The sequence below is a fragment of the Capricornis sumatraensis genome, chromosome 15, assembly GCF_032405125.1.
Source record: "Capricornis sumatraensis isolate serow.1 chromosome 15, serow.2, whole genome shotgun sequence".
NCBI lineage: Eukaryota > Metazoa > Chordata > Mammalia > Artiodactyla > Bovidae > Capricornis > Capricornis sumatraensis.
Window position 1 is genome coordinate 7,078,704 of NC_091083.1, and position 72,089 is coordinate 7,150,792.

A 72,089-nucleotide genomic window follows, 5' to 3' on the forward strand; every position below is an offset into this window, starting at 1 on the left:
TCTGTAGTTCTTCATTCATTCATTCATTTAGTCCTTTCTTTGGGGAGGGGCTCAGCGGGGAAGCCCTGGGATGCACAGTGTTATGAGCCCCACTCCCAGCAGCCTCTTGTTACTGATACTTAAGGGACTGTCCTCATCAAAAGAGGTGAAAGAAAAAAAAAATTGAACAAAAGTTTTACCTTTTGAAGGTACAGAAAGGAACCTGCTCTAGCACCTTCTGTGCTGTTTTTTGGTTCTCTGGATTTCTATGGGGGAAAAAACAAAACCCTCCCTGTGGTTGCCAGGGCATCATGCTGACTGCGTGGAGTGTGGCTTCTGTAGCCATGTGTGATCAGCTCATGGCTTTCTGGATGCCTGCCCTTGCTACTCAAAGTGTGGTCCAGGGATCGGCAGAACCACTGGGCAGCCTGACAGAAGGCAAATTCATAAGCAGCACCCCAAACTCACTGGACTAGAATCTCTGTGGTTGGAGCCCAGGAATTTGTGTTTAACAAGCCCTCCTGGTGATTTTGACACAGCTATTTTTTTAGAAGCTCTGGTGTTCTGAGAACTCTGTAGAATGGATTGATTTGCTCCCCAAGGAAGATAACTGATCTGTGGAGAGTTTTGAGTTTGCTCACCTAGTGACCCTCAGGATCACCTCTAGAGCTTATGAAAACATAATTTTGGGGGCTGCATGCTCAGAGACTCCAGTTCAGCTGGCCTGGGGTGGGGCTCGTGAGTTTGTATTCCCAGCGAGTCCCCTAGGGCTGCGATGCTGCCAGCCCTAGATCACACTCCAACTAGCACTGCTTTAGCCAACACCCTTCTCCAAAAAAGAAACTGACCTCAACTTTCAAGAACTTTTTGAGGTCTCTGATTCTATGGTTACCTTTTAAAAGGATATTTTCTTAATTGGGGACTCAGAAAACCACTTATTTTTAAAACATTTTTTAACCAAAGTCTGTGGCATCATCGACTCAAAAGGATATGGGTTTGAGCTAACTCTGGGAGATAGTGAAGGACAGGGAAGCCTGGTGTGCTACGGTCCATGGCATTGCAAAGAATCAGATACAACAGAGCAACTGAGCGACTACAGAAACTGTTTTGAAACAGAGCTAGTGCTGGTGCCCAGAGGCATTTCTGAAAGAGCTGGCTAAGTCTAAGTGAATAGAAGGGTGCAAGTTACAGAGTCATAATTTCATGTCCTGGGAACTTTGATGGCTTTCCAACTGGTTTCATTGGAAGCAGAATCCCTGAAAAATATGGCTGGAGCTACATTTTCTGGGCACATTAGTCAGGCCCTACAAAAGTGACACTTGATGGCCAACAGTGGCCTCTGTGTCTCTCATATTGCCTCCACCTTCTATGACAGAGGTCAGATAATGTGTGTGTGTGTGTGTGTGTGTGTGTGTGTGTGTGTGTGTGCGTGCGTGTGTGCGTGTGTGTGATTTCTTAAACTGCTCATTGGATTCTCCAATAAATATTAACATGCATTAATTAAGGACATATTGCCTTCAGTGATCAAAGGAAGACTGGTGCCAAAAAACTGCAGGAAATGAGCAACATGTGTGTGAGTGTCTGCTCAGGTGTGAGAGCCCAGCGTCAGGTCAAACCAAAGCTGTTACATTGAAGGGTGCGCTCTGACCCTTGTCCTCAAAATCAGTCACTTGATGTTTTCTGTGTGCTAGCCTCCCTCAAAGGTGGCTGTTGAGGACCCGTGAGGGGGTAGTGGAGATGTCGGTAACATAAAGAGGCCAGTGTAACATGAAGTGAGAAAACAGGACACCTAGGGGCACGCAGGAGTCAGAGGGGGCCTTGGCCCAGGCTACCAGCCTCCTCCCGGAGATACCACTTGAGCTGAATTCTGAAGGCTGGCCCAATAAAGAAGGCAGGGCAGAGTCTAGAGTTGATATTATGGGAAGTGAAATCACAGGGATTTGGAGGATTACAGTAAAAGTAGGTAAGCATTTTCATCAACCTTGCTCCTGAGGGAGCAATGATTAATAAGTATGAGACAAATTCTTTGGAAAATGTTAAACAAACCTGCTGCCACCTCCAAAAAGGAACACATAAATAGATTTGAAAGGATCTATGTTTGCGCTTGTGATTAAAGCAGGCCAACCTTTTCCTGGGTGGCTTTTCTGTTTCCATTTTGTTATTCATGAAATCTTTCATTTCCCATCACATCCCTTTGAGGTCCTAGTGAACTGAACAGTGGGCCCAGAAAAGCCCATTTGCCTGTAATCCCTGCCTGCTAGAAAGTGAATTTATGGAATTTTTAAGTATTTATGCAGCTACCAGAAAAAAGAAATCTCAAACCTGGGGAAACGGGAAGAAGAGGAACCTGGAGACTCAAGGCATGCATTCTCAATACTCGTGTCTGCCAGGTTATTACACCAGCACACGCCAAATACAAATGTAAGCCTTGTTTCTGCCATGGCTTCCATGACCTTCTAGAACCTTCTGGAGTTCTACCATACTTAAGTGGATAAGAAAATGGGTGCCTTAACTTACTGTCTGGAGACATAGGGATACGTTGACACATTCTCAAATCACACTTGCAAACTCAGTAGTGTCCAAAGAGTTAAAGCGTGACTGTCCTCTCAGCCCATAGTAAGTATATTCTAAAGGTTGGGTCATTTATGTCACTAGTGAGAACCAGTAGGCTGGGAAAACACATTCACAGAGCATTGGAGGAATAAAGATTTATATAAACAGTTAGGAAAAGATGTTAGAATAAATGCTTTCAGTTACGTATGAAACTGATTAATGTCTTATAGGGCAATAAAACTGTAATACTTGGGATTATCTTTTCTACTAAAGAGAAACCATTTGTATCTCTATTGGACAAAAAACTCATTTGCTCAGTTGTCTATAAAGTGCCATTTAACTTGATATTCTGTTCCCTAATTAAGAGGAAATAGTGAAAATTTGGGGGGTGATGGATACAGTTGTTACCTTGATCACAGTGCTGGTTTCGTGGGCAATGTACATGTGACAGTACAGTTTAAATATGTGCATATATTTTATATCAATTATGCTTCAATGAAGCTGTTAAAGAGAAAGAGAAAAAATAGTAAGCCAAACAAAGAAACATTCCTCTATAATGTTAAACAGTTCTCCAGTCTGATAGAAAAGGATGTGATCATTCTCCTTTATTTCCAAATTTTGGATAATTTTTATTGACACCAATTAAAACAACTGATTCTAGAATAAAAGAGATTTAGGTTTTGGTCACTTGCCAGTTGTGTGACCCTGGCCAAAATATTTAAACCTTCCTAAAGCTCAGGCTTTCTATCTGGAAAAAAAAAAATGAAGATTAAAAATAGCCTTCTATATGACTAGGATTGAAGGAAATAATACATGTGGAATGCTTAGCAAAATACTTAGTACATATTATACTGAGGACTAGTCAATGTTCACTGTTTTTAGTTACTGTTTCTAAGGAAGAAAGGGCTTCCCTGGTGGCTCAGTCAGCAAAGAATCTGCCTGCAATGCAGGAGACCAGGGTTTGATCCCTGGGTCGGGAAGATCTCCTCGAGAAGAAAATGGCAACCCACTCCAGTATAGCTGAGGAGCCTGAATGAGATAATAAGACGGATAGAAAGAATACAGACCAAAAATGAGGCACCAAGAGTACTAAGAACTGGATCATCTTGACCACAGCACCTCCCTTTACCTTACGTCTCACTTCTCACCTGTGGACTAGGAGAAGAATAGACGAGCACCCAAGTTGGATCTAACTCTTAAAGTAGAACTCACTTACCAGGCCTTGGGCCAAATCCTGATGGAAGTCTGGCTTCTTCTCATCCTGGAGCTACTCACAGCTCTTAGAACTGTTGGTCCCCAAGGCTGTGTAACCCAGTGGTCAAGGGGAAAGACTGGATTCAGACTCTCTGGCTTCAGATCTCAACTCTGCTACTTGCCAGCTATGGAACCCTGAGCCATTCACTCAACCCCTCTGTTCCTTGGCTCCCTATCAGTAAAATGGAGGCAATAAAAACACCCTTTTTGGGGCAGATGCTCGCTGCTCAGTGGCCCTTGCCTTATTATTAGGGCCTTTGCATGAATGGCTAGGCAGCCAAGGGTCCTGGATGTGTCAGCAGAACTGATGAGCAGTATTGACCTTCTCAGAGGGATGAGGATTGAAGACATTTTTATATGCAGAACCATTTCCCTTTGGGCTGTCATTCAGTAACAGCTACAAAGGTATGTTTGTGTTACTAACACATTGATGGCTGCATATACAATCTAATGACACTGAGGTTCTGGTGATCATGCCCAGCCCGGCACTGGAGGGAAGGTGTTGACACTGCACGGGGCCCAGGCAGGCAGGCTGCAGGGTGAGCTGGCCAGGCTTTCCCCCCACTGACTGGCAAGGATCCCTAAGCAGGATGTGCCTCATGCTCCCACAGAGCCCACAGATGGCTTCCCACCTGCTTTTGGCCAGATGACTTTTCCTTGGTTTTGGGGTACTGCTCTGCCCAGGGCTGCTGGAAGATGCATCCCCAGAGGCTCCTTCCCCATGCACTGTGGGCCCGCCATGAGATCCTGGGTCCCTTTCACCAGCTCTTTACACAGTGTCTACAGCTTTTGCTGCTCAGACAGCCCCTGCCTCCTGCCATACAAAGAGCTGCCTGTGTATAGCCCCGTGAAGCTTGCCTCAGGCAGACAGAGTCTCAGAAATGCCTGTGGAGTCTTCGCGCCCCTCATCCAGGCAGAGGCTTTCGCCCATGACTAACTGGGGTGGGAGTCTGAAAGCCCAGCTCCCTGGCCTCAAGGCAGCACATAATCTCAGGCTGGTTTTACACTTCGGGGCTCCCTGCAGGATGAGCCTGTCTTGCATGATGTCTTCCCCTTCTTCACCCTACTTCCTCTATTCTCTCCCAGGTCTCTGCTGAGAATCTTCCCCAGGAGAGTCTTGTACACAGATTCTTGGCTCCGGGTTGACTCCTGGGAGAAATCAGTCCAGGACCACCTCTTTCTCCCTGCTGTCACCAGTATAGAAGTATCTTTCTGCCCAGAACTTGTGGGGCCCCTATGGAGAAGGGTCCAACTTTTTTTTTTTTTTTCTGTTTTATACTGGAATATAGCCAATAGCCAGTGTTGTGATGATTTCAGGTCAACAGCAAAGGGACTCAGCCATGCATATACATGTATCCATTCTCCCCCAAATTCCCCTCCCCTCCAGGCTGCCACATAACATTGTGCAGAGTTCCCTGTGCTACACAGTAGGTCCCTGTTGGTTATACATTTTAAATGTAGCAGTGTATACATGGGGAGTCCAGCTCTGAAGTTCCTACAAAGTCAGGGCTTGTTTTGAGCAAGGGCCCACTCTGAGCGACTGGTTTTGTAAACACTGTGAGAGGCTTCCCTGGAGGCTCAGATGGTAAAGAATCCACCTGCAACGCAGGAGGCGCAGGTTCAGTCCCTGGGTCGGGAAGATCCCCTGGAGGAGGGCATGGCACCCCACTCCAGTATTCTTGCCTGGAGAATCCCATGGTCAGAGGAGCCTGGTGGGCTGCAGTCCATGGGATTGCAGAGAGTCGGGCATGACTGCATGACTAACCTTTGGGTGCAGGAGGAGAAGCGGGCTGGGAGGCTTGGGCTCGCAGTGGGTGAAGAACACAGCATTCAGAACACTTCAGGGGACAGATGATGTGTCCTTAAGGCAAGATGCCTTCTGCTCAGACCTGCATCACTGGAGTTTTTTTCTCATGCATGGGGAGACCCAGAGCCTCAGGAGCTTCTCCCCAAACAGGTGCAGTCTGCTCTGAGCCTCACTGATCTCAGCACAGTTTGTTCTGCTTCCTCCTTGAACTCAGCCACAGCAGGGGGTCTGGGCGTCCTACTGTTTTTTCATTTGAAGTGAGGGGATGGCTGAGACATGGTGGTACTCTTCAGCCCAGCCATCTGCCAACTAAGGGTCCCTGAAGTGACCTCAGGGAAGGCCACGTCCTATGGCAAGGGAAAGACCTGGAAGTTTGCTGGGTTGAGTTTGCCAGATCACACATCCCCAGGGGCCCTCGGGTTAATGCAATGACCATGAGCACCATCCTGCCAGGTTTCCAAATGCTGGATGGTCTCACAAGGACGTTTTGGTGCTGGGAAACACTTCTAAGTGCTCCCCTGGCCACAGATGACACCTTTAATCTCGGCAACTGTCTTTCACTCATGTTTCAGAGGAGCAAGTAACTCCTTGATCAAGATAGAGGCTGGGTGGGGGAGGGTTGATGAGTTAGGGTAAGCTAGTCTCAGTTTCTGAAACAATACGATCAACACACACACATTTCCTCTGTCTTCTCAACGTAATGGAAGTACACTGAGGTCAGCTGTTCCTCTTTGTAACACACAGTCACTAGGGGTCCGTACAATGTCTGGAAATAGGAGATACATAGTAAAGGTTTCTCAGACTCAACAAAGCTAACAGAGTGATAATGCTAATGAAGTACAGCTCATTAAAAAACTGAGTAGGAAATGTCATGTGGCAGCCTGGATGGGAGGGGAGTTTTGGGGGAAATGGATACCTGTAAAGGTTTGGCTGAATCCTTTCACTATTCACCTAAAACTATTATAACATTGTTAGCCAGCTATACCCCAGTACAAAAGAAAAAGTAAAAAAAAAAGAAAAAGAAAAAGACTGAGTAGGCAAGTCTACCTTTCTTATGATTTCATAGAGGAATTTTAAGGAATAGAAAGGAGAAATTCAGGTCCTGCAGTCATCAAAAATGTTTCGATGTTCTTGAGCATAATTAAAATTTCTGGGCTCCTTTTTCTTTTGTGTGATATGGCTTTGATAGATTTGGTCTTCATTTCATTATTTTAAATAAGGATATTATGCACAGACCAATGAGGCTATAATTATTATAGAAATAATATTAAAAATAAATATATGTAAACAAAAATATATGAAAAGGGGTCTCACTAAATTCAGAATTGATAGTAAGTGATCAGAGACATTACATAGAAAAGCCTGTCTCCGTTGGTAATGTAAGAGTATAACTGGCGTTGGAAAGGGAGAATATTTAAAGGAGAACAGATGGATTTAGGCAAGCCTGCTATTGGCAAAGCTGCAAGCTGCTTGCAGACAGATTAAAGCCATCTTAGGGAGGATGAGATTTGAGTTGCTTTTCAACACCTAAGAGTTCTCTGAGTGAGCGTTAAAACCAGAACTCGGTATCTCTAAAACACAGTGATGGTGAGAATTGAGACAAGAATACAGTCAAAATAGTTTGTTAGTAGTTTAAACCTTCCTGAATATCTGAGTCTACCACCCATTACAAAGCACAGTTAACTAACCTATGTATTTTATTTTATATAAATTAATAGAGAAAGAATGAATTATTCCACAAAGAATGTTGGAAAAAGGGATTGTTTGGAAAATATATGAAATTAGAGGTTTCACTGTTTCTATATACCCTCTAACATAAATTTAAGCTGGATTAAAAAGTTAAAAATAACCACTGAGATAGACTGAAAGAAAATGAATATTTGACTGTTATTAGAATATTTAAGTAGCTTGTAAATAAAAAATTGAAAAGATCATCAGTTTAAAAGTATATGGGAAGCAATTTGGGTAATATGTCTCAAGTGTCTGTGAAATATTTATTTATTTATTTTGACATGTAAACCTACGCCCAGAAATCCATTATCAGGAAATAATCCAAGAAGTAGATAAAGTTTCTATGTAAATATGTTCCTGACAGTCTAACTTATAACAGGAAAACAAGAAAACAAAAGTAAAGAGCATTAAATATCTAGGGATAAGCCCAATGAATCATAGCACACTTATATGATAAAGCACAGTATAGTCTTTTTAAAATGACATCTGAGAAACATTAATGTTTACTGAAATTTTTGAAAATATAATTAATAAAAGAAAAAACAGGATGATATATATCATTATACTTTAACTGAAAAGTAAACTTGTTTATAGACATACATATATGTCGATTCTAAATAGTTCAGTGGTTCTCAAACTTCCCGCAATTAGAATCACCCAAACAGATTTAATATATCCTCCTGTCTAGATCCATTCTCAGAGAGTCTCATCGAATTGCTCTGCAGTGTTGCCCAGACATCTCAATTTTTTTAAGTTCTATAGGAGACTAATGTGCCTCCCGACCCACCTCAGATTTGAGAAACTAAAAAAACAAACAAACAAACAAAAAAACTCCTTTTCACTAAGCATACCAAGAGAAAGCACTCCACCTTCCAAAGCAAAAGAAATTCATCAGGTGGCAGCTACAAATTTCATGGTATAGTGCCCATGGCATAACTCACCTATTCTATATTAAGAAAAATTATCCAAAACTTGGAAATAAGACAAGAAATTGGGTACAAGTCTAAGGGACTCACACAAGGATTACTTACTTCTCTTTGTATGACTTTCTATTAACTTCTGATCAGGCTCCAGACCCTGTGAAGATCAGCTTGGAGATTTTTGTGTGATAAAGATTTAAATGATTTGTCTAGTATAAAAGTTACAGTTTTACTACCCTATAAAATATAAACCAGTTTGCATCTAATTTAGTAATCTCAATCCAGCACCATTATATATGAATTATCTGTGAACAAGCTTTTTCATCTAGTTGCTTCCCTCACTAATGAATTAAATAAATCTGTTTTTTAAACCTGAAAGCAAATGGATTTTTAGAAAACTGTTTATTAAGCTCTGATATTTACTTATTTATTTATGTCCATACCATACCACATGTGGGGTCTCAGTTCCCTGACCAGGAATCAAACCTGCACCTCCTGCACTGGAAGTACAAATCTTAACCACTGGACCTCCAGGAAAGTCCCTAAATAAATATTTGGCATATTTTTACTCTATATTTTCATGAGAGTTGTGTTTTTAACTTTTTGGAATTTTGCATTGGATTTATCTGTGATCAAACACAGATTCAATGATAGAAGCGAACATTGGAAATAGTTTGAGTGGGGATTTAATCTAGCATGAATATCTTAGCACTCGGGCACAGGAAGCTTCTTTGTCTCTGATGTTCTCAGTATGTGCAAAAAAAACCCTAGGCCCTCTGCCCGCAAGATTTAATTGAAAGTGTTTGTTAAACCCCCTCCTTATTAATGTTGTTGTATTGCGTTGTTTAGTCACTAAGTCATGTCTGACCCTTTTGCAATCCCATGGACTATAGTCCACCAGGCATTCCCAGGCAAGAATACTGGAGTGGGTTGCCCTGCCCTCCTCCAGGGGATCTTCCTGACCCAGGGATTGAACCTGCATTTCCTGCATTGCAGGTGGTTTCTTTACCACTGAGTCAGCTGGGAAGTCCATATGAATGTTAGGGAATGCCAAATCAAGTCATCAAAGAAACCAGATTTATACTCTGGTGGCTTGTTCTAAGCACCTGGAAATTTGAGTAAATCTCATACTACAAATCAGTCTTTGGTTCCCAAAGACTTACACAATCACATCAGAGACACTTCACTACCTCTTGGAGTCCTTCTGCCTTTAGCTGAGATTCCTGGTGCTCTGGCCAGACTTTTTTATTTTTTGTTCACACTCTGTCTGTCAAGTACTTAATGATCTGGAAAATGCTAGACGGTAAGCCAGGAGCTTTGCTATTTAAAGAAACCCTGAAGTGAATTCATTTCTAGAACAAGTAATTTTCCATGAGTTTCTTAGTTTAATTACCTAGTAGGTTGTTCCATGATGGGTGTGCCTGGAGTGGGCTTGAGTTTGAAGGTGCTGGCTACTTCAAGGAGAGACAGAGCTCTTATATAAGGCCAACAAAAAAATATTATGTCTATCAGAGGTGAAAATTATATAGTCCAGGGGCAAAGGGCTGTATTGTTTGATGGGAAATAATCAACAAAATTAAGAAATAACCATTAGGTTGGCATTTTTGGTTCTCTCACTTCCATAAAGTGGACTTTGCTAATGAAACAACTCCTTCCTGGGAGCTTGTCTACTTAGGAAATATTTTCCTGGCTTCTACCCACCTCCTATCCTTTAACACAGAGAAGCAGATAGTGTTGCGGATCAGTGACTCCCAGTTGCCGTGGCCACAAAGACCCCACTCCTGAGAAGGGCCTGACCTTGCAGCATCACCATCGTAAATTCACCTTGACTTCCCTTGTAGAGCCGAAGAATGCAGGTTTGAAAAGAAATTTTATGCATTCCCTAATCCAGTGTCCTCTCTCTTAACTGAATCCGTCCACCATGGGCTACCACCCTTTCCCTGAGCATTTCCAAGAAAAGGAATTCAATCCATCCAAGATGTCAAAATCAGACCTTAGACTCCAAGGTTCTTTATTGAGCCAAACTCTCTTTTTCTATAACTTCCCCCCAGTGCTGGTGGTTTTGTTCCTTGGAATCCATTGCACATTGTCTTCTGACAATTATTTTGTAGATAGTCACAGCCTCCAGTACTTAGAGCTTGTGGGTCTCTTCTGACACGACTTTGAAACTAGATATTATGTTGGAAAGAAAACAAGATTCAGGATGAAGTGTTCTCTTCATTCAAACATTATCAGAAAAAAAGATACAACCTTCACAACCCTAGATGGACAACCTGTTCTACCAGTGCATATCCCAACTTTCTGTTCTTCTGGACACTCCAATAAGTACCTTGCATGAAAAGCTTAATCCAGGAAATTGCCAAAACATTCTAGTGGGAGGATTCACGTGACCTTGTAATCAGACTATATCAGTGATTCTCAAAGTGTGTTCCCTGAACCATCAGTGGCAGTATCAGCTGGGAGTCTCTTACAAATTATCAGGTCCTATCCCAGAGTTACTTACTACATCAGCAAGCTGGTTTAGCAGGCTCTTCAGGTGAGAATCTGTGGGCAAGGAAATTACCTAACCACAGCAGAATCAAGAACCAAATTCCAACCTTAGGCCAATGGCACAGGTCTGGACTGAGTGAGTACGTATGTGTGCAAGTGTGCATGCACTTTATATTATGTGGGACATTAGTGCCTGTATTTCTAGCCAGTTCCCATGTCTTGACCACTTTTTCACCTACGAAAAGGCATCCCTAACATCCATTATGTTAATTAGCAGGGCTCCCAGTAGATCCCAGATGAGGGGTCCTGAAGCACTTGGAAGAGCTGTTTCAGGAAGGTGGGCCTCTGGGGGTCACCAAGACCACCATCACGCTTCTTCCTTGTAACCATGACATTTTGTTCTGCTTTCTTCTATCCCAGCTAAACACCCTCATGCCTTCCTTCATCCTTAGTATAATATGATTTCAAAGCTCCTGACCCCCTTGTACTCCTCCCAACTTCAAGTTAACCACAAAGTGATGAGTATGAATTTTGATAGATATCATTTGGTTTTGGGGCTCCTTGATTCCAGGAAAAGGAAGCCTGGCAGTGGAGCAACGGCAGGTGAGGTCACCAGGTGTGACCCTGAGCAAACTTTCGGAGTGTCCACTGAGTTCAGGATGTCTCTCGCTTTAGGACAAAAAAAAAAAAAAAAAGCTGGGCTTCCATACTCCTGTGCCAACAGGTTGCCAGCTGTGGGTCTGCCCACACGGACCTGGGGACTTGCAGGTAATCAAGCAGATCAGGTGAAGCCACATTAGGGTGGTTTTACAAAGAGGGTCACGTGCGTGAGTCAGGAGTGAAACAGACAGAAATAGGGGGTGACCCCATGGAAACAATGGCGGGAAGTCACGGGGGTGGCAAGCAGAGCCCCAACAGCATCTGCAACTGAAGGCAAGGTGTCAGGAGACAGAACATACCGTGGCTTCCTTCTAACTGCTGATTAGTCATGTGGGCACGAGAAGAATTTGTTCCAATGAGAACGAGGGTCTTTCTGCGTGGTCCTGGCTTCTATCTGTTCATGTGCTCCTGAGTGAAATCATTTTATTTGGGGCATTTTGTTTTTCATGTGGCCAAGTACTAGTCGTACGTGGATATTGTCCTTCCCTTGGAAACCAAGCCAGATACCTTGTAATATAAACATTTTAATCAGTTCCTTCTGAAGGCCAGATGGAGGAGAAGACCTGAAAGCAAAGACTTCCAGCTCAAGCTCCTACAGCCACCCTTTAGAGGAAGCCGTTCCTCTCCAGCTGCAGGCTGGGTGTGGCTGCACTAACCTGTGCACTAGGCAAATACTGGTTAAATGTACGAACCAGTTACTGTGGTTTGCTTTGACTATGATCAGGGTGAATGAGATGAGATTCAGTTCTGCCTTTCCCTCTCTCCTGGTCAGTGATTCCTCCCAGCATGGCTCCCACGTAAACAGTCAGAAACTGTTGCATAATACAAACCTCATTGCTAAATACCCATCTGACCACATTTGCAAAACAGAGAAAGGAAACATTGGCATTTTTGAAAAGGGAAAATTTAGGCATAATCAGTGTTGGTTGTGGCTGGCTGCCTTGTTGCAATTAAGAGATGCCAAAGCTGGGTGCATTGAAATGCCAGGCCACCCCTGACCCAAGTCCCTAAAAAACAAAAACCAAGCCAAATCCGCCTGTCAGTCATGATGTCATTAATCCCAGAATAGGCCAGGAAGGGGCTCATTTGGGAAGTTAGGCTTCCCTTATCAAAGGAAACCAGATCAGGACTGTATCCATATAACCAGACGTACAAATATAGAGTCACATTTAGGAACAGTGTGGGATGCAACGGTTTGGAAGATAAATAAACCCAGCTTAAAAAGAACTGAGCTCTAATAGTAGTCAGTGCCATCCTTCAGAAACACTAAGGGGCACAATGACACTTCTGCAAGCTGGTTGAGATATTTGTCACTCGAGATGGTTCTTAAGTCAAATTCTCCTATAAAGAGTGTATTCATGGTCTTTAACCCAGCACATACTATGCTATCAATTGAGAACATGGTGGGGAGAAGCGAAGACTGCTGTTTCAGATCAAGATGACCTCCTAAATGCTGGACAGCCATGCACTTGTATTTCTAGATGGATTTATCATAGAACTATCAGACCATTGAGTACTTGCAGGACCCTTCAGCCTTACATGATACTGCACATGGATCCTCCCATGCTGGACACATAAGAAAGACCTGTGGTTTTGTCAAAAATACAGATTCCGAGACCTGGCAGTCCAGTGGTTAATACTTTGCCTTCCAGTGGGAGTGCAGGTTCAATCCCTGGTCAGGGAGCTAACCCCACATGCCCTGGGGGCAAAATAACAAAACATAAATAGAAGCAATATTATAACAAGTGTAATAAAGACTTTTAAAATGGTACACATTAAAAAAAAATTTTTAATGCATATGCCAGCCCCACCTTCATAGATCCTGTTCCATAGCTGGTGTGACTGGAAATTTGTATTTCAATAAGCAAGTAAAATGTTTGAGATACAAGGAGAATTCAGACCATGCTAAGTCACTTGTGACTTCTCTGTGAACCACATAATGGACATAAAATGGACATATGATAGTAAGTCAGTTCATTCATGAGCCACTTTATGTAAATGTAAAGTTCCTGGCCTGATTTCTATCACTTATTAAATTCTCAATAAATGACTATTATTACATCTAATATTTTGACAAAAGAGTTATGTGACATAAAATGTTGGATAATTGCAGATGATTTATTTTAATCAAGAAAGGCTGCTTCAAACCTAAGCTTAATTCAGATAATTCAGAATAAATAATGTTCCCACTGTGCTTGAGGAATCTTAGAGACTTGTGCAGCAATAACTGTGCTCACCATTCTCTTAGAATGAGCATTTTAGATCTTAGAGCTGCATTAACCTCAAGGAGAAATTTCAACTGGGAAAATAATAGCACTGGGCCCATCCTTGATCACATTCTTGTACCATCACAGTTGGGAAAAGAGACCTGCTTCCAACCACACCAAGTACTGGCCCCTTCTGGACGGGAGGAGAAAAGCCCAGAGTAACAGAAGGCTGCCCCACTGTTAGCTTCTGAGTCATGAGCCAAGTGAGAGCTCCCACAGCTTGGATGTGTGATACTTGCTTCTTGTTGTTGTTGTAGCTCTTTGGGTTTATTTACTGTTTGTTGAAGACGAAATGGATAGGCTGAGATATATATTCCCTCCTTTGAGTTTGACCTAATTTGTGCAACATAAATAACATAATGAAATGGGGTACACAGGTACAATACTATGCTTTAACATTGATAAGAGCTGCAATCCACCATGAAAATGTAGCTATTGGGCAGGGTCTATATGTATGATAACACAGCTGCAAAATAGAAAAAGCAAAAATGGACTGAAATTTTAGAAGGAAAGAATAAAGCAATAGCTCCTATGCAGAATGTGAATACACAGGAATCAATAGGTCAAGTTGCCTAAGGATTTCAGAGAGTTTGAATAACACACTTTCCTTTTCAGTTCCATCTGATGGAGGTGCGTAGCTAGATAGTATCAAATAAGGAATAGACCTTCTTTTCAAACACAAATAAAACATTCTCAGAAGTTGATCATAAGTTAGAGTGCAAAGAAAATCTCAGCAAATTTCAAAAAGCAAGAATTGTACGGATTGTCTTCGTTGATCATAATGAAAGTAAAATTAGAAATTACCAAAAAATATTTAAATTTTAAAATCAAATTTTCAAATAACTCTTGAGTTATAAAAGAAATTAAAACTGAGATCTGAAACTATTTAGAAATAAATAACAAAGACCATTCTATATGTCAAAACATGTAGGAAGGGCCACAATAACAATAAAGGGACAATTTATAGCAATAAGCAGTATACTGTACCAAAAATAAGAAAAAATGTAAAAGGAATCTTTTGTCAAGTCAAGAAGATATAAAAGGAACAGTGTAGTAACACATCTTAGGAAGAAAAGAAGTAAAATAAGAATAAAGGTAAGGGAAAAAAGAATTGAAGATTAAAAACATAAGTAGAGATTATAAATAATATCAAAAGTTGGAATATATGAGATATACCTGTCTGTGAGTGTGAGTGAGTGAAAGTTGCTCAGTCGTGTCCGACTCTTTGCAACCCCATGGACGATACAGTCCATGGAATTCTCCAGGCCAGAATACTGGAGTGGATAGCCTTTCCCTTCTCCAGGGGATCTTCCCAACCCAGGGATTGAACCCAAGTCTTCCGCTTTACAGGCGAATTCTTTACCAGTTGAGCCACAAGGGAAGCCCAGCTTCCTTAAAAATCTAAAACTAGAGTTACCATCAGTTCAGTTCAGTTCAGTTCAGACGCTCAGTTGTGTCCGACTCTCTGCAACCCCATGAATCGCAGCACACCAGGCCTCCCTGTCCATCACCAACTCCTGGAGTCCACCGAAACTCACGTCCATCAAGTCGGTGATGCCATCCAGCCATCTCATCCATTGTCGTCCCCTTCTCCTCCTGCCCCTAATCCCTCCCAGCATCAGGGTCTTTTCCAGTGAGTCAACTCTTCGCATGAAGTGGCTAAAGTATTGGAGTTTCAGCTTCAGCATCAGTCCTTCCAATGAATATTCAGGAATGATCTCCTTTAGAATGGACTGGTTGGATCTTCTTGCAGTCCAAGGGACTCTCAAGAATCTTCTCCAACACCACAGTTCAAAAGCATCAATTCTTCGGTGCTCAGCTTTCTTCACAGTCCAACTCTCACATCCATACATGACCACTGGAAAAACCATAGCCTTGACTAGATGGATCTTTGTCGGCAAAGTAATGTCTCTGCTTTTGAATATGCTGTCTAGGTTAGTCATAACTTTCCTTCCAAGGAGTAAGTGTCTTTTAATTTCATGGTTGCAATCACTATCTGCAGTGATTTTAGAGCCCCCCAAAATAAAGTCTGACACTGTTTACACTGTTTCCCCATCTATTTCCCACGAAGTGATGGGACCAGATGCCATGATCTGTGTTTTCTGAATGTTGAGTTTTAAGCCAACTTTTTCACTCTCCTCTTTCACTTTCATCAAGAGGCTAAAAGGAACTAAAGTTCCTCTTCACTTTCTGCCATAAGCGTGGTGTCATCTGCATATCTGAGGTTATTGATATCTCTCCTGGCAGTCTTGATTCCAGCTTGTGCTTCCTCCAGCCCAGAGTTTCTCATGATGTACTCTGCATATAAGTCAAATAAGCAGGGTGACAACATACAGCCTTGACGTACTCCTTTTCCTATTTGGAACTAGTCTGCTGTTTCACGTCCAGTTCTAACTGTTGCCTCCTGACCTGCATACAGGTTTCTCAAGAGGCAGGTCAGGTGGTCTGGTATTGCCATCTCTTTCAGGATTTTCCACAGCTTATTGTGATCCACACAGTGAAAGGCTTTGGCATAGTCAATAAAACAGAAGTAGATGTTTTTCTGGAACTCTCTTGCTTTCTCCATGATCCAGCGGATGTTGGCAGTTTTATCTCTGGTTCCTCTGCCTTTTCTAAAACCAGCTTGAACATCTGGAAGTTCACAGTTCACATATTGCTGAAGCCTGGCTTAGAGGATTTTGAGCATTACTTTATTAGCATATGATCCAGCAATCCCACCACTGGGCATATACTCAGAAAAGAAAAAAATTCTTAATTTGAAAAGTTAACTGCATTCCAATGTTCCTATATATATATGTATACATATATATATATGGAATATTACTCGAGCCATAAAAAAGAGTAAAATAATGTCATTTGCAGCAACATGGATGGACTCAGAGATGATCACATTAAGTGAAGTAAGTCAGACAAAGACAAATATCCTATGATATCACTTCTATGTGGAACCTAAAAAAAAAAGAAAGAAACTTATTTTAAAAAAAAAACAGAAACAGACTCACAGACATAGAAAACTAGCTAATAGTTACCAAAGGGGTAAGGGGAGAGGAATAAATTACGAATTTGAGATTAACAGATACACACTGCTGTATATTAAGTAGATAAACAACAAGCACCCTGTGGCTCAGCTGGTAATGCATCCACCTGCAATGCAGGAGACCGGGGTTCTGTCCCTGGGTTGGGAAGATTCCCTGGAGGAGGGAACAGCTGCCCACTCCAGTATTCTGGCCTCGCAGGAGCTGCAGGAGGAGAGAGACGCGTCCTATAGAAGCTTCATTCAAACGATCAGCAGTGTGCGGAGACACAAAGATGTTGGATTCAGCTTTCTGTAATAATTCAGCCAATGGATATTGGTGTATATAGGTTTGGTTTTTTTTTTTAAGTTTGAAACATGAAGAGAAATAGATGTTAGCTCAAGGTACACTCTCTACACTTTCTCCATGACATTCCTGCCCTGTGACCCTTGCCCTGATAGCTGGTGACCCCAGCATAATGGCCATCCATGTCTCTGTCAACCTTGTACATCAAAGCCACACATCTACATATCCACACTCACCCGCACTTCTTGAGTCCTAACCCCTTATTTGAGTCCAGACCCTATATTGAGAAAGCAGTCTTAACCTAACTCATGTAAGTAAGTAAGCCCATTCATGACAGAGAAAGGGTTTTCTCTAGAGCCCACCTGTCCTGTGTCCAGTGTGGGTCTCAAATAGACTTGCATGCAGAAGGAGAATGAGAACTTTTCAAACTACATTTGACGGCAGTGGGTAACTGCAGCCCGCCCACTCTACTGATTACCTCAACAGTGGCAAATCCTCAAGACATCTCTGTCTCCAGCGCAAACCAGTGCTGCAGCTGAGGCTAGGAACCTTGGTCTGCAGCTGGTCACGAAAGCTAGGAGTCTTTCTTTATGAGGGCTGTGCGCCCATCCCAGATTAATCACAGATTAATCTGATTTGCAGTCCCCAAACTCTTTGATATTACTATTTCACTCCATGCGTCATTTCTTGTTTTAAAATGTGGTCCAGGAGGCACAAACCCCATCACAGGAAGATCCAGGCAAAGGGAATTCTACAGACAAATGCAAACAGAAAAACACACAGCCTGTATCTGTATACGGCAAATATATGGTGCCCATGGACAAGAACTGCTTTAAGGATTTCTGTTTAACTTTATTTAGCCTAGGGATTAGCAGCTGTTTTCCGTAGAAGAGCAGAAAGTAAATATTTTCACTTTTGAGAGCCCTGTTGTCTCTGGCAGCCACTCAGCTCTGTCAAAGTGACCTAAAAGGACCATGGAGGGTGGGGAAACAAATGAGTGTGGAAATGCTCCAGCAAAGCTTTGTTTATGGACCCTGACACTTGATATATACAAAATATTTTTCTTCTTTAAGTCTTTTTCACCATCTTAAAATGTAAAAACCATCCTTCACTCACAGCCAGAATAAAAGCAGGCAGCTATCTGGATTTGACCATGATTTCCAGAAGCCCCTGGTTGAGCCCACTGTTTCTTCAGCTTTAAACAACCACAGGGCCTTGCCCACCCCACCTGGGGACACTTATTAACATTCTGGGGAAGTGTTCTGAGGAGCAGAGCTACTCGAAGTGCATTCCGTGGACCAACAACACCAGCATCTCCAGGATGCTCGATAGAATGCAGAATCTGGGACCCTACCTCTGTCTGACTGACTCAGAATCTCTGAGAGTGAAAACCAGCAATTTGTTTCAACAAGGTTTGTGGTGAGTGTGATGCCCATTGAGGTTTTAGAGGTACCGCTCTGGACCACATCTGGAAAATCACCATCTTGGAAGCATCAAATGCCACCTAGGGGTGTCAGAATGGTCCATTCGTTCATTCAACAAGTCATTTAACGTAAATTGAACACCTACTAGGGACCAGATCCTTTGATAAACACTAGTGATTTGAGCTAATTAATAGGATACTGTTAGGCCTTTAATGGACTGGGAGAGAGACTTTACATCAGAGCCCCAGGGAACAGATTTGAGAGGCCCTGCTTCTAATTTCCTCACTTACTAAACAGGCTGTGCTGGCTGAGGCCACACTAGCAGCTTGGGCAACACCCAAGATGGAGGTTATGTGCTAATCTGAGTGAAGTGTTTTGTGTTACCTGGATAATAAATGCCACTTCACTGTTAACATTCTTTCAGCTACTGAAATTTCCGCTAATCGGTATCATTATGCTTCTTCTGGTGTTGCCTCTTAGAATCTAATACGCATGGGTTTGGGGGGTTTGGGGGCGATTTATCAAATACCAACAATAAACGTCCCAACAGAAGATCTGAAGGTTCATTCTGTGCTTTCGTTCCCCCGTTCTTACCCAGAGAGTGGACACTGCTATCTCAGCTTTGAAACACTATGCATCTGAGATCTGTCAGATGCATCACCAATCCCCCAGTCACAGACATACCCCCACTCTTTAGAGCAAGACAAGAGCTGGGAGCATTAGGGAGTGGGGATCGCGAAAGTGATTAGAAAAAAAAAAAGGTGTCTATCACATGGTTTTGCTGCCACTGTGCCAACTGCCCATTCGCCAGGTCCCTATAGGTGACCATGAGCTTGAGCTTAGTGGTCCCTGAAGCTGTTCTTCACGTGCTGAGAATAGCAACTTTAAGAGGAGATTGCCAAGGAAACACATGAGACGTGTGTGTGTGTGTGTGTGTGTGTGTGATGCTACAGATCTGAAAGCACACAGACCTCTGCCTTCTAACAAACTGGCCTATTTAAAAGAAAGGTAGGTTTCTTTCTACCTCCACCAAGGCAGCAGAAATACAAAGATGAGAACAGGGGAGAAGGTGCTCTTGTTTGTCTCCACATGGAAATCCTTTGAGAGGTGCTGCTTGGAGACTGGAGACTCAGGCCCTCTGCTGGTTCCCCGGGTTTCAGGCTTCTGTGGGTGCTCAGCACTGCATGCAACATGCCTCCTGCCCAGCCATCAGTAAACGAAAGCTAATTAAGAAACACTAGACCTGTTCTACTTTTGGTAAAGGCTACAGGTTTATTCTGATGGCGCAAGCCTTTCTGATTACTAAGCTCCCACATCCTTACAAATGAGGTTGATCAGAACTTCATATAATATATGCCCCTCCCCAGAAGCCAGAGAGACTGGTATTATTGGCCCGGTTGAGAAAGCTGGGGCTCAGAGACATTGATAAATTTGCCCAGAGTTACCCAGCAGCTGAGTGCCAGAGCCAACAGTCCACCTCGGCATTTCTGACATCACAGCTACAAACTACGATGTACTCAGTGTTTCCACAAGGTCACCACCTTATCCTGGAGAGCTGATCCCAGCCACAGAGGATCTCGGGAATTTTGTTTCTGCTCATCTCAAGGTTCAGGAGTGGTTTGGTATAAAAATTGCTACCAATTTCTGTTTCCTAGATCCCTAATTTCTAAAATGGAGACTTATGCTAAAACGCAAAGCATTTACAACTCTACATTATATCATAAGAACTTGCTCTCTTGACTAACATGGAGGAAGAGGTGGGCAGGGGAAGCAAGGGGCCGACTGGCTCTGGAGGGAGCACTCTCCTTACCTGTAATTTGCACCACACAGGATTTCAAGAGCATAATCAGAAAAATGCACAGGTCATGTTTCACCACCAAGGACACATTCTTCTTTGGAAAAATTCCTATGCACCCCCCCAACATAAGCCCTCTCGACAATCTGTGATAATAACTGAAAGAGACTAAAGAGTTTCTGCCTTTTGCTTCTGAATGCAATAGAATATCTCAAATAAAAGTCCATACTGTATCATTCCATTTGTATAAAATTCTAGGAAATGCAAACTCATTTATAGTGACAGAAGGCAGATAAGCCATTGTCTTAGCACCGGGAGGGAGTGGGGGGTCGCAGGGTACAGTGTGATGGAGTGAGTGGGTGGGTAGGATTACAAAAGGCCTGAGAGGAAACTTCTGGGGGTGATGGATATGATTATTTTCTTAATTGTGATCATGGTTTCCTTGGGAGTATGTATCAAGATGTCTCAAATCGTGTACTTCAAAGATGTGGTATTTTTGTATGCAAATTATGCCTCAATAAAGCTGATAAGAATAAAATAAAAATAAATGCAAGGTTAAATGAATTCTAACCCGGAGCCACATTCTTCCATTCCAAACGTGGGTGATGTGTATCTTTAAGAATGCTTCATGGGTAGACGGGTATCTAGCTCCACTGAAAACTAGGCAGCGAGGCACTCACGTGGCTTGATTCTGTGCCCTCCTGTCTGAGCACCGCTTCCAACTCAGAAGATTGCTGAGGCATGGAGACAGAGAGTGTGGACCATTTAGAGCTTCCCCTAGTTGAGCACAACAGCGTGTATACATACAAACACTCATATGGTCAATCCTACTTCTTTCCAGGTTCTGTGGCCAACCCGTCCCTGACGCCCCGACCCAGGCGCCCCGCCAGCCCACACCGCTACCATGGCCGAGGACGCGGACATGCGCAATGAGCTGGAGGAGATGCAGCGGAGAGCTGACCAGCTGGCCGATGAGGTGATAGAACCCAGCCCCAGGAAGCAAGCAAGAGATGGGCAGCCACGTAGTCTGTTTTAGTCAGGCTGAGGTGGGGAGAGAGCTTCTTCTCGTGTTTCAGAAGAAGCAGCACCGATTTCCTATATAGCTAAGGCCTCTGCAGACAGGAATGGGTTGGTTATAAAACTTACATGCAGATCAGTGACTGAGCCCAAACTCCCAACTTGTAGAAATCCAGAGAAGTCAAGATCCTCTGAGAAAAGCAACGTCTCTGGATGTCTTACAGCCAGCGGTGTGCAGGAAATGGCTCACTTCTGAAAGCTGGTTGTTACATTGTCCAGAACTTTGCAAGCTGGTATTAAAATTGAATTATATAAGCTGAAATTAAATAGATTCTATTAAAATCAAAGGTAATAAATACTTAAATCTCATCACATCCTAATGATTTTACTACAATCTATGCTTTCAAAGTTCTTGGCATGTGCACTATCTGTAGTGTGAGGATATAGTCTACCAGTGTGTGACCGTTGAACCTTCCCAAGTGTGACACCATGGTGCACTTAGAAATCAGAGCAAACAATATTTAGACCATGGAATCTGCAAACACTACAAATCGGGACTTGACCTATTGTTTTGTTGATCCTCTAGACTTAAAAAAGTGGAAAAATATTAATAACGGGTTAAATTTTGAAGGATGAACATCCACAGCCATTACACTATAAAACACAGACACGCAAAAAAACAACTGAGCAAATCTTCCAGTATTTGAAAACTATGATTGTCTTCAACAGAGAAGCCACTGTGCATCATTGACAAATGAATAGAATTGCAACATACATCTTCCTTCACTTTGCTTTTATTCATTAATGTAAATGAAAATATCAATCAGTGTTCATGCCAGAGCTGCACTTGTTGTCTTCATGCTTAGCTGTGGACACAAGAGTTCAGCAAAATAAACAAAGCTTTCTGTGAAAATCCATTGGCTATATGGAATTTGCAATAAAGAGTATTATGTATTTTATTATTAGTGGTAAGTTTTATGCTATTATATAAATAGCAGCCTTTATATCATTTATATTCATCCTTTATATCATTAAAATAACACTCTTTTTTTTTTTTTTTTCTGGTGAGCCTATTGTTAGGCATTTACCAGCACACCACTGCTTACAGCTCTTCTATTTTGAAAAGCAGCCTGCTGACAGTTCTTCCCAGAAAGTGAACATGCTTCATGTTCCTGAAAACTCTTGTCCCAGATAAGTTTGTCACTTAAAAGCACAGCTTTTGAGAAATCACAATCATTGCTGAATTCTAATAATTTCAAACGAACTGAGAAAAAAGTGACCACACTATGCCCAAGGGACCAGTGCTGAATTCATTTTTTCTTATCTCAGAACCGAGATAATTATAGCTGTTTCCTGTAGGCTAGTCATTTCAAACATGCTTGATTTTTTTTCCACCCTAGGGCAACAGCTTAATTTGTACTGATAAGACCTTCCAATTGTGTTTGTAGGAGCTTTGTAAGAAACTTGATGTTAGATTCATCTCAATTCATGAAAAACAACGTCTTTAAAATTCAATATTCTTCATCCAGGGGGACAAAATTAGTCCTCTGAGTATTTGAGATAATTTTTCATGACTCCTCCACATGCAAAATTATCTTTTCCTGATTGCTTTGTCTTTGATATCAAGAACAGCTTCATATGGTTCTGATTTTATGACAATCAGCTTTAATGTAATTGCTTTAAGGAATCTTATTATGTAGAAAGCCTGATAGGAAAGAGATTGAAATTGTGTTTCTGTTACAAACTTCAAAGAACATGTGATAATGGCCCTATGTGTTTCCCAAGTGAAGAAAGTTTTCTGATCTTCCTCGACCTCTGGATCCTGCACTCATAATATTTATGTTTTTTTGTCTTAGTCTCTGGAAAGCACCCGTCGTATGCTTCAACTGGTTGAAGAGGTAAGGAGTGACCGTATTTTAAGATGAACATTCCCTTTGGCTGACGTATTCTTTGCCTAGGCCCTTTGTCTTTCCCTTGGCCACCGTCCCTTTGATTTCAGTGTGAACATAGGAACCAGAAAGCTGCCTAAGCAAGGAGCTGCTGTATTTAAGCTGCCACGTAGACATCAAAGTATTCACTCTCCCTCCAGCCCAAGCTAAGTCTGGAAAGCAGAGGAAAATGGTATTTCCAAGTAAATAAATGCTCCCAAGAAATCTTAAAAACATATCAGAGTGATATTTTTTTTAATATACAAAAGAATTGTCCACATAAAAATCCTCATTTGTACTGATTTTGGTGCCTCTAAATTGCATCTAATCTTGGCTTTCTGTTCTGACTTTAGCCACATGTATGACTTTTAAAAATATGGCTCCATAGAGGCATCATATTTTCAAAAATTGTTAGATTTAGAGTCAGGAACTAAAATTCATGAAATAATAGGAAAATTCCGTAATAAAAGGAAGCATTAAGTCTAGTCATGTAAATATAGAAGCTCTTTTTTCATTCCTGACTCTAGACTGAACATTCATTTGCAAGGCATGGTTAATGAATCCTTGACTATTTTTAAATGGGTAAAATTGGGCAGATAGCAATAATGGAATCAAAATGGCATTTGCAATAAACTCTACTTATTCCAATTTGGGAGAGCAGCAGTCAACCAGGAAGAATAAATAGATTAATTGAACTTGTCCGCTGGGAGAGATGAAGTGGAAAAAGAATGGGATGAGCTATATTTATCTTAACTGAATAAAACAAGTCTAATCGTTTTTATTCAGTGAGATGCTGTTTTAGCTATGCTTTGAAAATGCTTATCAACGTATGAATTCATGTGTGGTTATCATCTTCAGAGATCTCGGGGGTTTTCTAGCAGAATGATTCAATGAGCCTACTGGCCTCACGCTACTGTTAATTGCTTCTGCAATGACATGAAAGGAGGAAAAGATAAATTTTATAAGGCGAAAGGGAAGGGCAGCCATCTCTCACACTATAGAAGCCATCATTTCCCCTTATTTCTGCAGCTTCAGATTCTCAGCTAAGAATGAAATAGAGCTAAATGTGACTTGTCACAGGAAGGGGAGGAGAAGGTGGCAGCCAAGAACTTGGAGGACCCCCGGGAGGGTAGGGGCGGACTGCTAAACGAAATCTGTTGTCATGAAAAATGATAGTGTGAGCCTGCAGTGTAACAAAAATTGGTCCCACAGGAAGGCAGGCCAGCCAGGGGCCAGGGGCCCTTGGCAGGCACACAAGGAGGCAACCTTCACTCTCTTAATGAAGAGAAATGTTTTCTTTGCTCCATCCTGGGAACACCATTCATGCGGAAATACTTGAGGACCAAGAAGGAAGCAGATATACTAAATCTAAGAGTTCTGGCAAGGCTTTCTGAATAAACGTGTTTCCCCTCAACCTGTTATGAGAACAAGTGAAAGGAATAAATCTGAGTAACATTCCCACGTGAGCTACCACGGTGACTGGAAGGAAGAGAGCTTGGAAGTCAGCTGATGTCAGTATCTTGATATATAGTGATACATCTGTATGACCTTCAGCTGTGGCCTCCAAGCTCATATTTAATGTGTGTGTATGCACGTGTGAAGCAAATTTCTAATCTACAGAAACTATCACCAGTTTGCCCTCCTGTGCAATGTTGGAACACTGCCTGGAACATGACGTGATAGAGAAATGTATCCAATACCCCTTTCCCCCCGCCCCTCCCCAACCTGAGTCCTTGGGCTGTGCACACTTCTCTTTTGTGTGTCTTCTTAAATTGCAAGCAGTGTTGGCCAGTCTTGGAAAAGAAACATCTGCTCTAATTCTCTAATTTATTCTGGAGGAAAACATCTCAAAAGCTTTATTGATTGAAGTAGGATTCTCAAATTATACATTTTTGTTTCTCCTAAGTGTTTCTGCCAAGCATAAAGTTGCATCTTAGATCGGGGATAAAGCAGATGGATGCTATTTCCTACCTCTAATGAGAGAGAGGAGGTTATTAGACTTTCGATCCTTAGGAAGTTATGAGCAAGGCATAATGAGACTAGATTGATTGCTCTTATATCCTCCTGGGTTATTTTATATTGATGGTCAGATGCCTCTTATGTCTAGGGCATTGGCTAGTCAGATGATATTCTGCTTTTCAATCAAGAAGGAAATTCTCTTTAAAGAGAATCAGCATTAAATATTCATCAAGGACAGAAATCATTAGGAAAATTCGAGCATTGAAGTACCAGGATCTTGCCCATGATCCCAAAATACATCAGTGCCATAAAATTTGAATTGAGCTGAATGCTCATTGAAATTCAATCTTAAAGACAGGAAAGGTTACTCAGCTTGTGAAGTCTCCCTGAGGTAAACAGTTCCACTTTCAGTGGAATATAGGACTTTGTGCCATCCCTCATGGGCTTCAGGTTACAACAGAGTGGAAGCATGGAGGCTTACTTTTTAATAGAAGCTACTGTGAGCCTATCAAGGACAATGTCAAGTCATACGGAGGTCAGTGGAGAAAGTTCAGAAAAGCTGAATACCATATACACATAAAAAGGTTGGAAATCACATAGCACTTCATTCTTAGGCTAGAGTTGGGAACTGGCTGTTTTGATGAATGCATTTCAACAAGTATTTATGGAATGCCTGACTCTGGGGGTGGAAGATAAAAATGGATATCATGCAGGAAAACTTAAGAAAATAGTTCTCCAAAGTCAAGACTCCACCTGCCTTAGGAGCATAAAGGAGGGGACAGTGAATTCTAGAGGGAGAGTCATAAAACTATCTGCAGGAAACGGTGTCTACACATTAATGCCTTGGGCCATGAAATTAAACCAGGAAAAGCCAAGCTGCTGTAGGGCAGGCTGATCCTAAAGCCCCACAGAGCTTCATGCTGTGGTGGTTACTGAGGGCTCCCCAACATTGATGGGTGTTTTAGCATCTTTTCTTTTCATTCCAATTTATCTTTTGAAACACTTTGGCCACAGGAAGAAAGTAAGTATTCTAAAGCTATGTCTTTATTATGCCATACTTTCTACTGAAGGGGAAGATCAGGCTGCACAGTTATTTTCAGGTAGACAGATGGGAGGGTGTTTTGAGAGAGTACCAGGACTGGCCTAGTTTTAGCTCAGGTGTATTGGACTTTGGAGAAAGCATTTCAGGATGACAAAAGAAAGACTTTAAAATGTTCTATAAACATTGTCTTAGTTCATCAGCAAGGGAAAAATAAGACAGAGAAATAAAAGGTAAATAAAAAGAAATGAAAAAAAGAAGTCCCTGACATCTCCAACTACCCCTGTTAGTAGGTAGACCGGTTTCCCAGGAATCTCAAACAGGAACCAAGAATTGAACTAAGAGAAATATAGAACCATCTCCTCTCCCTCCTTGCTATTAAAACATAATATTTGTCTTCTCAGGCATGTATTTGTCTGGCTCTTACCTTAGTTCCAGGGGCAGAGTAGAAGCCTAATAACCATTTAGTGAATGAACAAATGAGTGAATGAACCAACCTAGGAACTACCCAGTTTTATTTAGCATCGCTGTCCTTGTCTGAAACATGGGGAAGCATCTGCTGCTGCTGCTGCTGCTAAGTTGCTTCAGTTGTGTCCGACTCTGTGCGACCCCATAGACGGTAGCCCACCAGGCTCCCTCATCCCTAGGATTCTCCAGACAAGAACACTGGAGTGAGTTGCCATTTCTTTCTCCAATGTGTGAAAGTGAAGTCGCTCAGTCGTGTCCCACTCGTAGCGACCTCATGGACTGCAGCCTACCAGGCTCCCCTATCCATGGGATTTTCTAGGCAAGAGTACTGGAGTGGCTTGCCATTGACTAGACCAGTGCAAGTGTGTTGCATGAAGCAGGGCACTCAAAGCCCATGCTCTGGGACAACCCAGAGGGATGGGATGGGGAGGGAGGTGGGAGGGGGCTTCAGGGTGCAGAAATACATGTGCACCCGTGGCTGACTCATGTCGATGCATGGCAAAAACCACCACAGTATTCTAAAGTAATTACCCTCCAATTAAAATAAGTTAATTAAAAAAAAATTTTTTTAAGAAAACATGGGGAAGCATCTAGAAAGGTCAAGTGACTGTTCCCCAATCTCAGTTGCTGGCTGAGCTAATACAATCTAGTATTCCTAACTTTCAGATCTGTGCTCACTGCTTCTGTTCTCCCAAATTGGGGCATATCTGGATTGTTCAGTGAATCGTTCCAACAATGAAATATTGAGCGCCAAATTGAACAACGAGGAAATTATACTTGCAGGGCTTCATATAAAATAAATGAGTAGAGCCAAAAGGGTCAACAGCTGAGAGCCGGGTTGACTAAACTGAAATGATTCATCTGTTGCCCACCCTCTGTCCCCAATAGAATGGAACAGAGATCTCATACATGACCTTGAGTTGAGTCCTCACAAAAGAAGATGCTCCCTAAGATGACCCTGTCCTCACCAGAACTTGCATTATCACATCTGTATGTCTGAATGAAGCCATCTGCTTCTTAAAATTTCTTCTCATATGCAATGGCTAAAATATTCAGAAAAGGTGCACAGAAATTAAAGTAGTCCGCCAGGCTGCTCTGTCCATGGGATTCTCCAGGCAAGAGTACTGGAGTGGGTTGCCATTTCCTTCTCCAAGGGATCTTCCCAACCCAGGAATTGAACCCAGATCTCCTGCACTGCAGGCAGATTCTTTACTTTCTGAGTTACAAGGAAAACCCCTGTTAAAGTGTGTAGATGAATTTCCATTTATAGTGCATTGAAGAACAAGGTTTTGAAGTATCTTCTGGGGTCTAGAATCTTGCTGCTAGTGTACATCCTTGCACCAGCCAGCATTGATGATCTTGCTCAAAATGCAAAATATTTGGCTCTATCCCAGTCCTACTGAATCAGGATCTATATTTTAATAAGATGTTTCCTATGCAGGGGATTCACATGCACATCAAAGTTTGAGAAGCAATGATCTAGAAGCTTCTTCCGGTAGTTGGTAATGATGATATTTTAGTTTGCCCAGATATCCTGCTATAGATGCAGTTTGTGAAGGTGTTTATTTTAGTAACCCGATTGTAATGCTAACTGTTGGCCAGGCACTGTTCTAGCACCTGCTGACTATTAATTCATTGAATTCAAGTAACAACTCAGTAAGATATGAACTATTATGATCAGTATATTATAAATGAGAAAACTGAGGCCCAGAACAGTTAAGACCCTTGCCTAAGGACCCGTAGCCAGGAAAGAAAATCACCAGGATTCCAGGGCAGAGTCTAGCTTCAGAATCTGTGCTGTCAATGACTCTTGAAGTCACACTGAGCCATTACTCTCAAAACTATATCCTGAATTGGCAGCTAAAGTTTATCAAAATGTGTTCAAACACTAGTTCAGAAAGATACATGCACCCCAGTGTTCACAGCAGCATTATTTACAGTTGCCAAGATATGGAAATGACCTAAGAGTCCATCAACAGATAAATGGATAAAGAAGCTATGGTATATATATACATAATAGAATACTATTCGTCATAAAAAAGAATGACATTTTGCCATTTGCAGCAACATGGATGGACTTGGAGGGTATTATGCTAAGTGAAATAAGACAGAGAAAGACAAATACTGTATGATATCACTTTTATGTAGAGTCTAAATACACAACAAATTAGTGACTAGAACAAAAAAGAAGCAGACTCACAGATGCAGAGAACAAACTAGTGGTTGCCAGTGAGAAAAAGGAAGGGGTTGTATAGGGATAGGGGGAAAAGGGGCTTTTATGAGATATATGAAATCAGGCGTATGAACCTTGTGAAAATTATACAGCACTTTAAAGAATCTTTCATTCAATTTTTTTTTAAAGCAAAATAGTCTTTTCTGTCTGGGAAAGTTAACTGCACACATTTTCTGAAATGGTGAGTTTATAAAAGCTCACAGAAATAATTTTCATTGTTTTAATTCTATTGGAATTGAATCATTGAAGAACTATTCAAACAACAACAGTCCAAACCTTCTGTTGACCTCCAGTAACATCTCTCTCTCTCCTAGTTTACTGTAAACCAGCAGAAAATAAAAGGAGCCATGAGAGATGTGTTATTTTAGAATTTATTCTCAGGGCTGCCATGAGTGTTCCTTGGAAAACCAAGTAATCCAAACTGTAAGCAGTACCATTTAATACCTATCAACAGTCAACCTGTGAAATGGAAGGTCTTTACTTAACTAGTTAGAATTCCTGGAAATGATGATTCCTAAGTATGAGCAATACAAATATCTCTGCTTCTTTTCTCACCCACCACCAACTCCCACTTCCCTCCACCAAATAGTTCAAGGCTGTTGGACATATTGAGATCATAAGAAGTGAGGTGTGGGTGCCTTTTATAGACTTCTCCTGACCTGAAAAACTGCAGGAAAACTTGTGGATGAATTATTTTCTCACACTATATTGTTGTGCAGAATTTCAGATTTCATTAGAAAAAGCCCTTATCTCTCATCTTTCAACCCCCTTTCTAAATCTTGTAGAAAACCTCTCCATAGAGAAAAATAAATGGAAGATTGAATTTCTTTTTGAGCTGTATTTCTCAACCTTTGTGATGCAGTCATCTCTTTTGATAACCCTAAAAATTTCACCCCATCTCCCACACAAGATTCCACACACATCTTCCCAGTGGACCACCCTTCACCAATTCGCTGATGGAAACTTTCTGATATATCAAGCCAGAGAAGTTTTAGTCTCAAAGATTTTGAAAGACTTTTCTTTCTGTGGTTGGTGTTACCAAAACGATAGGCATTTTATTTTCCAGATATAGAATCATAGTGTGATATTATATGTGTGTATTCCAAGTCCATGTCAAACCCCAACCCCAGTCTTACCCGTTGGAGACTGAGCTGTATCCCCTCTTCTATCTGAGAATCACTGAATGATCAGGTCCATAAGTGACCCACTCCTGAGTCCCTCCCCGGCCCCTAAGATTCTTTGCCATGTTTCCTTCCTCTTTTTCTTTTGATCCTTCTTCATTTTCCATTTCTAGGGCTAATTGTCCCCTTACTGATTTCTCTTTCTCTCTTTTCTCTCTCTAACTCTTTTTCCACTTTGCTACCATTATTGGAATGTAGAGTAAAGATGCTGGTATCAGGACTTTGGTTATGTTGGATGAACAAGGAGGTAAGTTCAGATTTCTTCAGTAAGAACAATTCCTCCTCTGAATAAAATGCATTTAAAAATGATTTGTGCATCCACAGGTGGTCATTGCATGTGTTATGCACATATATAAGTGTAAGAGTTCTAGTTTTCATCTTATTTTTTTGTTCCTTTCTCTCTTAAAGAAATTGGTATATGTATAGAAATGTCTTCATGGTTGAATAAGTGGTTCTACACTCCCTGTTACATGTGTTGGGGTAAAAGAATTTTGAAGGCAAAAGTCATTTGTTTGGATTTTTTAAATGATAATATTTTGGACAGTTTGGGGATTCTCCCCCCTTAGCCCCAATATTTCCTATAAATTTGGTGTTCTTCTAATAATTCCTACATAGAGTGAGAGAATCATGTACCATGTTGTCCATTTATTTTGACCATCCTAATTCAGCATCTGGCTGTTTTGATTTATAAGTCATTATGAGAGTTCCTTAAATAACTAGCAGCTTTTTAAACAGATCATAAACTGAGGGAAATCATTGGAAAATGGAAAATTGAACCACTTAAAATATTTGAACTTTTTCATTTAATTATAAAAATAGAGGCAGTGAAAATCAGAGTAACAGCATTTTAGTATAGCATCTTTATGGTCTACAGTGGAATCTAGAAGGGAGTACTAACATTTTTCCCTTTGACTTATTTGTCTAGTCATTCAGAGATGCTTTAATTCTAGCTAGAAGTTAGTTGCCTGATTCCATTCTAAATTCTTATCATAACAAACAGATTTGGCAGAAATATTTTCTCTTTATTTGTATTTAATGTCGGCATTAGAAAACTCTCAGCAATCATGAGAAATTTTTAAATGTTAAAGATAAAAAGGTAACATTTATTTAAAACATGGAACATCATAAACAAAGTCTAGGAATAAATCTCAGATTGAGAGGAAAATTGCCTTAATATGTAAATCATCAGCTTACATGTAGATGTATGAAACTATGCTTTACCCAACAACAGTAATAAGATGCCACTCTTTAGCTGACTGGCACAACTTTTTTTAACTGATAATCAATACTGTGACTATGTCAGGAAAACAGAAATCCTCAATCTACATGTGGGCATTGTTGATTGATACAAACGTTTGAGAGTAATTTGATAATATACACACATTTTGATGTGCACCCATCTTTCGACCAAGATATTCCACTCCTAGAATTAGATGCTGCAGATATTCATTGACAAATCTGTGAAGAAAAATAAACATGCCTTACCTATAATACTGTAAAACTGGAAACAACCTAAGTGTCCAGCAGTGAAGAGGCCAACCACATCAATATGGTATGCCCGTGAAAAAATTCTGCATAACGTGTCGCAACCATTGCAATATATAATATAAATCTTTACTTACTGACCTCTGAGCAGTTGGGGCAGGGACTGGGAGGGACTGAACTACTCTTAAGGGTCCTCTGAGAAACAACTGCTAGGAATCAATTAGAAGTACATTGGTGAAGAGGAGATGAGCAGAAGTAGGCAGGGAGAGTCTTCTGTGATGTGGGCCTGACACTTTTGAGAGGGGAGAGTATGGGTGGAGGCTTGGGTAGGAATCTCATACTGCAATGCTGCTCTGAGAAAGTCTCAGCCAGACTGATGCACAGCCCAGGAGCAAAGACAACCCGGTAAGGCAAACCCATGCTGGGCAGGATTGCCCCCAAGCTAGTAAATCATGCTCAGTCATTGGCTGGGAGCATCCCAGAGAGGGCGTGGCCTCCATGTAAATGTGGGAGATCATAGCTGGAGGTGTCTGCTAACTGAAGGGTCCCTCTTGGAAGGAGATCTGAGTATACCCTCATGGCTGTCAGTAAAGACATTTGTTTCTATATTATTTATTTGTATTAAATTTTTCCAATAAACATACACTAACCAGTTTTTTAAAATCAAGAGAAAAGTTCTTTTAAAAAAACAATGAACATCAATCCCAACACTTACCCTCTCATTAAAAAAAAAAAAAAGTAAATGGCAAAATTAATACAAAAATAATGAAGTATAGTAGAGTTGTATTTTGAAGGGATTACAATAGCTAGAGCAGTCTTCAGAACTCCTCAAATGAATTTGCTATAAATTTTAAGACTTGCTGACTTGATCCGTATAGCAATGTCCCAGACTTTGAAACTCAGGATGCACTGTCACTGCATTTTTTTAAGAATTGCATTTAATTGGGCAACATGTGCCCATATAGAAGAGTAGTACTTCATTTCCAATGCTAAATTGATACATATACACTCAAGAAATATAGAATTCTACCTTATCAACTCTCTTTAGTTAATGATTTGCATATGAAAGGGGTAGAAAAAGAAGCATTGCAATAGAAAGAAAGATTTGAAAAAGGTTCAGGATAATGCCATTTTACCCCTAACTATAAAGCTTTGACATAAAGACATGAAAAATAATACATAAAATCTGAAGTAAAAAAACATAGTAAGATATTGAGTTGCAAATTACATTGTACTTTGATGAGGAAAATCTAGAGACAAAATTTGCCAAAATCTCCAAACAAATGCAAAAGCAAATTATTCTTAAACATAAATGATTCCCAAGAATATCTTTATATTATTCTCAGAGAAACAACGCAAAAGTGCAGATATTCCCTGCAAGACAATTAGTGTTCTCAGCTAAGACATTTCAGTTATGGCTGCATGGCTAAATTCTCTGTTGAACATATTTCCTAGGATAACCTGGGTTTTACCAGATGCATGATGGATAATTGATACAGATGAGAAACACACAACCGTAAACATTCAAAAGTAGGTGGCTTCTGCCTGGTCTTAAGTGGTGTATGTTCCATTTATACTGTAAGAAGAGATTAGGATCTTTTTAAATGAGTCAACAACTATCTTCTCTGCCATTGTAAATGCATTTGAATGCTGTATATGCTGTGTTTAGTTGTTTAGATCAGTAACTGCTTTAAAATTTCTCTCCAATTTATGCTCTACTAATTTTATCTTTGCCTGAACACCAAAAGTGTTGACTGCTTCTCCCCTTCAGCTGCACAGAAGTCTCAAGAAACAGTCATCCTCCTAAAGAGCCATTCCAGGTTGCCCTGCTAAATGCTTGAACTCAGAAATCCCTTACGGGATTCTTGTTTCATGCTCAGGAATCCGGAGGCCATGGAACACTGAGCATGGCAGCCGGCCCTGGAAATGTACCGCGTCCTGGGATTTTTCTATTCTGTGAACGAAATCCCCTGAAATACCCTTACCTCTAATGTGGGATGACTCAGACTTTCACTTCCATATCTCTTATCCCCTTTGTTGGTTTTTGCTGGGTTATATGTTTGTTTAGATGCTGAAAATGTGGCTCTTGGGAAAATCCAATGGGAGAAACTCCAAACTAGACAGTGAAATCTTTGGCCAGTGCCTGGCAGAGTAAAGGCAAAGTAAACTGTCATCCAGAGAGTCTGCCAACATTTCTAAATGGTTCATGGCCCTACAAGAGAGCATTTGTGAAAACATCCCTCTTGCTAAAGTCCCCTCACCAATCTCTCTTATGAATGACTAAAGCTGCTATTGTCCAATATGGTAGCCACAATAGTCAAGTGACTATTTGAATTTATTTAAATTAATTAATTACGATATGTTCATCAGTGCTCAGGAAAATTAAAATCATATACTCAGCGTCTGTAACTGGATACACTCATGAAGGCTTATACATTGAGTCTTGCTGTTCTACTATTTTGTTCTTACTAGACTGACAATTCTAATGGCCCCATGCTGCTTTACTTAAGTAATATTAGTAGAAAGTGAAAGTTGCTCAGTTGTGTCTGATTCTTTGTGACCCCATGGACTGTATAGTTCTCCAGGCCAGAATACTGGAGTGGGTAGCCTTTCCTTCTCCAGGGGATCTTCCCAACCCAGGGATCAAACCTAGGTCTCCTTCATTGCAGGCGGATCCTTCACCAGGTGAGCCACAAGGGAAGCCCAAGAGTACTGCAATGGGTAGCCTATCCCTTCTCCAGCAGGTCTTTCCGACCCACAAAGCAAACCAGGGCCTCCTGCATTGCAGGTGGATTCATTACCAACTGAGCTATTAGTAGAAACGATATCTAAACTTAGATCCCTAAGCATCCTGCCATTGGTGGATCCATCACAAATAACCAGTCATCCAAATATCATGGCAGAAATAAGAAAGAACAATTTCTTGCCCCAACATATAGTGTGACGTACTGGAACACCTCCCCAATCCAAAACATTATTTCCCTCCCAGTCTCCAAGAGTAAACAGAGAACAGTCAGAAAGTAAGTTTATGGAAGTAAGGAGCCAGTCAAACCTGAATACTGCATTGCATAGTCTCTCAGGTGTTGTTGTCCATGTCAGAATAGAATGAGGATATTGATTGCTTTCAAGCATTTCCTGAGAAATATCTTCACAGAAATCACTGAAGTGCTGTGAAGTCCCTATACTCCAAACATATTCATAAACATAACTCAATTACACTCTAAAGATTGATATTATTTGGGGTACCTACTATGTGCCATGACACTGAAAAAAACAGACAAAAGTCCCTGACTTCATAGCATTCACATGCTAAGAGGGGACAAGAAAAAGGAAAGAATGTTATTGTTAGAATATCTGTGACAAAATTGTTCCATGATGTTTTTTCAGGATTTGACTTCAGTTCAGTTCAGTCACTCAGTTGTGTCCGACTCTTTGCGACCCCATGAATCGCAGCATGCCAGGCCTCCCTGTCCATCACCAACTCCTGGAATTCACTCAGACTCATGTCCATTGAGTCAGTGATGCCATCCAGCCATCTCATCCTCTGTCGTCCCCTTCTCCTCCTGCCCCCAATCCCTCCCAGCATCAGGGTCTTTTCCAATGAGTCAACCCTTCACATGAGGTGGCCAAAGTACTGGACTTTCAGCTTCAGCATCAGTCCTTCCAATGAACACCCAGGACTGATCTCCTTTGGGATGGACTGGTTAGATCTCCTTGCAGTCCAAGGGACTCTCAAGAGTGTTCTCCAACACCAGAGTTCAAAAGCATCAATTCTTCGGAGCTCAGCTTTCTTCACAGTCCAACTCTCACATCCATACATGACCACTGGAAAAACCATAGCCTTGACTAGATGGACCTTTGTTGGCAAAGCAATGTCTCTGCTTTTGAATATGCTATCTAGGTTGGTCATAACTTTCCTTCCAAGGAGTAAGCGTCTTTTAATTTCATGGCTGCAGTCACCATCTGCAGTGATTTTGGAGCCCCCAAAATAAAGTCTGACACTGTTTCCACTATTTCCCCATCTATTTCCCATGAAATGATGGGACCAGATGCCATGATCTTAGTTTTCTGAATGTTGCGCTTTAAGCCAACTTTTTCACTCTCCTCTTTCACTTTCATCAAGAGGCTTTTTAGTTCCTCTTCACTTACATTGTGTATAATGATACATTCAGCCAATATTGGTAGATATAAAATAGTTTTCAGAATCAACTGTTCTGAAATAGCTCCAGAATTCCACTTTGCTATGATCCTTGCTGTACAAGCTGCAACCCATGGCAGAAGCCCACTCTCAGTTTGTGTTTTCATTTGGATTCTCTGGTTCAGAAATCTAACACTTGTGCACCAATTTACCTTTATTTATGTTATTTTCTAATCCCTGGAGACACAGTGAGTGGGGCTCCTATATTTTGCTGAAAATACTAACTTGAGGAATTCCCTAGGAAGGGCAAACACCTGAATGCATGCCTGCATGCCATAACCTGGGTATGTGTCAGCTTATCGGTCGAGCCCATATTTTCCCTCTCTACCCACATACAGGAATGTGGGCCTACCTGCCCACAGTCCTCTTGGTTTCAAGCACTCTTCTGGGCCACTTCCGCTCCTCTCTGATGAGGGCAGACTTTCAAGAACCTTGTCTTGACCAGTGGGGAGAATGTGGAGCTTCAGAGCAAGCCAGAAGGCTGGTGGAGGTGGAGCTCCCCCAGAGGAGAGATGCTCTGCTAGTCTCTCACAAGTTGAATGAGAGCAACTAAGATTCAGGGAAGATCACTCAAATGAACTTGGGAGGCTTCAGATTTTTGAAGCAATGTAGAAACTAGTATTTCAAATCGTTCTTTACAATTAATGCCACCCACAGTGAACACATCAAGAGAAACCTTTACTTTGATAATTCTGGGAGGCGAAATCTTGCCACAGGTACCACTTTCATCTTCCACCAGACACCTGCATGTTGTAATGAGCCATGCCGAGTGGGGCCACCTGAGATGGATGGAGCATGGTGGAGAGGTCTGACAAAATGTGGTCCACTGGAGGAGGGAGTGGGAAACCACCCCAGCAGTCCTGCCTTGAGAACCCCGTGAACAGTAAGAAAAGGCAGAAAGATAGGACACTGAAAGATGAACTCCCCAGGCCGGTAGGTGCTTAATACGCTACAGTGCAGAAATAACTCCAGAAAGAATGAAGAGATGGAGTCAAAGCAAAAGCAATACCAATTGTGGATGGGACTGGTGATGGAAGTAAATTCCAATGCTGTAAAGAGCAATATTGCGTAGGAACCTGGAATGTCAGGTCCATGAATCAAAGGAAATTAGAAGTGGTCAAGGGAGATGGCAAGAGTGAATGCTGACATTCTAGGAATCAGCCAACTAAAATGGACTGGAATGGGTGAATTTAACTGAGATGACCAGTATATCTACTACTGTGGACAAGAATCCCTTAGAAGAAAGGGAATAGCCCTCATAGTCAACAAAAGAGTCTGAAATACTGTACTTGGATGCAATCTTAAAAATGACAGAATGATCTCTGTTCATTTCCAAGGCAAACCATTCAATATCACAGTAATCCAAGTCTATGCCTCTAACAGTAACGCTGAATTAGCTGAAGTTGAATGGTTCTATGAAGACCTACAAGACCTTCTAGAACTAACACCCAAAAAAGATGTCCTTTTAATTATATAGGCCTAAAGTGCAAAAGTAGGAAGTCAAGAGATAGCTGGAGTAACAGGCAAATTTGACCCTGGAGTACAAAACAAAGCAGGGCAAAGGCTAACAGAGTTTTCCCAAGAGAACGCACTGGTCATAGTGAACACCCACTTTCAACAACACAAGAGAAGACTCTACACATGGACATCAACAGATGGTCAATATCGAAATCAGATTGGCTATATTCTTTGCAGACAAAGATGGAGAAGCTCTATACAGTCAACAAAAACAAGACTAGGAGTTGACAGTGGCTCAGATCATGAATTGCCAAATTCAGACTTAAACTGAAGAAAGTAGGGAAAACCATTAGACCATTCAGGTATGTCCTAAATCAAATCATTTACAATTATACAGTGGAAGTGACAAATAGATTCAAGGGATTAGATCTGATAGACAGAGAGCCTGAAGAACATGGACAGAGGCTCATGGTATTGTGCACGAGGCAAGGATCAAGACCATCCCCAAGAAAAAGAAGTTCAAAAAGGCAAAATGGCTGTGAGAAGACCTTACAAATAGCTGAGAAAAGGAGAGACGCAAAAGGCAAAGGAGAAACGGAAAGATATACCCATCTGAATTCAGAGTTCCAAAGAATAGCAAGGAGAGATAAGAAGGCCTTCCTCAGTGATCAATGCAAATAAATAGACGAAAACAACAGAATGGGAAAGACTAGAGATCTCTTCAAGAAAATTAGAGATACCAAGGGAACATTTCATGCAAAGGTGGGCTCGATAAAGGACAGAAATGGTATGGACATAACAGAAACAGAAGATATTAAGAAGAGGTGGCAAGAATACACGGAAGGACTGTACAAAAAAGATCTTCACGACCCAGATAATCATGATGGTGTGATCACTCATCTAGAGCCAGACATCTTGGAATGTGAAGTCAAGTGGGCCTTAGAAAGTATCACTAAGAACAAAGCTAGTGGAGGTGATGGAATTCCAGTTGAGCTATTTCAAATCCTAAAGATGATGCTGTGAAAGTACTGTACTCAATATGCCAGCAAATCTAGAAAGCTCAGCAGTGGCCACAGGACTGGAAAAGTTCAGCTTTCATTCCAATCCCAAAGAAAGGCAGTGCCAAAGAATGCTCAAACTACTGCACAACTGCACCCGTCTCACACGCTAGCAAAGTAATGCTCAAAATTCTCCAAGCCAGGCTTCGACAGTACATGAACCGTGAACTTCCAGATGTGCAAGCTGGATTTAGAAAAGGCAGAGAAACCAGAGATCAGTTGGCCAACATCCACTGAACCATCAAAAAAGCCAGGAAAACATCTACTTCTGCTTTATTAACTACACCAAAGCCTTTGATTGTGTGGATCACAACAGACTGTGGAAAATTCTGAAAGAGATGGGAGTACCAAACCACCTAACCTGCCCTCTGAGAAATCTGTATGCAGGTCAAAAACAACAGTTAAACTGGACAGGAATAAAAGACTGGTTCCAAATCAGGAAAGGAGTACGTAAAGGCTATATATTATCACCCTGCTTATTCAACTTATATGCAGAGTACATCATGCAAAATGCCAGGCTGAATCAAGCACAAGCTGGAATCAAGATTGCCTGGAGAAATATCAATAACCTCAGATACGCAGATGATACCACCCTTATGGCAGAAAGCAAAGAAGAGCTAAAGAGCCTCTTGATGAAAGTGAAAGAGGAGAGTGCAAAATTTGGCTTACAAGTCAACATTGAAAAACTGAAGATCATGGCATCCAATCCCACCACTTCATGGCAAATAGATGGAGAAAGAATGGAAACAGTGACAGACTTTATTTTGGGAGGCTGCAAAATCACCTCAGATGGTGACTGCAGCCATGAAATAAAAGACACTTTCTCCTTGGAAGAAAAGCTATGACCAACCTACAGAGCATATTAAAAAGCAGTGACATTACTTTGCTGACAAAGGTCCATCTAGTCATAGCTATGGTTTTTCCAGTAGTCATGCATGGACGTGAAAGTTGGACTATAACGAAAGTTGAACGCCAAAGAATTGATGCTTTTGAACTGTGGTGTTGGAGAAGACTCTTAAGGGTCCCTTGGACTGCAAGGAGATCCAACCAGTCCCTTCTAAAGGAAATCAGTCCTGAATATTCATTGGAAGGACTGATGCTGAAGCTGAAACTCTAGTACTTTGGCCACATGATGCAAAGGACTGACTCATTGGAAAAGACCCTGATGCTGGGAAAGATTGAAGGCAGGAAGAAAAGGGACAACAGAGCATGAGATGGTTGAATGGCATCACCAAATCTATGGACATGAGTTTGAGTAAGCTCTGGAAGTTGGTGATGGAAAGGAAGCCTGGCATATTGCAATCCATGGGGTCGCAAAGAGTCGGACACGACTAAGTGACTGAACTGAACTGAACCCAGAGATGTGCTTCAACCCCACCTCAGACCAGCTCTCCAGGAAGCCCTTAGCAATTCCTCAAATGGGGATTGTCATCCCTATTCTGTCTGCTCTTAACGTGCTTCTTGTTTTGAAGATACTGGGCTCCACTTCCCCAAACCAATCTCTCATTTGATAGTTATTTTGATCTACAGACTAATTTACTGCATTCCTTAAGGAAACTGGGATGAAGTGTTTGGAAAAGTACAGAATTCTCTGGAATGTAAAGAGTTGTCATCCATTTTTTTAGCCCCTTCCAGAATTTTCTTAAAGATAAGAGTATACCTACATTTATTCAGCAAAGTTTTGCCAGCACTACACTGTTATTTCCTGTGGCTATCGCATACCGGATAAACATTCTGTTTTCCCTTGTCTCTTGAAAACCAGAGCAGAGACAGCAAATTCCTAATAAGCTGAATTCTGTTCCTCAGCCCCACAAAAGACAACACAATAGCTTCTTATTTTCCAAATGGACAGGCAGTCTCTCCAGTTGGGAATGACAATTTAATGTGAAATTGTTTTTAAGTAATTATTTATGTCCTTTTATACAGGAAAATATTTACCAGTTTTATTCTAATCATATCTTTCTTCCCAGAGGCATAGGCATGCATGCATGAAAATATAGTTGAAAAGAGGAATAGAAATGTAATTAGGTTTTGTAAATAGCCAGCCAGGACATCCCACTGCTGCCTTAATGGTCTTATGCGCCCAGTCACTATGCCGTGTCTGGCTCTGTGTGACCCCATGGACTGTAACCCGCCAGGCTCCTCTGTCCATGGGATTTTTCAGGCAAGAATACTGGAATGTGTTGCCATTTCCTCCTCCAGGGATCTTGCGACTGAGAGATGGAACCCTCATCTCCTGCAATGGCAGGCGGATTCTTTGCCACTGAGCTACATGAAAAGCCAAAAAGTCATAAAAGCTGTTTTAAAAATCACTTCATGTAACTTGTAATTTACTCAATTTAATGATACCACTTTTGAAAAATTAATCAAGTTGATGAATGTAACCCTGGCAACCTAGAAGTATGATTCGTTTTTATGGCCATCAGTCTATGTCTTAAGATACTGTCTAAGGTCAGCTTTCCTGGCACTGATGACTTAGTACTGTTTCATGTTCCAATCCACTGCCTTTCTCCAGGAATTTAATGGTCCAGTACCTGTAATGTTGCTGTGCTGATATTGCTTTTCTTACAGCTACTATGAATTGAATATTCAAAACCAAAGACTGCCTATGGCCTGCCTTTGGCTAAACAGCCATTGTTAGGGGGAAAAAAAGATATGGTACCTATTGCTAATTATCACTATAGTTGTTATTTTTCCCAAAGGAGAAAGTAGATTATTATCTATCCTTAGCTGGTTGAGGGTGCTAAAAACCAAAAGGGAGAGATGTTTTAAAGTTGAAGCAGACACTTCCTCTAGCACCATTGCATTTGAATGCCTAAAACATAAACTAACAGCCTATTGTCTTTCTCTTGAGTTTCACTGGTGTCTGAGTAAGTGAATATGCTGTGCTGTTTTCTTGGACATTCAGAATCAAGCAGGCTTACCTACTCCATCCCATCATGTCTGAACTATAAACTATATGAGCATCACTTTTGTTCATTTCCTTCCACCCCTGGCTGCATAGGGCATCGACAGCCGATTCTAGCAATGCATCTCCTCAGACAATGCATTGTAATAGCTCTCTCTCTTTCTCAAATTCCGTTTCATTTCTCATGTTCTGTTGAAAACCCCCAAAAAATTCATTCCACACTGTCATCCCTTTGTCCTAACCAGAACAACTCGATCGTGTCGAAGAAGGCATGAACCATATCAACCAAGACATGAAGGAGGCTGAGAAAAATTTAAAAGATTTAGGGAAATGCTGTGGCCTTTTCATATGTCCTTGTAACAAGTAGGTACTGGGTACCAGCTCTAATCTGTGGCGTCCAGTTTCCTTTCTTTCTTTTTTTTTTTTTCTTTAATGTCAAAGTGAATGTCTGAAGTTTTGTCTTTTTTTTCTTTGTCCTTTTCCATCCGCTTCATTCTGTGGGGATAAAATACTTGTGTTTAATCAGAACAACTGGAACGCATTGAGGAAGGGATGGACCAAATCAATAAGGACATGAAAGAAGCAGAAAAGAATTTGACGGATCTAGGAAAATTCTGCGGGCTTTGTGTGTGTCCCTGTAACAAGTAGGTGCTGCCTGCCTGCCTGAAGCTTTGGTTTCCCAAGGCCCATCTCCAAGCCTTGACAATCTCATTCCTGCTGGGTGCAAAGGCAGGATGAGTATGTGGCATGCAGAACAGATCAATACCGTCTCTAATGCATTCATCTCATAGCATAGATGATATTAGTGGGAGTAAACTGTTGATGCATTAAAAATCAGGCATACTACAGTGAAAGCTTCACTGTCAGCAACTTTTATTGATGAACGTTTCAACATTTTCCAGAAAGTGTACCTCAAGACAGAGACTAACCTCAAGAAAGAGGCACCACCCAGGGAATTTTATGTTCTCTAAATCCCCGAAACCAAAATTGCAGATTTAGAAAAGACTGGGGGTAAGTTTGGAAGTTGAGATACACATATGTATCAAGGTTTGATTTTTCAGAAGCAAAAATAACAGGTAATTTGGCCCAAACAAGCATTCCATAAGTTAGAGAGTAAGTAAGACAGAGATTCACCCTTTCAACTGCCCACCATTTACCAAATCTGGTCAGCGGTTAGACCATAGATGCCACAGCTGCATCCAACGCAGAGGCAAAGAGTCCTTCAGCAAGAAGTGCTCATGCCTTAGCCAAATTGGGCCCATCCCTCTCCAATTCTTCCTTTAGGAAGATCTCCCGTACACTGGCCGAAATGTTGAAATGTATAGATTTTGCATGCACGACATCACAAAACATTCAACTGTTAAGGTTCTGCAACGCTTTTTTGGAATGTAGCAGAAATGTGACATGTGGTTATAAAGGTTTGCAACAGAAGGAATCTGAAAATAAGTGTTCTGGAAGGTAGTCTTATTTGACTAGCAGTGGAAAACAAAAAATGCATGAGTGGATTGTCCAACATGCATTTGGAAGATTAAACCCGTTCCCCGATCCCCCTCACCCCTCCTACTTCCCTTTGAACAGAAGCCTTTTTCTAAAAGCTCTCCTGATCCTAGCTTTTAGAATAGAAATCGACGTCATTTCTAGCTGATTATATGACCATTCACATCCTTTAAACTTTGAGGCTGATTTAAAATATCCTACTTCCTGTTTAGGAGGGGAGGGGCTCAATTTACAAATAAATTTAAGTTTGGGTTTTTTTTTTAAAGAATGATCTACAGTAAAACCTGATTAACTGGAATCTAGCTACCTTGAACCTTCGAGTATATTTATATTTTTGTTCGTTTCGACTTTTAGCAAAAAGAGGCAAATAAACAAAGGGAAAAATCCCATTAGGGATTTAAAAGCATTTCTCTTAAAGGTCAGTCTAGGCAGTTTGCATTCTCTCACTCAGTCTTCATTCTCTAAGTTCCACATCCAAGCGGACCAAGCAATGAAAGCTGAGCTGCAGAGGAAAGGCATTCAGACATATCTAGAGAAACCAAAACCAAGGAATACCTTGATCATGTTCCCTGCCCTAAGACTCTAAGGCAGGAAAGTGGCTCAAGGTCTAACAGATAGTCAGCCATCACTCTTGAAACTAAGTTTAACTCCATGGCCCACTGTGTTAAGAAAGTCCTATAATTCACCGAAATAACATTCCCAAGCATTCCAGTTAGTCAAGATTTAACTGTTCATCATTTTCAGTGGCCACTTGCCCCCAGGTGAGATGTCTACATATTTTGTGATGAATTTCATAGATACGTTTTCCCCATCCACCAACTGTGTGGACAAAAGGTGGAGGCAGGCCCCCCTCCCTCCCTGTGACAGATTCTAATGCTCAGATGAAATCACGACCCCTGGGAATTCCACGTACCAGTTGGCACTAATTCCTTATTACACAAGAGACCCTAACTGAGCTTCAAAGCTTGACTGAAGTGTTCCCTATTGTGTGTAAATAATGCTTTAAAAACCATGTGTCACAGCACAGTGGCTGATGGCGCCCTGCACTCTCTGGGGGCTTCGCCCTGTCCCGGCATGTTTCGAGGGACTACGGTAGATGTCCCGCAGTTATGTGAGTCTATGTGCAGCATTGTGGGTGCAGTGATTTGCCTTCGTTCCGAAACGCAAACTTTCCCACTCCCTTGACTGCCAAAGATGGTACACCGGACATTTTACATAGCAGAAAGCATCACAAGGTCCATATAACTTCTGTTAATGTGAGGAGGGAGGGGATGGGGATTTGGAAAATAACAAAAACAAAGCCATACTCTAACCTTTATTAAATTCATTTTTGGATCCTGTCCCACTAAGTGGCCCCGGCTCTTTAGAGCAGTGAATTCTGACTGCTTGAAGGCTACGGCATTATACATTAAATGTGGGAGTTGCTGAAATTCCATCTGTACAATTTTCCAATTTGTCTCCAGGGTTTCTTGGTCCCTAATCTGCAAATATTAGTCTTAGTGCCAGTTTTAATAGATGGCTATGGTCCTCCAATAAAAAAAAAGAAAAAAAAAAGGTTAAATTCTGGTGTCGTATAATAGAAAATACAAAATGTGAAAACAGGACCGAAAGAAGTTCTGTTCTTGGACTAAAAAGCGTGTGGTTTCTACTATGCAAAGAACATAAAAACATCTTTGATTGCTCAGTTACAACACACCCACCAAAATATGCTGCACACGTGTCTATTGGGCACAATAGGTATGCCTGGATTTTAAGTCTCTCTCCAAGGCAGCTCAGTGAAATATGGCCCACAGAGACCACACCAGTTCCATACCACTTTCCCCTACCACATCCCAGGATAGTTTGAAGTAGGCAGCTGTAACCACTCCCATCCTGTCCCTCAGTCCAACAAAGAAGCTATTGAACCTGCGTTTCAAATCCTCATGAAGGCTATTACTGTCCTGCTAGTGCCTTTTCTGAGAATGGTCAACTTCTGGAGTAGTTTGGCTTAAATGAGAATGCTTCACTTTCTACTCATGCCTGTAGCTGGTGCATGAAGAAGATGTAGAGGGATTTCCCTTTTTGGTGCTAGATGGCTTGTTCTCTCTTCTATTTTCCTGCATTCATTTCACTATGCCTCTTTTACTTTTTGTCTCTGTGGACAAAGGTTTGTACATCAACTCTGGATGTATGGTGACTGTTTGGAAGTACCGATATATTATCTAATTCAAATCACTCTAGAGGCAACTCAAAGACCATCACCCTTGGCCAACCACCAATCCAGTATGTTCTCCACGCAGAGTGAGAATGCTTGGTTCTGCACATGCATTGGGGGAAAACAATTAAAACGGGAATCTTTGCATGATGGTGTGTAAAAACTTGGTCCAGGATGTTTTTCTTGATGACAGTGTGTTGCTGTGGTGTGATATACACACTCTACTTGGCAGTCTTGTTTTGTGTCTGTCTGCCAGTATGTTTTTTTCTGTGTTTTGTGTCTCAAAATATAATTAGAACTGAATGTCCTCCAACTACGTTAATCCTTGTCTTAAATCCAACTAAACTAACAAAAATGAAATCCTGAGTAGCTGAGGCTTGGTGGTGGCCAACTGTTTGGGTCTGGATTATGATATATCGGTATTCTCTAATGCCTCGAATTAAAACTCATTCGCTTGGTTCGGTTCTGAGCTTGAAGAGGTAATGACTGTTGTGAGCTTGATGCGCCGCCCCTTTTGCTTGTCACTCACCCTCTTTTTTGCATAGGCTTAAATCAAGTGATGCTTACAAAAAAGCCTGGGGCAATAATCAGGATGGAGTTGTGGCCAGCCAGCCTGCTCGCGTGGTTGATGAACGGGAGCAGATGGCCATCAGTGGTGGCTTCATCCGCAGGTGAGCCTTGTGCAGCTGGCACTATAGCGGTTGCCTACTTTTGAGTGACAAACTACTCCAACCTGAGTGGTTCTTAAAACAACACTGGGAAGTTCTCCGGCAGTCGGATGGTTAGGACTCGGTGCTTTCACCATCATGCCCTGGGTTCAATCCCTGCTCAGAGAACTAAGAGCTCACAAGTCGAGTGGTGCCTCCAAAAAAAGGAAAAAATACCATTTTTTTTTTTCAACTTCTGAATCTCTGTGTTGACTGAGCAGGTCTTCTGAGAGCATCTCCTGGGCTCGCTCATTACATGCAAGTGGGTGCAAGATGATCTAAGACAGCAGTGCTTTCTTGTCTGGTGATTGGCTGGGGCCATGGATATGAGGCGTCCCTCCTCTTCTATGTGACCTCTCCCCAGGAAAGCCCGTGGTTCTTGCATGGTGGTGGCAGCACCAAGGGGTAGGCTCCCATGTGCAAGCACTTGTCAAGCCTTTGCCCACATGTCACTGGACAAAGCCAGCCACGTGACCACATCCAGCATCAGTGTGGCAGTAAACAAATGTTTCACTCCATGACTTTGATTGGACAGAATTTGTGAGATTATGTACAGATATGTGGGCAAGGCCGATAATAAGGGATGGTGAAACATCTATGAACTGGCAATGACAGGAAGAATACTGAAGGGACAGGAGAGAACTGTCACCAGAGCCCAGCGGTAGTTATGGCTGTGGGCAGAGGTCGAGATGCTTGGGCTTACTCCATACCAACTGTATCAGAATCATAATCTCTAGAAGTGAGATCCAGGTGTCAGTAGTTTTTAGAGTCCCTCAGATTTTAATATGAAAAGAAGGCTGAGAACTATGGAACCAAAAGTAAGTCATAGCTGCTGACAATCATTTCTGTAAACTTCTCTTCTACACACGAAACCTGGGAAGTTCCCCTTTAACTTTATCTGGCCTAGATTGCTTTACAAACCCTAGAGGAGCAGTCTACATTGGGATTTACCATGAGGAATGGGTTTTAACCCCTGGGAGCAAATTTTAGCCCATCGCCATCTGTAGTAGGAAAAACTCAGACATTCTGAAATAAGTATCTACCATTTACAATAAAGAGTTAGTGCAGTATGTGCCCATGTCCATCAGCTGAGTCAAAAGCAGGTGCCAAGAATGAAGGAGCGTGCAAAAGGTTTATTAGAGAGCAACACTGGGGAGGGAAAGCGGGGAAGTAAGACTGGGGAAGAGCTGTCAGACCATCAAGCAGAGCTGGCAAACAATCTACCAACTCATTGGGAGCTCCACAGCAAAGTTGCTCATTGGAGGAATTCCACAGTAGGTAGAAATGAGTAAGTCTTTGTAAAAAGTCTTGCTTCGTCATTGGCTGGGGCCACCTTGAGAAGAACATGACCTCAGCTCAAAGCAGACCTGAAGGAATGAACAATGAGAAGCTGTCAGCTAACCACACTCCTTACAACTGGACGATGAGTTCTTTCTTTTTTTAAAAGAGTTCTTTCTTGAAGACAGTTTGAGCAGTGCATGGATCCATACAGTGCAGGGGGTGAGCTGTGGCTATATAGTAGCTATTAATAAAACTAATATGTGAACAAATTGCAATTAGAAGTTTTTTTAAGGGGAAAAAAGTGCCTTCTTAACTTTCAAGCTGAGTTATGAAAAAAATGGGAACTCCCTTTGGGGAAGGCATTTTGAGAGCCAATTTCTTCCTCCCTACTTAGGCTGAAACAATATTTTATCACAGTTTTCTTCCTTGAAATCACCTATTCACAATGTCACAAAAAACCACATACCATTGAAACCGGAGCAAGTAAAAATCATCTTGAAAATGTAGTTCCCTTTGGAGTTCTTGGGAGCAAATAGGGTTAAGGGGCAGACTGTTATCCTCATTACTCTTCCCATTAATGTTGGTCCCAAATGGAGAAGTAGATGAGTGGAGAAACTCTCTTACTTAGTACAATAGCTTTTCTTTCCTTACAGATTGGAGTCTTGGAGACTTTGACATAACAGAAAGGAAAATACAGTTTCTAACGGGTTCCACCTCATTCTCTGACCTGGAATCCTCCCAACTAAAATGGTTTTAGCCTTAAAACATGAAAATTGGGATAATCATACAGGGAGGAAATGAGATGTTGGTAGAATTGAGAGAAGTAGGTATATTAATCTGCTTAATATGCCTTCTTTAAAAGTAGATATTTAAGTGTTCAATAATGCATTTACAAATTATTTTCCTATCTACGAAAGCTAAAATGTTCTCATATTGAACAGAGATTTTAAAAGGTTCAGATTGATACCTGGAGATCAACAGATTTTCCCTAAGCTTTGGGTCTTGGACATTTGAGTTTTTCTTATCTTCTAAAACCTCTTCTTTGATGCCCAGGGTAACAAATGATGCCCGAGAAAATGAAATGGATGAAAACCTGGAGCAGGTGAGCGGCATCATTGGAAACCTCCGTCATATGGCCCTGGATATGGGCAATGAGATTGATACACAGAACCGCCAGATCGACAGGATCATGGAGAAGGTGAGCACGGGGCAGTCAGCAGGTTTCTGTTGCTTATCACCTTCTCTGAAATAACCACCAAGGAAGCATGAAGGGCTTAACAAGACCCGCAAACTGTAACTTTGGATTCAGGCCCTGGTAGATAGACATCTTCCCCTTAATTTTCCAAGACAGAAATACAGCAACAGATACGTAAATAATAGGGCAGAATTTAATCTAGCAGATATTTCTCAGGGCCACCTTTACTACAGGCATTGTGCTAGGCATAAAGGACATATTAAGATGGAAAGACACCATCTCCACTGCCAAGAAACTCACAGCCCATGGGAAGCACTGAGCATCCAGATGAACATATAATTTGTCAAGAAAGTTGCCCATCAAATGCTAAGTCAGGTCAGATGGGGAAAGATTTCAAGGGTCAGGGGATGGGAAAATCTCACCCAAAACGTTGAATTTGATTCGAGTCTTGAAGGTGGGTTGGGAGCTTGTCAGAGATGAGGTAGGGACAGAATCAGGAAATGAGGGAAGAACAGTTATTTTAAGTTAGCCAGAAGGTGAATACGAGCTTTGATTCTATAAGTGCAGAAGCTCAAATGATAGTTCAAAAAGGCCGGGATTCCATTTCCAGTTCAAAAGTGCACATGTCCAGATCTCAAAGTAGGGAACATAATCTAATGAAATTGAGTTCATATAAGGACACCAGATGTCACACTAAGACTGAGCCGCCTAGTGCCAGAAAGAGTAGAGACAGTCAAATGGGAAAAGATAGGGTTGGGGGCTTCAGATTAGGAAGGAACAGAAAGAAGCGCTGGAGAGCTTTTATAAAAAGATTCGGGGCACCCACACCTGATATTCCACACTATGCAAATCTGATACAGTCTCTATGTCTTTGTGTTCCATCCCCTCCCTAATCAGTAGACTCCTAAATATTACTTATAATCTCTTAAGATATCCAAATGCCAACAGGGAGAAATAGGCAAATTATGAGTTTGATGGTAATTGTGCATCTATAATCAATTCTGCTTAGCTAATCTTATATGATGGGAGTTTATTCCTTGGAAGATATTGAAGTTTTGAGCCTGAAACCCTGAGTTTCTTTTCAACAACTCATTCCACTTTGGTTGGGGGTAGAAGGGCAGTTTTTGTGCTCTCTTGGATATAAGACTAAATACTCTGTTTCTTGGTATCTGAGCATCCTCCACTGACTTAAGAAAGGAATGAGCAGACGTAAAGGAAGCGATTTGCCCTGTTGTGTTCTGTGCACTTTATAAAGATATTTGAAACTGTGTAACATTTTGCCTAATCAATATTGAGCTACACAAATGTCAGTGTAGTTGACAAAATGCCTGTGCTTTGCCTACTTCACAAGTCATGACATGCTTACTGTTGGTAAGAGCCTTTGATGTGCTAAAGCTTTTAAGCTGTGTAAGTCAATAGACTTTTAGAACAATATTGAGAGTTTCAAAAGGCACTGGAGCCAATAGAAATGGATCTAACCCATTATGGCCCAGAAAAATGAACTAAGAAATAATTGCTGAACCACCTTCCAATAGGAAAATGAATTGGGGGGGGAAAAAAAGAAAAGTAGCCATTTTTCTATCAAAGGACCTAATTGACTCACAGATGTAGGAAGATAATGTATCTCTAACTCAATCAGAGTCCTAGAAAGATAACTTCTACTAAGAAAGAGGGGTCAAGTCTTTATTGACAGAGCTGGGCTTTAAGCAAGCAGTTTTCCTGGAAAGGCAGGAAAACTCTAGATCTATTCTTTAGGGGAAAGTTTCCATTCTGGGCCCAGTTTACTGCAAGAGCCAAGACTTGTGCAGCTATAGGGTTTCATCAAAAGTCCAGCAAGTGGATAGGAAATAGCCATTATAGTTTATCTCATTCTTGGACGCCAAATTGCTTAAGAAGTGGAGCAGGGGTCTAGTTCCCTTCTAATAGCTAGCCTTTTTTCCCTCAAAACAACAATGCGGATATGATTGAGATAAAGCCCATTTCAATTCAGCATTTCCCCAAATGATACATGTTACATGATTATTAGTAGACTTCTACCTTCTTTTGCAAGTTCTTACTTCTGATCATAGAAAATAATGTGCAAAGATCTTCTGCATATCTAGGATTAAAATCATACTGTAGGACTAAAAAGAATCTTCTATTTCTCCCATATTCTCTCATAACCCAAACAACAACCCTCACCCAACTCCACCAATCATGATCCTTTCTCATCACTTCAATTAGCTGTGAAGTTTTGGGAATCCAAAATAATGCAGTCTTCCGTACATTCCTATGGACTCTCAAGAAATTACTTTGTCCATTTAAAAACCCTGTTTTCTGATTTAGGTTATTTATAAATAGGCAGTCTTTGAAGGCTGGAATTGTATGATTCTTTTAGAAATCTATTAAAATGGGGCAAGTTTCTGTCAGGTCTTTATGGGAACTGTTGCTAAGGAAACAATAATGTTCAAACTTGGATTTAAAATTGTCAGTGCAAGATGTGACGCACACGTTAAAATACAGTAAAGTTGAAGATTGAGCGTTGCTCACAGTCTCCCATCAGTATGGAAGCATGGCATTTGAAAACTAAGATCTTGAGTTCCAGCAAGACTTTTCTGCTCACCAGCTTCATGACCTGGTTCCTCATCTGATACTGGAGTGGCTTGCTATTTCCTTCTCCAGGAAAAAGATAATAAGAGAACAATTCAAATCTGGGATCAGAACAGGCTGTCGTGTAAGATAGAGCTATCCTCTTTCAGAAGTCAGAGCTGTGCCCTAAAAGCTACTTGCCACGGTCTGGAGTTAAGATTTCCAGAGTGTTCAGAAGCATGGGCTAAACAGCCCCTTCTACCTCTTCCACTGGTTTTTTGGATCAGGTTCAGGTTTTTTCACAAAGGCAAATCATGTAGTGTATCTTGAGTGTATTAGCAAGTTTAGGATTCTCTAAATAGAAATGTGAAAACAGAGATGGGATATATTGCATAAATATGTCCTACAAGATATAAATAGAGTAAACACAGATGCATTCTCCAAATACCAGGAAGACAAGTAAAAGAAGATTATCTCAGGATTTTTTTCCTAAAAGCACATATGTTATATAATATAATAAAGACTTGGCTCCTGTGGTGTCAGGTATTGTATGGGCTGGAATTTTGATATGCTTCAGAAAGAACTGAGGTGGACATCACAGATGTTCATTGATGATACGTTTGTTCTAGCTTCTCCCAGATTCTTTGAGGGTATCCAAAGAGTAGCCTCGTGCTCTACTTCCAAACATTCTCTTGTACCATCACATGAAGACTCACCAGTGCCTTTGTAATGCAAGAAATCCTAGAATGTTTTCCTTCAGAAATGCTATCTGTTTTTAAGTGAAGTGAAGTGAAGTGAAGTGAAGTCGCTCAGTCGTGTCCGACTCTGCGACCCGTGGACTGCAGCCCCCCAAGCTCCTCCGTCCATGGGACTCTCCAGGCAAGAACACTGGAGTGGGTTGCCATTTCCTTCTCCAGGGGATCTTCCTGACCCAGGGATCGAACCCAGTTCTCTCATATTGCAGGCAGACGCTTTAACCTCTGCACCACCAGGGAAGCCCTATCCTACCCAGAACTGTTGCAACCTGAGAGCCAGGCGTCCCTGGGTCAGGGTACAGATCTCCAGGCAGGCATGCTTTTTCCTTATTTGAGCAGTTCTCAAAGTTAAGTCTGGAAAAATAATCAGCATAATCCAGTCTTAAAGAACATTTCACATTGATCTGAGCTTCTAATTTTCCTTTGGATCAAAGTGTTACTATTTCTGATAGGATTTGTAGCTAATGAGGGAATACTAAAGCATTCAGGAAAACTGGAGCGAAATACCCATTTTCCAAATTGCAAACCTAAAGGTCAAAACTACAAGTCTATAGATCAAAACAATCAAAGAAAATTAGTGTTCTGCCTTATCTGTTTTGAAGTCAACTCTTAACTATCCAAACAGATGGTAAGGAACTATTGCCAGATAATTCAAAGTTATGAACAGCCTAGAAATATTTTTCTTTCACTTGGCAAACTTCTATTTGAATAGTGATAACTCTAGTATCCTGGGAATTCACAACTAAACTGGATAAAGAAGACACAACTTGGTGGAGATTACAAAGCACCAGGCATAGTTGTTGATGTGAAGGCAGTAATCAGCAAATAAGTACTGTTGCTATAAACTAGTCCAGTTTCCCTACCCTGCCTCTCAGTTTCCCACCCCAGGCTGGAGAGAGACAGACAACGTTACCAACCACAATAGAGCAGAAACAGCAGCCAGAAAGGAATGTTTGTCTTCTCTTCTGTTTGCTGACTCGTATGTTCCTCGGTGATGTTAGGAATAGTTCATTTCTAGAGTTTAACAGTATATCCAGGTAGTAGTCCTGGGTTTCATGATGCATGTATAGCAAAAGACAACTCAAGCAGTGAGTCAGTCAGTCAAAATATAAAATGATAGTAAGTGTGTCTCTGTTAAAACAAGCCAGTTACCAAGCTCACAGGAGTAAGTCTTCAGAAATGGGACTAACAAATATTAAATACTGCAAAAGCAAACCATGTTTTCACTGAACAGCAGTAGTTGTAAGATAAGATATATTGAGCACTTCATTTTTGCAAAACATTATTCTAAGACCATTATATGTAGCAACTCATTTCATCCTCATAGCAAACCTAAGTAGTAAGATGACTAACAGTGATTTTAGTGTGGACTCTGACTCCAGGCCTTTTGACTCCGGTTTCCCCATTTATTAGCACTGTGACGTTAGACAAATTGCCTAAATCCTCTCTGCTTAGCTTCCTCAGTTGAAGAAAGCAGCGCAAAGTGACGCTGCTAGTAACTGTACAAATAGCAGGAATTCAACTCAATTTAACAGATGTGAACGTCTGCCATAGAAATCACCAGGTGCCGTTCCAGAAGAGAAAGATAAATGATACGTCTCTGTCCTCCAAAGAACACTCTGTGGTAGGGAAAACAGTTATAAGAACTAAGTCATGAGATCAGACTTCTATGATCTTGCTCAAGTCCAGCCAATGGTTCTGGGAACACAAAAGAAGGGATGGTTCATTCTGATGAAAAGGAAAGTTTCAAGATGCCTTCACCCAGTAGGAGGCATTTGAACTGGACCCTGAAGGGGTCCAATAGAATTTTAATGGGTAAACTGAATTCTGTTTTTCTTTCCCCTTTTTCCAGGCTGATTCCAACAAAACCAGAATTGATGAGGCCAACCAACGTGCAACAAAGATGCTGGGGAGTGGTTAAATGGCCCATCTGTGTCTTCTTCCAAATGCTGTTGGGCAAGATAGCACCTTCATGCTTTTCTCATGGTATTACCTAGTAGGTCTGCACACATGCACACATCAACCTTCCCCCATTGTGAATGTTGTCTTGTGTCGTCCATCAGCCCAACGATACTATGTGTCTTCTGTTTTTTCTGGGTCTCTTTCTTTCCAAAGGCTATATATAGTGGTCATTTGGTGGCTCTAACTTTTTACGTAAGATGTCTTGGGTTTCATTTTATCTTTTCTCTTCTCAGTGGTGTTTGCTGAATGACAACAATTTAGGAATGCTCAATGTGCTGTTGATTCTTTCAATACACAGTATTGTTCTTGTAAAACTGTGACATTCCGCAGAGCTACTGCCACGGTCCTTTCTTTGGGTGTCAGGCTCTGAAACTCAAAATTTGCTGTCTTTGGTTCCTCATGGCTGTCATCTGTCTTTATGATTTCATGATTAGACAACGTGGAATTACATACCAGGCATTGCACTCAAGGTGATGTGATTTATGCATTTATGCATGAGAATAGATTTTTAGATTCCTATTTAAACAAAATCTTTCCATGACAGTAGCATACTGATGAGAAAACACACACACAACAACAGCAGCAACAGCAAAAAACAACAAAGCATGCTCAGTATTGAGACACCGTCAAGATTAAGTTATACCAGCAAAACTGCAGTAGTGTCACTTTCTTTCTGTCAATATTTAAACTTATCAATCATAATCATCCTTTTTAAAAAAAAACAATTTTTAAAAAAGATGGGTTTGAATACTCACCATTTAATCATTTCCAGCAAAATATACGTTTGACTGAAATTATGTCCAATGGATGTAATATAGAGTTTGTTTGCTGCTTTTGAAGACTGTGTTTTGGAGAAAGCAACCTTGCTGTGAAACAGTGTGGAGATGTAAATTTTATAAGGCTGACTCTTACTAATTACTATTTCCCCTGTGGTTTGTTATCAGTACAATTCTCTGTTGCTTAATCTAGAGCTATGCACACCAAATTGCTGAGATATTTAGTAGCTGATAAAGAAACCTTTAAAAAAATAATGTAAATGAATGAAATATAGATAAACTATGAGATAAATATCATTACGGCATGTAATATTAAATTCCTCCTGTCTCCTCTGTCAGTTTGTGATGTGATTGACATTTTGTAGCTAGTTTAAAATTATTAAAAATTATTAGACCCCAGATGTCTGCTTTAATTTCTTCATGGACCCTGTCTGAGTTTGTACTCACACGAGAGGAAGAAATCTGGCTACAGTCCCATCACTCCTAAGAAGTCAGTTCTGTGTGCTAAGGACACCATATGGGAAAAGCAAAGGTGTCCCTTCTACACATGATCCATTGGCAACTGAAACATGGCATGATTTTTATAATCTGTTTCACAAATTCTTATGTATAGATCAGTGTTGGCCATGGGGGGAATGTAATTCAACCAGAAGGCACAGAAGAAAAAAAAAAAAAAATCCATAGAAAAAATCGGTAGTACTCAGACTTGGCTGTACATGGATTGAGGTATATTAGGTGTCAATCAACTCTCATCTTCCTTCTCTCCAGTGTCACCCCACCAAACTGAGCCCACCACGACCACCACCACTGCTGCCTCCACTGTATTTAACAGCCTTATTGACATATCATAACATTCACCCATTTAAAACTTATAATCCAGTGTGAAAGGGAGAGTGCTAGTTGCTCAGTCGTGTCCAACTCTTTGCCACCCCGTGGACTGTAGCCCGCCAGGCTCCTCTGTCCATGGGATTCTCCAGACAAGAATACTGGAGTGGGTTGCCATTTCCTTCTCCAGGTGATCTCCCCAATCCAGGGATCGAACTTGGGTTTCCCACATTGCAGACAGATTCTTTACCATCTGATCCATCAGGGAAGCCAATATATTCAATATTTGTATAATCCAATAGCTTTTAGTATATTCACAGTTGTGCAATCTAATTTTAGAATATTTTTAACATCCCCCAAAGGAACTCCATACCTATCAGTAGTCATTCCCATCTCACTTCCCTCAGCCATAGGCAACCACTGATTTAAGTTTTGTCTATAGATGTGCCCTATTCTGAACATTTCCTGTAAATGAAATGGTACAATATGTGGTCCTTTGTGACTGGCTGCTTTTATTCAGCATCATGTTTTCAAGATTTCTTCCATGGTGTATAGCATGTGTCAGAGTCTTCCTTTTTATGGCCAAATAATATCTATTGTATGGAAAACATTTTGTTTGTCCGTTCATCCATTGCTGGACATTTGCACTGTTTTTACCTTTGGACTCTTACCAGTTATGAGGCTCTGAACATTCGTGCACAGGTTTTTGTGCAGACGTGTGTTTTCAGTCCTTTTGATGTCACCGCTTTCACCCCATTACTGTCTCTGCCACCATCGCCCCCATCATAACCTGTGCCCTTCTAGCTCCTCCACCACCACTGCTTGGACTACCACCACCTTGACCTTGCCACTGCCTCTGCCGCCTCTGAATCATCCTAACTAGCGCCTCCTTCCTCCCTGCGCCCTCCCCAGTCACCACCACCACCCTTCACCACTGCCGCTGCCGCCCTCGCCTCCCCCTCCACCGCTGTCACCAGCACCATCGTTGACTCCTCACCCCTGCCACCTCCGCTGCTTCCCTCTCCTACCCCACAGAGACACCGGCGAATTCGTCCTGACCACCTTGGCTCACTGCCAGGTCATTTCACCAGTAATTCCAGAGGTTTGGTGAGAGCAGTTGAGACGTGAAACCAGTGACGACAAACTCATCATCCTCAGCAAATGTCTGCAGTTCTTCAGCTTCTCCCTAAGCCTTAGAACAAGTTCTAGAGATACCCAGATGCGCAGGGAAGTTATTCTAAGGACCAACTCTAGCAACACATTTATGCCTTAAAATTAGGTAGTAGAGAGGATGCTCAAAGATGGGGGAAGATAAACATACCATGTATGTCAAGCAGCTAAGGGGTTGATGTATGGGCTGTGTTAGAAAATTCTTTTCCCAACTCCATCTGTTCTTAGTGAATGAGTGTGTTTCCACATTGTTTGAATAATTAAAACCCTATACTAGATATATGAAAAGTAAGACATGGGCATCCTGCTTTAAGGTCCAACACATAATTCATTCTGAAGCATATTTCCTTGGATACTTGAGCTTGTCTAGCCTCAGCTGTAATGAAGTCAGCTGCTTTTGGCTAAAGGAAGACGGATTCTCCAGGGATGAATCAGATCTGGGTAATACACCAACTCAGGAAGTACCCTAGAAATACAATTACTGGGGCAAGGCAGAATACCACAAGGCCTAAATCTTCTATAAAAACACTAGAAGGTGGTCCTGGGTCCTAGTGACAGAGCCCTTTCCTCTTGTCTGCCTCTTGTTTCTCCTGGTTCTCCTCCTTCCACACCCTCTCCTGGCCTCTGCTCTGACCACCTAGCCCCAAGCTTTGTGGCACTCATTTGGCAGCCCATTGACAACTGCACTAGAAACTGAGAAAAAGGGAAGAAAGTCCATACTTCTGATCAGCTAATACATGCCAGGTACTGTGAGAAATGCCTCATTTATGATGACTCATTAAACTCTCCTAAAAATTCTGTAAGCTTGACACTATTTGCCCCAATTTGCAGAAGACATTAATAGATTACCAGAACCAGATTTATCTTATTAAAGCTAGTAAGTGATGTCGGCATGATTGAAGCCGGATGTGTGCCTCCAAAGCTGTAGACAGGCCTAGAAGATAACCCTTCCCAAGTGGCTCGGGGGTAAAGAATCCACCTACCGATGCAAGAGTCACTGGACACTTGGGTTCTATCGATGGCTCGTGAAGACGCCCTGGAGGAGGGCATGGCAACACATTCCAGTATCTTGCCTGGAGAATCCCGTGGACATAGGAGCTTGTCAGGCTGCAGTCCATAGGGTCACACAGAGTTGGACACAACTGAAGCGATTGAGTACACACTCTCTCACATTCAAGCTGGAGGCTTTATCTGGTCAGATAAGTCAACCACTAAATATGAAGTATATCTATGGTAAGTGTGCTAGAGAAATGTAAAACGCTGAAGGAGATAGAGTGTAGGAGGTGGGAGAGAAGATGCTATTTTTTAAAAGAATGATAACTATACTATAGTCAGCTGTAGGTCAGCTGGGTGAGTTGGCAGCTGTCTGCGGAGGCTCCTCCCCTTTTCTCTCTTTCTGTGGTCTCTCATTCTCAAATCAATCAGGAGTTGCTTTCATGGCAAAATCAGTTAAGTCCAAGAAACAGAGTTCAGTTCAGTCACTCAGTCAGGTCCAGTCCTTTGCGACACCATGAACTGCAGCATGCCAGGCCTCCCTGTCCATCACCAACTCCCGGAGTTTACTCAAATTCATGTTCGTTGAGTCAGTGATGCCATCCAACCATCTCGTCCTCTGTCGTCCCCTTATCCCGCCTTCAGGGTCTTTTCTAATGAGTCAGTTCTTCACATCAGGTGGCCAAAGTATTGGAGCTTTAGCATCAGTCCTTCCAATGAATATTCAGGCCTGATTTCCTTTAGAACGGACTGGTTGGATCTCCTTGCAGTCCAAGCGACTCTCAAGAGTCTTCTCCAACACCACAGCTCAAAAGCATCAATTCTTCTGCGCTCAGCTTTCTTTATAGTCCAAGTCTCACATCCATACATGACTCCTGGAAAAACTACGCCTTTGACTACATGGACCTTCATTGGCAAAGTAATGTCTCTGCTTTTAAATATGCTGTCTAGGTTAGTCATAACTTTTCTTTCAAGGAGCAAGTGTCTTTTAATTTCATGGCTGCAGTCACCATCTGCAGTGATTTTGGAGCCCAAAAAAATAAAGTCTGACACTGTTTCCACTGTTTCCCCAACTATTTGCCATGAAGTGACGGGATCAGATGCCATGACCTTAGTTTTCTGAATGTTGAGCTTTAAGTCAGCTTTTTTGCTCTCCTCTTTCACTCTCATCAAGAGCTCTTCAGTTCTTCCATTTCTTCCATAGGGGCTTCCCTGGTGGCTCAGACGGTAAGCGTCCGCCTGCAATGCGGGAGACCCAGATTCGATTCCTGGGTCAGGAAGATCCCCTGGAGAAGGGAATGGCAACCATCTCCAGTACTCTTGCCTGGAAAATTCCATGGACAGAGGAGCCTGGTAGGCTACAGTCCATGGGGTCACAAAGAGTTGGACACAACTGAGCGACTTCACTTTCACTTTCTTTTCTTTTTCTGCCATAAGGGTGGTGTCATCTGCATATCTCAGGTTATTGTTATTTCTCCCGGCAATCTTGATTCCAGCTTGTGCTTCATCCAGCCCAGCGTTTCTCATGATGTACTCTGCATATAAGTTAAATAAGCAGGGTGACAATATATAGCCTTAATGTATTCCTTTCCCAAATTGGAACCAGTCTGTTGCTCCATGTCCAGTTCTAACTGTTGCTTCCTGACCTGCATACAGATTTCTCAGGAGACAGATCAGGTGGTCTGGTATTCCCATGTCTTGAAGAATTTTCCAGTTTATTGTGATCCACACAGTCAAAGGCTTTGGCATAGTCAATAAAGCAGAAGTAGATGTTTTTCTGGAACTCTCCTGCTTTTTGATGACCCAGTGGATGTTGGCAATTTGATCTCTGGTTTCTCTGCCTTTTCTAAAACCAGCTTGAAAATCTGGAAGTTCATGGTTCATGCACCGTTGAAGCCTGGCTTGGAGAATTTTGAGCATTAATTTGCTGGTGTGTGAGATGAGTGCAATCGTGTGGTAGTTTGAACACTCTTGGCATTGCCTTTCTTTGGGATTGGAATGGAAACTGACCTTTTCCAGTCCTGTGGCCACTGCTGAGTTTTCCAAATTTGCTGGCATATTGAGTGCAGCACTTTCACAGCATCATCTTTTAGGATTTGAGATAGCTCAACTGGAATTCCATCACCTCCACTAGCTTTGTTCCTAGTGATGCTTCCTAAGGCCCACTTGACTTCACATTCCAGGATGTCTGGCTCTAGGTGAGTGATCACACCATCGTGATTATCTTGGTTGTGAAGATCTTTTTTGTATAGTTCTTCTGTGTATTCTTGCCCTGTCTTCTTAATATTTTCTGCTTCTGTTAGGTCCATACCATTTCTGTCCTTTATTGTGCCCATCTTTACATGAAGTGTTCCCTTGGTTTCCCTAATTTTCATGAAGAGATCTCTAGTCTTTCCCATACTATTGTTTTCCTCTAAGAAAAAAGTGAGAAGCAGGCAAAATCTCTTGAGATCTAGGCTCATTGCTTCTACTACTTTCTATTAGCCAAAACAAGTGACAAGACCAATTCAGATTCAAGAAATAGGGAAATTCATTTCTTATTAGGAAAAGGTTAAAGTCACACTACAATGGGTGTGGATACAGAGAGAAGTGAACACAGCTGTCTTGGCCATCTATCTATGACATGTATGGAATTTTCCTTTCCTCCTCTGCATCCTTATTCTCACAGAGAAACAAAAGTTCAGGGCAGACCCTCAGTGTAACTTCGAGTAGGTACATGCAGGTATTCTTCCCCTTTAGTGGTAGAAGTAGTATTAGTTGCTCAGTCGTGTCCAAGTCTTTGTGACCTCATGGACTGTGGCCTGCCAGGGTCCTCTGTCCATGGGATTCTCCAGGCAAGAGTACTGGAGTGGGCTGCCATTCCCTTCTTCAGAGTATCTTCCTAACCCAGGGATCGAACCCAAGTCTCCTGCTTACAGGCAGATTCCTTACTGTCTGAGCTACAGGGAAGTCCCATTCTTCCCCTTTAGTCGTATTACAGAATAATAATAATAATAATAATAACGGAGGACTCAGCATGCAGCTGCCCAAGGGAGGAATTGAGAATCCAGACCAGAGTGACTGTAGTTCCAGGCACTGCTGACAGGATGTGGCAGCCAGCCGATAAGACTGACCTTAATCCCGAAATAATGAAACTAATCCCTCCTATTCAAAGCAATAGGGTTTCAGCACCGTCATTAACCCCTACACACTAGAACTAGAAAGAAAACACTTTAAAATGTTCAAAATAGAACTGGATCCTTGACCAGCACCTGGCAAATACCCTTATTCTAGAAACTTCTGTGGTTTTTCCCTGTCATCTTTTATTTGTTGCTATTTTGTGAGAATTTACACTGAAATTTCTCAGGAGAATGGTGCTTTCTTTCGTTTTCCTTTTCTCCCAGTCTTTTCTGTACAAAAAGATACTCTTCTCCTTGCTAAGAGGATAAAAAAGACTGATTACTCAGGGATGAAAAAGAAATTATGTGTGTCAGAGACAGCTTAAGTACACACAAAATGTATCCTGGGTGTCTAGGGGAGTGGGGGTGTGGGAGGTGACTGCTGTCTTCCAAGGCACTGTCTTACTTCTTTAAGGGAACTGTGACAACCACCAGTTTAGGAAAGATGAGGCAAGTGCTAAGGGTGTGTGTTTTTAAACTTTCAGAGGCCGGGGGAAGAAAAAGCCCAAGAGACCTAAACCCGTATCTTCATTTGCTGTTAAAGGCAAAACCTCCACCTAAACCAATGAGATTCTCCAGGAGGATAAAGCTTTTATCTGTCTCCACTGAAAATCCAGTTTATCTTCCATACCTATCAATTTGACCATGGCAATGGCCCGCTGGAATTCCTAGCCTCCAAAATTTCATTTCTGCACCTTAAATATGGAGAACCTGCTCAGCTCTGAGAACACTAAACAGTCAAGATACCCCTACCAACTATCTCAATATAATTATTATTCCAGAGCAGTGATTTCAAACCAAGAAGAAACAGGAAGTTTTTTGGAAATGCTTTCCCCCAAACTCTAGGGGCTGAATCGGGGCATTCCAGGCTGATTCCTCAGAAAACAAAGCTGAGATTGATGTGCAAGTCTAAGTAGTTTATCTGGGAGTGTGATTCTAGAGAGTAGGAGAAAGGGATAGGACAGTGAATAGCAAAGGAAGGGAAGCAAATGCCAGAATGCATACCAATTAGCCAAGTACAGGCACCTGGATGTTTGATTTCCATGGCGAAGCTGAGAAGCCCTATGAAATGCACACGAGGGCCATCTTCTCAGGGCAAGCAGGAGAGATTTGCCCATCAGCTTTATCTCCCTTTGGTCAAGGGTAGCCACAGGGCAGAGCATCAACTCCCTTGTACTTCTTAGCGATGCTCTTGAATGTCAAGAGGTTCTTTTTAAGGATGTCCCACACTAGAGGATCAAAAAATTCCAGGCAGAAGTGAGAGGTGGGGCTGAGGTGGGTACTGTCTGTCCTTGTGTGAAACTGGTTGAAACCTGCATGACATTGGTCACCACTTCTGTGGCTGTGGTGAGAGAATTGGAAGGTATGTTTAAGAAGCATCTGATGTGCATTGCATACAACCCTCCGCCTGGGTTGCATACCGCTCAGTCCTAGGAGTCATCATTCACATCATAACAGCAGCTCCCTATTTCCCTGCTTTATAATTAGAGTCTCAAGTGAGATTCTGTTTGAAAAAGCTTCCACTGCTTAAAAAAAAAAAAAGCAAAAACAACATAAGATGAAGTATTTAAAGCTTCTGTTTTACTATAATTTGGAGGACCAACAGAAATAGTTTGGAAGACCAAACTGAAGAATAGATGTGTGTGGAGGCGGGGGGGGGGGGGGGGGGGAGGGGGTGGCGGGATCAAGTTCTAAATATTGGTGGTGGATCAAAGGTTTTGGATGGCGGCAGAAAAGCGATAAGGAAGGCTTGGTTTTGAGTCCTGAAGACCTGGAGACAAAGGGTCAGGAAGCTTAGCATGAGGGGGGAGATAAGGAAAAGTGACAACAAAGAAGATAGGATTGAGTGATTCTGGCAAAATGACAGCAGAGAAGAAACTGAGGGGGTGGGGGCAGAGAATGATGTAACTAGTCAAAAGGGAATAAGAAAGAAATATGAAAGAGAACTTTTAGGCAATACTATTATTACCTGAAGGGTTGGAGGACAGGGGCTGATTATAGACTCAGGTCCCCATTGCCACTTCTCTTTCATCTTCTGAAAATAACCTCACCCGCAGTCCTTGGTCCTTCTCTACCTTATGCTCACAGCCATCAAGGTGACCTTGAATATAAGCTTCTACACACTGAAAGCTGCTTTCATCCTCAGTCTCACCTAATATTGCCCCAAAGTTCAGAGAAAAATTCACCTCTGACCGGAAACTTTACACTTCCACTGTCTTGTGGTCTTACACATCTGCTCATGCCCTTCAAACTCGTCTAAACTTTTAGGTGCTCCTCCTTTGTTCTTTCTCAGTAAGTCCAACTTCCTAACGTCACCAAGATACTTGGTACACAATGCTCTCCATTCTTGTGTTAATATCTATAATTTCCTGCCCTTCAACCCTGAATGATAAACACCAGACTCTGAATAATGCAGTCCTCTGCCTGCTCTCTTGTATGAAGTCCTTGGGAACACAGGGTAAAATCATACAAGTTCCTGGACGGGTGCCAATGAAAACAAATGGTCCCGCTAGAACTCTCACGCGCATAGGTGGCAGTGTCAATTGGTACCACCACTCTAGAAAACAGTTTGGCAGTATATTTGGTCCTGCATATCCAGGATTCTGCATTTGCAGATTCAACCAAACACAAATCTCTCCATAAGGGGCTTGAGCACCCATAGATTTTGGTATCCAATGGTCCTGAAACAAATCCCCTGGGAATAAAGAGGAACAACCATATTTACAAAAGCTAAACATAAGCAAACCCTACAATTTAGCCATTCCATCTACAAAAGCTAAACTTAAGCAAACACAAGCAAACACTGTGATTTAGTCATTCCATTCCTGGACATCTACCCATCAGATATGTACAGTACCTTCATTGATCAAAATCATGTACCAAGATATTCATAACCAAAGTATTCATTATAGACCCAAAGTGGGATTTACCCAAATGCTCATCAACTGTAGAATGAAGAAATCTTTCATGGTTGTTTACACATGGAATTATTACAGCGATAGGAATGTACAGACTTGACACAACTACATGCTAAAGCGATATGCGTGGACCTTAATAATTCAAAGCAGGATGAAAGAAGCCAAATATAAAGAACATTCTTATTTAAAAATGTTCTTGAAGTATATTAGATTTACAAAGTTGTATTAGTTTCAGATGCTATTTTCAAATGTACTGCAAAGTGATTCATTTATATGAACCACTATATATAATTATACTTATTCATTTATATACATATGTGTATTTTCTCAGATACTTCTCATTACAGGTTATCATAAGATAATCTATCTTGAACATAGCTCCTGTGCCATACTGTAGGTCTCTGTTGTTTCTTTTATATATAGTAGAATATATGTGTTAATCCTATGTTCCTAATTTATCCCTCCTCTCACTTTCCCTTTGGTAACCATATGTTTGTTTTCCACCTGAAGAACACTTTATTTGAGTTTATGTATATAAATTTTAAAAACAACGAAGACAACAAAAAATCAATCCACAGAGTTAGAATTTGGAATAGTAATCACCCTTGGGGTGAAGGGTTAAGAACTTAACCAGGACACAGGGAAGTTTCTGGGGCATTAATAATGTCCTATTTCTTGATATCAATGCTGGTTATATGCATGATTCAGTTTGCACAAATTCACTGAGCTGTATATGATATGTGTGCAATTTGGGGGATGTATTTTATATACCTCAACAAGAAGTCTCAAAACAGTTATAAAAACAACAAAATACAGTTTCCAAATGCATCTGGCTCTTCCTTCAGCTGTAAGGGTCTTTTAAATATAAACAAACAAGTTCTGGCCTACCCTTTTCCTTTCCTTTCTACAAGCATGATTTTACCTTTTATTATAAGACAAAAGCTGAAGTTTCAGAAGGAGCATAGTTATGAGCTCTGTGGAAATTCCCCTTCTGTCTGTCTTTATATTCTTGTGTTAGCTAACTGCTTTTGCTCTCTCATAATGTTGCTGCAAGAAAAGGAAAGATATACCCATCTAAAGGCAGAGTTCCAAAGAATAGCAAGGAGAGATAAGAAAGCCTTCCTAAGTGAACAATGCAAAGAAATAGAGGGAAACAATAGAATGGGAAAGACTAGAGATTTCTTCAAGAAAATTAGAGATATCAAGGGACTATTTCCTGCAAAGATGGGCTCAATAAAGGACAGCAAAGGTAAGGACCTAACAGAAGCAGAAGATATTAAGAAGTGGCAAGAATACACAGAAGAACTATACAAAAATGATCTTAATGACCTGGATAACTATGATGATGTGATCACTCAGCTAGAGTCAGACATCCTAGAATGAGAAGTCAAGTGGGCCTTAGGAAGCATCACTATGAACAAAGCTAGTGGAGAAGGCAACGGCACCCCACTCTAGTACTCTTGCCTGGAAAATCCCATGGACGGAGGAACCTGGAAGGCTGCAGTCCATGGGGTCGCTGAGAGTCAGACATGACTGAGCGACTTCACTTTCAATTTTCACTTTCATGCATTGGAGAAGGAAATGGCAACCCACTCCAGTGTTCTTGCCTGGAGAATCCCAGGGACGGGGGAGCCTGGTGGGCTGCTGTCTGTGGGGTCGCACAGAGTTGGACACGACTGACGTGACTTAGTAGCAGCAGCAGCAGCAGTGGAAGTGATGAAATTCCAGTTGATCTATTTCAAATCCTAAAAGATGATGCTGTGAAAGTGCTGTGCTCAATATGCCAGCAAGTTTGGAAAACTCAGTAGTGGCCACAGGACTAGAAAAGATCAGTTTTCATTCCAATTCCAAAGAAGGGCAATCCCAAAGAATCTTCACACTACTGTACAATTGCACTCATTTTCACATGCTAGCAAGATAATGCTCAAAATCCTCCAAGCCAGGCTTCAGCAGTATAAGAACTGAAAACTTACATGTTCAAGCTGGATTTAGAAAAGGCAGGGGAACCAGAGATCAAATTGCCAACATCCATTGGATCAGAAAAAGTGAAAAAATCCCAGAAAAACATCTAATTCTGCTTCACTGACTATGCTAAAGCCTTAGACTGTGTGGATCACAGCAAACTGGAAAGTTCTTCAAGAGATGGGAATACCAGACCACCTGATCTGCCTCCTGAGAAATCTGTATGCAGGTCAAGAAACAACAGTTAGAACCAAAGATAGAACAATGGCCTGGTTCAAAATTGGAAAAGGAGTACATCAAGGTTGTATATTGTCACCCTACTTATTTAACTTATATGCAGAGTACATCATGTGGAATGTTGGGCTGGAAGAAGCACACGCTGGAATCAAGATTGCCAGGAGAAATATCAATAAGCTCAGATATGCAGATGACACCACCCTTATGGCAGAAAGTGAAGAGGAACTAAAGAGTCTCTTGATGAAGGTGAAAGGGGAGAGTGAAAAAGCTGGTATCAAACTCAACATTCAATCAACTAAGATCTTATCATCCAGTCCCATCACTTCATGGCAAATAGATGGGAAAACAATGAGAACTGTGACAGACTTTATTTTGGGGGGCTCCAAAATCACTGCTGACAGTGACTTCAGCTATGAAATTAAAAGACACTTTCTCCTTGGAGGAAAAGCTATAATAACCATAGACAGCATATTAAAAAGAAAAGACATTACTTTGCTGAAAAAGATCTGTATAGTCACAGCTACAGTCATGTATAGTTGTGAGAGTTGGACCATAAAGAAGACTGAGTGCCAAAGAATTGATGCTTTTGAGCTGTGCTGCTGGAGAAGACTCCTGACAGTCCCTTGGACTACAAGGAGATCAAACCAGTTAATCCTAAAGGAAATCAACCCTGAATATTCATTGGAAGGACTAATGCTGAGGCTGAAGTTCCGATACTTTGGCCACATGATAAGAAGAGTTGACTCATTGGAAAAGACCCTGATACAGGGAAAGATTAAAGGCAGGAGGAAAAGGGACGACAGAGGACAAGATGGTTGGATGGCATTACTAACTCAACGGACATGAGTTTGAGCAAGGTCCAGGAGATGGTGAACAACAGGGAAGCCTGTTGTGCTGCAGTCCATGGGGTCTCAAAAAGCTGGACATGACTGAGCGACTGAACTGAGTGTTGCTGCAGGGGACCAACCCTGCATCTCAACCCTTCAGCTTCTGCTCTCATCACTAGTTCTGCATTCTCTAAATCTTTTGTAGTAAGATTCCCAAAACAGGGACTCTATTTACATTCTCCCTTATTTTTACAACAAGAAGCATCATAGGTTGCTGACTCATCCACATTTGAATTGCTTGTGCTTAGTCACATGCTCACTCTTGCTCCAGTTAGCCATTCCTGGAGAGTTAGATCATGTGATGCAAACATAGCCACCTAGTCAGCAGGAGCTTTAAGGAAAGAGGGTGCAGTGCAGTGAGTACCTATTTATATCTATAAATTCACCTTAAATCTTTAGTCTAAAAGATTTATTTTTTAATTTAGATTCTCCCAAAGCAGAGCAGGAATGAGAGCTCTGATAAGGAAGAAAAGCCGATACAAGCACGCGTTGTCAACATCACTGCTCTGAGCAATAGAGCTCAGTTCCATGGGCATCTCTGAAAAATTTACAGAATGCCTCTCAGAATCCTCCATTCTAAAGAGGAGAGACAGTAGCATTCTTTTTTCTTTTCTTCTTACTTTACTGAGATATAATTAGCATACAACATTTTGTAAGTTTAAAGTGTACAAGGTGATATTTGATATGTGTTCATATTGCAAACTGATTATCACAATAAAGTCAACTAACACATCCATCATCTCACATAATTATAATTTTTTTGTGTGTAAGAACATTTAAAATTTACTTTCTTAGCAACTTTCAAATATATAATGCAGTTTTATTAACTATAGTCTCCATGCTAAATATTATATCCCCAGAATATTTTCATGGTGTAACTGGCCAGTTTGGACCCTTTGACCAAACCTCCTGATTACCCTCACCTGGAGCTCCTGACAGCCACTATTCTATTCTCTGTTTCTGTGAATTCAGCTTTTTTCGGGTCCCACGTGTAAATGAGATCACATCGTATTTGTCTTCTTCTATCTGGCTTATTTCATTCAACAAAATGCCCTCAAAGTTTAGTCATGTTGTCACAATTGGCAGGATTTTCTTCTTTTTATAGCTGAATAATATTCCATTATGCATAAATCCATTTTAAAATGTAGTCATCTGCTGATGGATACTTAGGATTGTTTCCATGTCTTGAATTATGAATAATGCAACCAGAAGCCTTTAATTCATTAATTCACATTCACATGGGTGTGATTGATTCCCCCACAGAGGTATTAATTCCCCAGTCCCTGTAAGATTGCTTGTACTGAGCAAGCTGTCACTGGTGCGCATGGCATTGAAGAAGCCCGGTACAGAAGGGAATCTCCAAATACAAACTAGAGGCAAGATGATGCCTGCTCGAAAAGGCCATACAGGACTATCTACCCAGCCATGGCTGCAGTCAAAGCTGAGGCCGAGAGACCATGGATGGATCTTTTCTACTAAGGAACAGTTAACAACCATTGTCTCCATTTTCTTGTCTACTCTCTGCAAGAGATCTCTGACCCTTCCTGAACTTTAATTCAACTCTTGGGCAGGAACACCATGAAATTCAGCATAGTTTCTGGATACAAAACCAAGAAAAAACTTTCCAATGCTCCAGCCTCTCTGGAATATTTGATACTTTTGACCTCTGACTTCAAAACTCAATCTTAGTGTTTTAAGAAATCACTTTCTTCTGAACCTTCTCAGTCTCCTTTTTCTTTTCTCAGTCTCTGAATGTTCTCTTCCTCTGCCCATCTTTTAGGAGTTGATGTTTCCCTAAGGTTCTAAATTTGGCTCACTTCTCACTCTACACAAAGCCAGCATTCCCTGTAAAAGCTTCAGCTACAGCCTCCAGGCAGATGTTTAAAACTAGATGTTTAAAACTGGGGCTTCTCTTCTGAAGCCCCAAATCACATATCTGCCTGCCTACTAAACACCTCCTCCCAGCTCACCCACAGACATTTCAAATTCATCATGACCCACAATGAAATGCTTACCACTCCCCCTTACAAAGTTTTCTGCCTTGAGACTGAAGCCAGGTACCGCTCACTCCCTCATTAAATCTGTTGCCAAGCCTTGTTTATACCACTTCCTAATATCTCCTTTCTCTTGTCCTCTTCTTATCTGCGGCCATATCTGGAAAATCACTGATTCAAGACTAGCCTCCCCCAGGGGATAATTGCTTGGGTTCATACCACTCCCAGAATGAACTTAAAAAATCACCAATCTGTTTATGTTATGTACCTTCAATCTTTCAATGGCTACCTTTAAGATAAAGAACAAGGTTTTCAACAGCACATATAAAGTTATTCATGATCCAGTGGCTGCCAAGAAATAGGACTCATTTACTATTACTGCTCCCTAGCTTACTAAGATGCTTAAGTTTTCTGAAAAAAAAAAAAAAGGGCTTCCCCTGCACCTACTTCAATCTCCCAACCCACTCTAGAAAACACCTGCTCATGCTTAGGGCTTCATTCAGGCTTGAGCTGAGGTCTTCCACCGCCCTGACTGCTCTGAGGGAGGTTTAGGCACTGCCTTCTCACTCTTCCAGAGCACCCTATTAAATCCTCACGTATAACATGCATCATGTTGCACTGCAAAATTTGCCTTTATATTTGTCTCTTTCTTGACACTATAAACTTGTATCAGTTACTATTTTTGTGTAACAAACAGTCACATCAGCTCTGTGGTATGCAACAATAAATATTAATGTCTCACATTCAGTTCAGCAGATCTGAGCTGGCTGGTTCTGCTGGTTTCTGCTGGGCTCCCTCATGCCTCTGTGGGTCATTGGATTTCCCTCTGGGCTTACTTTGGCTGAGACAGTTTAGCTGGGATAGCACTGTTCCATCTGTATCTTATCCTCAAAGGTAAAGATTTGACTTCATTCATGATGGCACTTGATATTGAATTGTTGAGTTGAAGGACGTAGCAAGATAGCTAGCTCATGTTGAGTATGTTAAACAGAAAGCACTAAGTTGAAGCCAGTGGCACCCCCTACTCTTATTCTCATAAATATGACTTTTTTCACTATTTTCATGATTATGATGTAAGACTTTTTACCCCTTGCAACCTCTCAGCAGAACATTCACATACTGGTATTTTATTCACATACTGGTATTTTATCCACAGGGTAACAAGAACTTGTTTGCCTTCTCTGGAGCTATTGGAAGGAAAGCTCCTCTGGTGGTTTAAATTCTCTGATGCTCCCTCCAATAGGTGAAGCCTAATTCTCTTCCCTTTTAGCGGACATTTAGTGACTCACTGCCAAGAAACAGAATAAGGCAGAAGTGCTAGTGTGTAACTTCTAAGACGAGGTTGTCAAAGACCTGTGACTTCTTCCCTGTTTCCTCTGGGATCACCAGCTCTAGGAGCAGAAGGCTGTTGCCAGGTCGTGAGGGCACTCAAGCATCCCTATAGAGAGGGCTTCATGACAAGGAACTGAGGCCTCCAGTCCAAGGGCACAGGAATCAGCCTCCTGAAAGCAGATCCCCCAGCTCCTTCTGAAGGCTGTAGGAGTCCTGTTATCAACCACAAGTTCATGTGCCTGGTGCACAGTGAGGCTGAACAGTAAAACACTGGAGTTTGGAGCAGAGAAAGATTCATACACAGGACATGCAATGCAAGGTTAAGTGGGTGGTCATGTCCCTCAAAACTCTGAACTCTTGGAAAGGGTTCAGGAAAGCATTTTTAAAGGCCAGGTGAGGGAGGGGCATCGCGGATGTGTAATCAGCTTGTGCACAATTCTCTGACTGGTTAATGGTGAGGTAACTGGGCAATTAACATTGTTAATCCTTAGGTACCCGAAGGTCTGGGAGCTAAGTGCTCATGATCTTCAAGTAGTTAATTTCTTCCACTTGGTGGTGGTTTTAGCATTCAAAAAACTCAGGACATATGCATGAGATACGACTATCTGGGTGGGCTTCCCAGGCAGTGCTAGTGGTAAATAACCTGCCTGCCAGTGTAAGGACATATGGATTTGGTCCCTGAGTTGGAATGTTCCCCTGGAGGAGAGTGCGGCAATCCACACCAGTAGTCTTGCCAGGAGAGTGCCACGGACAGAGGAGCCTCATAGGCTGCAGTCCATGGGGTCAGTCAGATATGACTGAAGCAACTTAGCACACGTGCACGCATGCACTATTATCTGGGTACTTCAGAGAGGAGCTACAGCAAAGGATATGGGCCTTTCTGTCCCAGGAAGGCCCATAGGGTCCTACTCAGTTACAGTCCCAAACAACATTTTGACAGGAACTTCACGAGAGACCCTGTCAGAATAACCCCTGATTCTCAGAAGCTTTGTGAGACAGTATATGCTTGTTGTTTTAAGCTGCTAGGATTGGGCAGAGTTTGTAACAGAGCAAACATGACTGCCATTGACTCTACACATGGACATCACCAGATGGTCAACACCGAAACCAGACTGATTCTATTCTTTGCAGCCAAAGATGGAAAAGTTCTATACAATCAGCAAAAACAAGACCAGGAGCTGACTGTGGCACAGACCATGAACTCCTTATTGCCAAATTCAGACTTAAATTGAAAAAAGTAGGGAAAACCTCTAGACCATTCAGATAGGACTAAATAAAATCCCTTATACAGTGGAAGTGACAAATAAATTCAAGGGATTAGGTATGTTAAACAGACTGCCTGAAGAACTAGGGACAGAAGTTCCTGACATTGTACAGGAGACAGGGATCAAGACCATCCCCAAGAAAAAGAAATGCAAAAAGGCAAAATGGTTGTCTGAGGAGGTCTTACAAATAGCTGAGTAAAGAAAAGAAGCTAAAGGCAAAGGAGAAAATGAAAGATACCCATTTGAATGCAGAGTTCCAAAGAATAGCAAGGAGAGAGAAGAAAGTCTTCGTCAGCAATCAATGCAAAGAAATAGAGGAAAACAATAGAATGGGAAAGACTAGAGATCTCTTCAACAAAATTAGAGCTACCAAGGGAACATTTCATGCAAAGATGGGCTCAGTAAAGGACAGATATTGTATGGACCTCACTGCAAACATGAAATTAAAAGACGCTTACTCCTTGGAAGAAAAGTTATGACCAACCTAGATAGCATATTGAAAAGCAGAAACATTACTTTGCCAACAAATGTCCGTCTAGTCAAGGCTATGGTTTTCCAGTGGTCATGTACGGAGGTGAGAGTTGGACTGTGGAGAAAGCTGAATGCCAAAAAATTGATGCTTTTGAACTGTGGTGTTGGAGAAGACTCTTGAGAGTCCCTTGGACTGCAAGGAGATCCATCCAGTCCATCCTAAAGGAGATCAGCCCCAGGATTTCTTTGGAAGGACTGATGCTAAAGCTGAAACTCCAGTACTTTGGCCACCTCATGCGAAGAGTTGACTCATTGGAAAAGACCCTGATGCTGGGAGGGATTGGGGGCAGGAGGAGAAGGGGACGACAGAAGATGAGATGGCTGGATGGTATCACTGACTCGATGGACGTGAGCTGGAGGGAACTCTGGGAGTTGGTGATGGACAGGGAGGCTTGGCATGCTGTGATTCATGGGGTCGCAAAGAGTCAGACATGACTGAGCGACTGAACTGAACTGAACTGAACAGAAGCAGAAGCTATTAAGAAGAGGGGGAAAGAATACACAGAACTATACAAAAAAGATCCTAATGACCCACATAACCATGATTGTGTGATCATGAACCTAGAGCTAGAGCCAGACATCCTGGAATGTGAAGTCAAGTGGGCCTTAGGAAGCATCACTATAAACAAAGCTAGTGGAGGGGATGGAATTCCAATTGAGCTATTTCAAATTCTAAAAGACGATGCTGTTAGAGTGCTGCACTCAATATGTCAGCAAATTGGGAAAACGCAGCAGTGGCCACAGGACTGG

General features: G+C 41.6%; 1 protein-coding gene across 2 annotated transcripts; it reads left to right on the top strand.

Annotated features, from left to right (window-relative positions):
• Positions 1 to 21,104: 21,104 nt before the first annotated feature.
• On the top strand, positions 21,105 to 53,259 carry SNAP25 (synaptosome associated protein 25). 2 transcript variants are annotated; one of them, XM_068987521.1, is made up of 7 exons: positions 21,105 to 21,176; positions 23,074 to 23,115; positions 30,224 to 30,272; positions 41,378 to 41,495; positions 45,369 to 45,494; positions 47,865 to 48,009; positions 53,182 to 53,259. In XM_068987521.1, the coding sequence occupies exons 1-7, from the start codon at positions 21,105 to 21,107 to the stop codon at positions 53,248 to 53,250; spliced, it is 621 nt and encodes a 206-aa protein (XP_068843622.1). In that variant the 3' UTR covers positions 53,251 to 53,259. The 2 variants fall into 2 exon arrangements, with proteins under 2 accessions (XP_068843622.1, XP_068843621.1); XM_068987520.1 differs by lacking the exon at positions 41,378 to 41,495 and adding an exon at positions 41,659 to 41,776.
• The last annotated feature ends 18,830 nt before the right edge of the window (positions 53,260 to 72,089 follow it).

Excerpts from the sequence above, each read along its gene's own strand:
- SNAP25 (XM_068987521.1), top strand. The coding sequence starts at position 21,105 with ATGGCCGAGGACGCGGACATGCGCAATGAGCTGGAGGAGATGCAGCGG. Across the intron at positions 45,495-47,864 it reads AGTGGTGGCTTCATCCGCAG|GGTAACAAATGATGCCCGAG; the intron begins GTGAGCCTTGTG and ends TTTGATGCCCAG. Across the intron at positions 48,010-53,181 it reads TCGACAGGATCATGGAGAAG|GCTGATTCCAACAAAACCAG; the intron begins GTGAGCACGGGG and ends CCCTTTTTCCAG.